We start from the raw sequence: 72,089 nt of genomic DNA on the forward strand, positions 1-72,089 counted from the left end.
TGAATGATATAGGATGTGAATGAATGTGTTAGCATGTGAATCGGGATGTGAATATAGGATGTGAATGAATGTGTTAGCATGTGAATCGAGATGTGAATGAATGATATAGGATGTGAATGAATGCGTTAGCATGTGAATCGAGATGTGAATGAATGATATAGGATGTGAATGAATGTGTTAGCATGTGAATCGGGATGTGAATGAATGATATAGGATGTGAATCAATGTGATAGCATGTGAATCGGGATGTGAATGAATGATAAGGGATGTGAATGGATGTGATGTGATGTGAATTAGGATGTGAATGAACGATAAGGGACGTGCATGAATGTGTTAGCATGTGAATCAGGATGTGAATGAATGAGATGTGATGTGAAATGGATGTGATAAGATGCGATGTAAATTGGATAGATGTTAATGTATGTGAAGTGATGAGATGTATGGGTAGATGCAAGTGGATGAGATGGATCTTATGAGGATAAATGAGGAAATAAGTGATGAGATAGAAAAAGATGTGATTAGATGAGAATAGGAATACTTATAAAATGAATGTGGATTGATGTGGGTTGATGTGTGGATAATGTGGATTGATGTGGATGGATGTATGGATGATGTGGAGTTATGTGTGGGTAATGTGGATTGACATGAATGGATGTATGGATGATGTGGGTTAATGTGTGGATAATGTGGATTGACGTGAATGGATGTATGGATGATGTGGATTGATGTGTGGATAATGTGGATGGATGTATGGATGATGTGGATTGATGTGGATGGATGTATGGAAGATGTGGATGGATGTGTGGATAATGTGGATTAATGTGGATGGATATATGGATGATGTGGATTGATGTGGATGGATGTATGGATGATGCGGATTGATGTGTGGATGATGCGATTGGATGTGATTTGATGTGGGAATGATGTGATGATGTGATAGGGATCGATGAAGAAAAAAAATTGTGGGAAGATGAGAAAAGATGGAGACAAATGTGAAAAGATGTGGAGTGATGAGAAAAGATGGAAATATTGTTGGAACTGTATTTGTATGTGAAATCTGTTTTTAAATAACTGTTTTATGTCAAGAATGCTGGGGAAGCATTTTGCCTGTCTTGTGAATGAGGTCGTGGAGACCTATCTGTTAAAGTTGCAACAACTGCTGAGACGGAGAGTCAACGGAGGACGTCTCGCGTAGGAAGGTCGGCCGAGGTCTTAACCAGCCTCGGTTTGATTTAAATGGTGAGCTTCCGGTATAGTGGATGAGGTACCAAGGAAGCTGCCCATGAGTGAAGCGCTAGGTGACCTGCGAAGGATCCTAGAGGGTGCTAACCATACGGTGATTGGACTATGGGTCACCGAAGATACCCACACGTACGTCGGGGAAGATATTGGAACAAGGAGTAAGAGTTGTTTTCTGAATTCGGCATGGATCTGGCTGATTGACCTTGCTGGTCCTCAAAACAGATGAGTCCATGGCTCTTTTATATGGATCTGTTGGTTGATCTTGCGGATCTTCAATGGTGGAGACTCCATTTTTGTGAAAGTGAATACTTGCCGGTTACTATGAGTTAGGAACTATCGAAAAGGCCCATGAGTGGACAGGGGGTGAGCGTTCTGGTTGCCAATGATGCCATGGGTACACCGATGGAAATAAGGATTCAATTGGATAATTAGAGGATTATGATCAGTGATACTATGGTTTCATTAAATGGTTGTTTTAAAGACTGTTGAATCTTTGAAAAAGGCAATTTCATATTGGGTGTGTAAGTGGTGTGACTAGTTTTAAGTTTGCATTAATATCCGGCCAGGGGGCGTGGGAACTCTTTTCCCTACTAGCACCCCTGAATTTGTTGCGCGGTGGGGATAGGGACCTCACAGCTGGTATCAGAACGAATTGGCTAATGAGGATCAACCGAGAAGCCAAAAATGTCAAAAATTTATGAAGAAGTAGTAAAAGGCTGTATTTGTGTGATAAAATTCATACAATTTGATATTCAAACTGAAATTTGTAAATTGGTCATTGGGTCTTTAGATGGAAGTACCGCAATTGTATGGAATCCCTAACTTGCTTGAGGCTTAGACATGATGGTATTTATCTTATAGTTCCAAGGACCGTGACTACCCATATATACCGAGGGTATAACTGCAGCTCTTTACTGGCAGTATATACAAGTAAATCTAAGACTTGAAATTATAAGCATTAATACCATCTAGACGATGAATTCAAATGTGGTTGATATGATTTAAAATTTTGGTTGAGAACTCATGAGTTGATTTGGATTCTCATTGAAAAATGAAGATTCCTGAATTTTGGTCAAAATGTAATAAACTAAGCAAAACCACAATGAGGAAGAATGGGACGAGTCCCTCTGATGATGTTCGTAGCTAGAATGACGTTAATGACTTCACCAAATCACTATGAGATTAGTGGATTGTGCTGGCAGATTGCTGCTGTTAACACTTGACCCAGTGGATCAAGTTAAGGGATGTCAAATTAAAAATCTGTATAATTGAAAATTTCCATGAAGGACTGTTCAGATAGAAATTTCGGTCTAATGGACCATTATTGTGAGGATCAACCGAGAAGCTAAAAATGTCAAAAATTTATGAAGAAGCAGTAAAAGGTTGTAATTGTGTGGTAAAATTCATACAATTTGATATTCAAACTGAAATTTGTAAATTGATAATTGGGTCTTCAAATGGAAGTACCGCAATTGTATGGAATCCCTAACTTGCTTGAGGCTTAGACATGATGGTATTTACCTTATAGTTCCAAGGACCGTGACTACCCATATATACCGAGGGTATAACTGCAGCTCTTTACTGGCAGTATATACAAGTAAATTTAAGACTTGAAATTATAAGCATTAATACCATCCAGACGATGAATTCGAATGTGGTTGATATGATTTAAAATTTTGGTTGAGAACTCATGAGTTGATTTGGATTCTCATTGAAAAATGAAGATTCTTGAATTTTCGTTGAAATGTAATAAACTAAGCAAAACCACAATGAGGATGAATGGGACGAGTCCCTGTGATGATGTTCGTAGCTGGAATGACGTTAATGACTTTACCAAATCACTATGAGATTAGTGGATTGTGCTGTGGTGGCAGATTGCTGCTCTTAACAGTTGACCCAGTGGATCAAGTTAAGGGATGTCAAATTAAAAATCTGTATAATTGAAAATTTCCATGAAGGACTGTTCAGATAGAAATTTCGGTCTAATGGACCATTATTGTGCTAAGGATTGATTGTTACGATCTGAGTGAATTATTATCTGATGATGAGTTTTATATAAGGGATCTTTATCCCAGGATTCTGTTGGGTTCACCAGACTATAAGAAACCCCAGAATCTGTTGGATCTTAAGGAAAAGAGTTCTCCTCTAATTTTGCGAGATGAGGACATCTCGTGTTTTTTAAGTGGGGTAGGATGTAAGATTCCTCCCTCCGGCTTTTGAGGTGTGCAGGTGTAAGAACCTTCCCTTCTGGTCTTATAATTATTCCCCTCTCTGAAATAAAAGAAAGATCCTATTTTACCCTGTTTTGGCCTAGAGAGAGAAAATATCTAGAGGGAGGTAATTCAAAATTGATATATTTTTGGATATAAAAATCCTCCTAGTGTCTAAAATGGTTTCTCGTGAAACAGATATTCAAAAAGAAATTTCCAATGTGCAATTGGAATAAATTGAAATCAATAAAAAGGACCTTAGCCTAAGGGTCCAGATTTTCTGAAATTTTTAAATTAAGGTTCCTATGGACCAATTAGATTAATCCAAATGTAGGGAGGAGATAAATGGAAGAATAAAAGAAAATCTCCCAAAATTGAGTAAATGCTCACATAAGATGAAGAGTTGACTAAGGACAAGGTTATTAGTTAAAGAGTTTTAAACTCACAAATAATGAGATATTTTCATCTTTCCTCTCTCCTGCTTCAACTAGATCCAAAAAGTAAGCTAAACTGACCAAAAAATAGTCAAAAGTTGACCAAACTCATCTGGAAAATTCTAGAATCAGTTTGGTTGGTTAGAGTCTCACTTTTTCTTATAAATAAAGCCTCCCTCTTTGTAAATGGTTAATAGTGTTTTTTGCACTGTTACTCTACTCCTCCCTAGAGCCAAAAACAGTGAATTCATTGATAATTCATTTGTTTTTGACTATTTCCTCTTCAAAAGAATTGGTGGCCACTCTTGTTGTAAACAAGAGTAGATCCCTCAAACCATCAAGCCAAAGGAAAGCTCACAAAACTCCTAGTAAGTTAGAATCTACTTTTTCTTATTCTATTTTATGGTTTTCTGATTTTTGCTTTCTTTAAAATGAAAATGGATGTTATGCCTTGCTGGAAAGGCTTTCTTTTTTTACGCCTGTAGCTTTTGTTCAAGAGTCATACCATGAACAGCTGCACAGTGGGTGTCCTGTTCATAATGTACACATTAGTTGCTACTGCTTTTGCCCAAAAGTAATGTGGCATATTCTTTTCAGCCACCACCAAGGCACGTGCCACTTCTGCAATATATGCCTGTTTTTCCTTTTTGCAACACCATTCTATTGCGGAGTGTACCTGTACGTAAACTACCTCTCTTGATGCCCTGCTTTCTCACAAAATTGCTGAACTCATTGGAGAAATATTCTCCCCCACCATCTAATCTTAGGCATTTTATTTGCATGCCTTTTTCCTTCTCAACTAAGGCTTTAAATCTCTAAAAGTGAGCAAACACCTCACTTTTCTTCTTCATGAAATAAACCCACACTTTCCTAGTGTGGTCATCAATGAATGTCATAGTACCTGTAACCTGCAATTATTGCAGTCTTGGTTGGTCCCCATACATCTGAATGTATGACCAATGGCTTTGCACACTGACATGCTTTTCATGTGGAAAAGCATGTTTGGCCTGCTTACCAAGTTGGCATGCTTCACATACTTTATGCATACCGTCAACCTTAAACTTTGGCAAACCTGCAACAATATTTTGGGACCACATAGACTTTAGTCTCGCTATACATTCACATGACCAATGCGCTTGTGCCATATGTCAATATCTACAATGACACATGTTCCATGCGCAAACATGGCTGCCTTTATCTTAGGCATGTTCACATCCAAAGTAAACATCATGCCATTTCTATTACCCTTTGCAACCAAGAGACACTTATTTTTGAATTCTTCCACAAAACATCCATGAGGATTAAACCTCACTTGCAGACCATGTAGAAACAGGTGATGATACTGCGCATCCCATTGCGCATGTTGGTAAAGTGCGATTGTCTATGCAGGATGGCAAAATGAAGTACTTGGCTGATGTACTTCATGTTTCGAATATTATAAAGAATCTGGTTTTTATTGGACAAATGGTTGAGCAGTACGGCTGTGAGGCTGCCTATGTCTCTAGGTTCTCTAGCAATTTGGTTCCTTCCATGTGTGTGTCTCGTATCCATTCCTAGGGAATTAATGGATGGACTCATCCCTGCACATCTTCCTCAAACATTCTTGACATTTTGTTTCCTTGAGATCCCTCTTCTATCTCTTTTGGAATTGGAGTAGGTACGCCCAATTCCCTTTCCCTTGTTGGTTCGTTTCTTGGATACATTATATCCGTGACCTGGTTAGCCCTTAACTTGGCTTCATGAAGTCATTGGCACTCTTCTACTACAGCCCTGGCTTCTTCAAGTTTCCTTATCTCCTCTTCAGAATTTGGGTATTCACCAACTCATTTAGGGGTTGGTGGTCTTTCCCCTTACATCTCTAGGTCGGTCTCTTTTTGTTTGACCGCTTGATCCCCTTCCTCTCTTGATTGGGTGGATCCGGTGTCGATTGTATCTTCTTCGAATCCATCTTGGATTGTAACCCTAGTGTCACCCTTACCCACGTTTTTAACTCTCCTCCTCCGGCCAGTTATGGAAGTGGTTGCATCTGCTCGCGTTCTTCCCTTTGTCATTGAGCCTCGGCTCGTGTCAGGACATTGAGTGGCGTGATATTTACAGGCTGCACACTAATGGTCCGGACGGTGGCCTGGTTAAAAGTGGAAGTCAACCACTTGCACGGTATGGACAATCCTTGATCAAATGATCAATCCCACATTTATTTCAAGTAAGTACTGGCGTGTCATTGGGAGGAGCAGTCAATTGTTGGGGCTGGTGCATATGAACCACATTCTTGTTTGGACATTTAACGATTCGATGCGGTCCACCGCAACCAAAACATTGTGGCGGTCCTCTCCTCATGTTTGAGTTTATGTCCTTACCCTTCCACTATATCGTGGTTTGAAACACAGGTACTGGCGTGTTATTCTATAGGACATAGAATTCTGGTGCAATCTCCGCAGCTTCCTCATAGTACTCTCCACTGAGTTCTACGTCACGCACCATATCCATATCTTCTAATGTCTCTTCAATCATTACTTGGTTGATTTTAGCTTATGGCGATTGTGGTGATAGAACAAGTGGTGGCAGAGGTGGTGTCATGTATTCGAAACATCCCCCTAGGTAAATAGGAAGAGTTTGGTTGTCCTCTAGCTACAGTGATTTTCACAAATGGTGCAAGTAAGGCCAATGGAGATCTAGGTGCCAGCAACTGTGCTACTATTTGAAACCTTGGATATCTACACATGGAGGTGTCATGATTCTCTAATTTTACACAATGTGCACAATAGAGCACTGGCCTTGCTCTTAACTGTGGGCATTCGGTGTGGTAGTGTCATTCAATCTACACATATAGAGCACCACACCAATTCTCTATGAGGGTAAAGATGGGTATGCCCATGCTGCCCAGATGTTTCTCTTCCCTCCTTTACCTTCAATTTTTTGAGTATTGCATTATTGAGTTCATCCACAGTCATGTTTCCAACTTGCTTGCTCCGAGTTCCAATCTCTTGGTGACTCAAAACACACGAAGTCGTTTCTGTCGAAGATATTCTAACATCTTCCGGTTGTGGCAATTCAAGCATATTATCTTCATATTCAATTGCCAGTTTACAACATACATCTAGAGTATCCGGTCGGGCTAATACCAGATAATCATGCATCTTGTGGGTGGTCTCTAACTCCTCTTCGGAATCAAGGCAATAACTGATCTCATCAGTAAGCCTTTCCAGTAGTTTGCACCTTGAATTTAAGTGCTTTAGCCAAGACACATAGTCTCACATCGACTCTATTTTCTTTTGTTTGATGTTGTGCAGTTGTGCCACCACAGGACTCCATCTGTCGCCACTTCTGGCAGCAAAGCTGGGCACAAACACATTCTTGAGCCACATGAAATTAACCTTATCCTCGGGTTGGTTGAGGGTTCGAACCATTGATGCGCTTTTCCTTCTGGGGTCAATGAGAAAGCATGAATCATTGTTAGATCACTGACTAGCCCGCAGGTTTCGTATGTGGACTGAAAGATCTCTACATGTTGAATAGGATTCCCATTCCCAGAGAATTTTTGAAGAAGCTTTGAAATCATGTGTGGCTTGATTTGGGAGGGTCGGGATTCTAGATCAGTGCCTAGTTCCCTAACCATTCCTTGGCCCATTTGTGAACCATATTCAAAAGATCCTTCCTTTTGGCTGCATTAAGATCTATGGTTGGATCCGCCCTTGGTCTTTGAGGAACTACTCCCTCCCCTACCTAGACCTCGTCCTCTTCCTATGTTGGCTCTTCTAGGCATTTTCGGTCTATGGGATGGTCCGGCCACTTCATTTTGGAATGGCTCATCATTAACCGCCTCTATACGCCTTTGCAAAATTAAGAGTTCCATGTCCTGTAGAAACGTGGGATGATTGATCATCTACTCGATGTCCTTTTTGGTGTATAGGCGGCCTTCCACTTCACCTGCTTCTCTTGGTAGATTATCCTCTTCATCTACGGTTACAAACCCTTCCTCCGCTGGGCTCTTCATTAATGGGTTCTAAGTTAGGAATTTCATGGAACAATTCTCGTGTTTAAAATTTTTGCTTAGGACTCAGAATTCCACTTTACCTTGTTATGATTTTCAATGTTCTCAAGACTTCCCTAGCCTTAATCCGATAATACCAGGTTCATGAGTTGGATTTGATTAAGGCATGAAATTGCAAAAACAATTCACGTCATGAAGGCAAAGGTTTCATGTCGTGAAAAGAAATTGGTTCACGTCGTGAACTAAAAATGATTCACGCCGTGAAGGGTTCTAAAATGGTTCAGGTCGTGAAATGAAAATGTTTCACATCGTGAAGTGCTCTAAAATAGTTCACGTTGTGAACGATTTTCTGCACTTTCATGATTCTTAATTTATCATACCCAGTGGTGTCAGAGGTGTCAGGATAAGGCTACCTATTTTTGGCAAGTTAATCCCGTGAATTGTGGCGCTAATCACGGCGTTGATGCCGAGAGCGTTTCACGGCGTGAAGTTGCAGAAAACGGTTCACGTCATGATCTATTTTCTTGCAATTTCACGTGAGAACTTCCCACGTCGAATGAGGTGGGTTTGGGTGCAAAATCCTTATCCAACTGCTTCCAAGATGATTGTGCCATGCCTAAGGAATGTAATACAAGCTCGAGGCACAATGCTCCGTATTTTTATGATTTTAATACATTTTTGAAAAGAAAGAAATACGGAACACCGCCCTACTCGTTCACGTTAACGATTCCGGTGATGCATAAATCAAAATTAACTAGAAAAAATAGTGGAGCTCTCTTCCAAGACCACACAAATACACAACAAAAACAACCAATTTCTCGTAACTTTTCACTTCCACTCAAATCTTATCCATTCATTTCCTACACAATGCACTACCAGAATGCAAAGGCAATGATGAGTCTTATGTAATGGGAGCTAAAACTCAACACGGATGGAAGAAACAAAGGTGTTTCCCCGACAGTGGCGCCAAAAATGTTATGGGCTACCACACCTCCAAGAGGGAACTCAATGCATTCACCTAAGGGAAGAGCAATAGAACACAACTATTGTAGGGCACTTGCCAATGCTTCGAACTTATGTCCCTTGAGGCCTCCAAGCTCACTTGAGAAGCTCCAATCCTCCAAGATCCACCCATTTTTTGGCTTGCACCTCGCGGGTGTGGTGAGCAAGGATTGAACCCAAGACTTATGTGTTGTTCTCTTGGGTTCTCCGTTAACCAAGACTTATGCATTTTCTTATTGGACAACTAGGTTCTATTCATCTTAGCCCCCAAGGGTTAAGCCTTGGACACCACCTTCGCACTGTCTCACTGTAGAGTCGCTTGCACCATCACATAAGGCAATCACTCTCTGTCACTCTTCAACACAAGCATGCAACATACAAGCATAGAAGAGGCACAAGTGCTAGAATTCTCTCTCTCAAGACACAAACAAAAGCTCTCAATAGCACAAAGGGGACTTATGTCGCATTATTTGCACCCTAATGGTGCTCCTGGGGTTGTTCATCAATTTGAAGATGAAAATCGCCTAGTTTTTGCACGTGTCTGAGGAGGTCCATGCGACCCTCCTCGTTCATCGTTGTGGGCAAGTAATTATGTCACCCCTGAGGAGGTCCACGTAACACTCCTCGTTCATCCTTGTGGGTAGTAATTCTTGTTCTAGATCATCAATTCCACGTGCATGTTGTTTGTTGGTGCCAATGCTCTCTGAAAATGTTTTTTTCAACCCTTAAAATTAAAAGTAATGCTTAAGTTTAATCGAGATTTAGACTTAAAAATTTACTAAGAATCATACAAATACCCGGATTTATAACTAAAATGTACATATTTCATCCCTTAAAATGAAAAGCAATGTGAGATTCCAACCGAGATTTTAACCGAGATTTTTGTATTTCAGTAGAGAAAATCTAAAATGTGCATATTTCATCCCTTAAAATAAAAAGCAATGTGAGATTCCAACCAAGATTTTTTTATTTCAGTAGAGAAAATGACGCTACAAACCGGGTTATGTGAGCAGGGGAACTTGTTCTAAATGTGTTCAATTCGAGTTTTTAATGTGCATGCAGTAGTGCAGGCTTATGATGTAGTGGTCCTCTTCCTTTCTCCCTTAAGAGGTGGGGGGAATATGTCCCTGGTTATCCTACTGTTCAAGTATTTGAACCTGCGACCTCATGCATCCACGTCAAACCAACTGGGCTATTCATCTATTTTGCTCTCCCTCATCATATGTGTGAATCTATGTGCTTCAATGGTATACTTCTTTAATCTCTTAAGGCTTTCTGGCCTTTCCCACATTCACAGCCAGCTTCAACAGCATCATCTTCGAGGCTTAAGCCAACACACAGAAGTAGGCGTCATTTGAAGGCCAAATCGGCGATCACAAGAGGCACAACTCATACACGAGCAGCACACATAAGCAACAGAAATCCAACACATGATATCGTGTGAGGGATCTCATGGGCCAGCTTTAACAATCTTGCAGAGGGACACACAGTAGAGCCTGAGATAAGAACCAACGCCTTGTAGCAAAGACCATGCCTAGCACCTCGTTCCTGTAACATCAAAGATTCAAAGTTTGTTAAAGGTGGAAGATTGATATTCCTCCAACTAATTAATGAATTTCATTTTTCACTCATTGTAGGCCCCTATTATTGACAGTGTCTCAAAACATGCAAATATATATATCTTCATAATAGCAATTCTTGTTTGATACCATAATAGCCAATACTTTGGACAAACAATTGGGTTGAATGCTAACAATGTAAATTTGTAACTTTATGTTGATCCTTAGATATCTTGAGACATTGATGATGAGTTCGAGGGATGTATGGTTATTCACATAAAGCCGGGTACGTGATGTTGTCTCAAAACACACAAATATATATATCTTCATTTAGAATGAAGAGAGGAAATCTTGTTTGATACCATAACAGCCAATACTTTGGACAAACAGCTGGGTTGAATGTCGTAAATTTGTAACTTTAAGTTATCCTAGTAGACCCTGGATGTCTTGAGACATTGATGATGAGTTCGAGGGATATATGGTTATTCACATGGACTAATACTTCATATGCTCATCATGATTGGAATCGGTTTCAAAGAAAACATTATATAGCCGTGTCATTATGTAGCCGTGTCTTTACTAGGATCTTTATTAGGGGAGAACCTAGGATCTTTATCAAGGGAGAACTAAGTCAAGGAACGGGAATGCATATAGGAATTGTACAAAAGAGAGAATTTAGAGTGTCTTACATGAATGTGATACTAAGAGAAGAATGATATAAATAAAGGTCCTTTTCATAGACTATGAGCCTTAAGATTAAGCATAGTACATACTTTCTTTTGGCATGAATTAGTACTACACTTAATCCTATATTGGATTAGGTAATGAGGATAATGGTGGGTAAGAGTAGAGAATTTGGATTGTCTTATATGAATGTGATGCCAAGGAAGAATGATATAAATAAAAATGACAGACTCCGCACCTTAAGATTGTTTGAAGTAAATGTAGTGCATACGATCCTTTTGTATGAATTGGTACTAAACTTGTTCCTTTCTTGGATCAGGTGATGAGGATAATGGTTGGTAAGTGCTATTATTTTAAAGTACATATCTAGCCTTTCGGACCTTATTATTACATAAGAGTGCTTATTACTACATAGAAACAAGCATGTTTGGAAAGACCTCAAGGCCCTTCTATTGTAGGGACATTATTGTGTGTATCCTTCGCAATCTATTAAGTATTATAGAGTAAACCCTCTGGCAATTGTGGATGCAATGATACGATTGATTGAAGAGCAAATTGTCAAACTTTAAAGATAAGTAAAATTATCCTTCTATTTAAATTTTAGATGAGAAATATCCAAATAAGGCTCATTCCCCAATTAACCAGTGAAAAGCAGCAAAAGAAGACAATACTCATCGCAAATGAATCACTACAAAACATATGGCATATCTCAACTCAGTTGACACATGTATGACCCACAATAACCACATGCCTCATGACAGCAATTTTTCAGACTTTAAACACATGCCACACGAGTCATGTGGTGTATGTCATTTCAATACGGGACACGTGATAAATGACATCACATAGGAAAAGGACATGTTCCTAAATTTTAGAGTACACCTACTTGACTTTCTCATGTGGGTACCGAATGACATTCCTCATGACAATCTTTCCTCATAATACATACACAAAACATACGACTCATGACTGTCATGAGTCATATGTTCCTACATTTTAGAGTACATCTACTTGACTTTCTCATGTGGGTACCAAATGACATTCCTCGTAACAATCTTTCCTCATAATACATACACAGAACATACGACTCATGACAATGAGCATAATTATAAAAGAGTGGACATTCACACTCTTCTGTAATTTTTTCACGTCACACTTGACAAGCACATGACATCATATTTTGCAAGTACACACTACATCATATGAAGTACAAAACAATAGATACAGCAGATTCGTGGCATGCCACGTGATTTTTGAAAAATAACACAGTACTTATACCACACTTGCCAATATTAAAAACAGCACACTACCTTGTGCCCACCTAGTTACTCAATGCCCTATATTGAGAATAATAGTCATGAAGAAAACAGTCATGCTCGGAACATGATCACTCTAAAATCAAAAATGATGTCTAGATTTTTGATAATGCCAAACAACTTTTATTATTTTAAAACAAATCGTATCTTATGTTTTCAGAAAAAAAAAAAGATAAAGCAGGCCAGTGGAGGATAGAGCTGACAGAGTCCCAGAGGCAACCTCCACTGAGTGAACCCTCCCCCTCCAAACAAAAAATAAAATAATTTCTCGAGAACCATAGAAGTTGCCATAGCTCTAAAAGCAGTTTCAGTGGACACTAGTCGACTTCACAAACTCAACCAATCAATATATTGGAAGTACAAACAGTAAGCTTACGACAATTGATCTAATGGCAGTTGTCCACCGTCATCTTCTCATGACATGCTGAGGAAGTTCCATTCAGGTGTATAACCTACATCAATACCGACGTACGGACCCTGCTCGCACACGATTGTCATACCGAATTGTTGCTGGAGGGAAACCCCTCTCGTATGTCAGATTTGGATTGTTTAATGGTTCAGTACAATCTCTGCCATTTGGCCAGCCTTTTGGTTGTGAGTATGCAGCGGGTAAAGGGTGCCAAGATTGCCTAGGGGAAAATGGCCAAAACTCAGACCAAAATAAGAAGAATAACCTGGAAAGTCACATTACAAGAGAGATTCCTGGAGACTCACCTTCTGGGTTGCACAAAAGATGTTGAAGTCTTTAAAGAGCCTTGTCTAGGGGATTTAGTTGAAGCAACTGCAGAAGGGCACACACATTATTGAGGTTTCCATACAGTGGAAAGTACAAGTTACACCAATGGATTGTACTTCTAAAACAGACCTGATGGATTGATATTAGGTTGATAGCGTGCATTTCTCCCACTGCTATTGAGAATAGGCATATTGACAGGCTCCTAAATTCATAAACCAAAGATTTCACTCAGATGCAGGACATAATCATGGTATTAGCCCAACTCAATATGTAATAAAGGAACGAACAAATTTAAACCTTGAATCTTGACAGCCATATATGGTATGCTTACATATTCATGTTTTCTTTCTTTTTTTTCCCTTTTTTTTTTTGTGGAGAGAGAGAGAGAGAGAGAGAGAGAGAGATTCACCCTCTTGACGGGTTGACATGATTTATCGTGTGCACCATGTGCTGCCAAGTAAAGACAGCTCAGGTTATTACAGCGTTTATCAAAACAAGCACGAGAGTAAAATGTAGTAACCTTGAACCACCAGAGCCAGCAAGAGTCCAATGGGATCCTTTTCATTACCATTTTCAGCTGGTTTAACGAGGCTTTTGCATCCAAGAGCTCCCAAATTGCCTAGCAAAGATGCACGATTGACTATAAGTGAGGTAAAAATCCACTCATCTGGTCAAGAAATTATTTCTGCATATATAGCTTCACATTTTGCACTAGTGTTTTGAATGACACTCTTAAGAATTAAATGATCCCCAGTTCACAGGTCATAATCAAACAGCACCACCTGTCAAGGAAGCCTTAGACACATGCTCCCCAAGTTGTAGTATGTTTGGTGGGATATATGAGCCAACCTACAACAGAAAACCCAAAAAATGCATTCATGAGACAAGATTGCGAACGCGCCTTCCCTTCAAATCTCTGTTGAAACACTTGCATGAAGTGAACAAGGTCAATGGATCCATCATATTTGTCCATAAGCTTGTCTATGTCCATGGTTCTAGATGACTCTTTTTTAACAAACAAAAGCTATGTCAATGTTATCAATACATCTGCCAGAAATTATGTCATTGTAATCTCCAAAAGACTTATCATAAAATCAGTTTTAGAGGTTAAATTTCAAACATGATAGCATTCACCACAGGTCATAACAGAGCAACCCTTGCCACATGAACCCAGGGCATACATGCAGTGTACATGGACTTGTATAAAAATCAAAGGTCTTTGAAGATAATCAAAAGAATAATATGGTAAAAAACAAAACTGCAAACCTGGAAAAAGGGATGCTGAAGCGCTTCAATGGCTGTTGGCCGCTGACTAGGATCCCATGAACACAAAGCCTGTCAAGAACACCACAAAAGCCCAACTTGTAGATCCCAACACTGAGGAGCATGTCCTCCAACTAATCAACATTGAGCATCTATTTTCTCACATACCATCATAAGATTGATGGCTTCAGCACTTGCACGTGGAATGAGACCTGAAAGGTGGGTTCGAGGAAACTGCAAGCAAGAAAAGGTCTTAAAAAACAGCACTAATTATTATCTATGGAGACTTCATGTCAGTTTCTGAGTTAAGAATTATATATTCCTGTAAGTGCTTACCTCAGGGAAGTGGAATCTCAGTGAATTTGCAAGTTGGAGGCCCTCAGGCCAAGTTTGCTCATTTGGGGTTCCAATAACACTGCAGATCTTGTACAGTTCATCTGTTTCACTGCCCAACAGACCTTGCATATGAGGTAATTCATTTTTGATAACAAACATTTAGAGAGAACAAAATACTGCACACACAGCACACCTTTCACCAGGAAAAAGAGGACAAAGAGTGAACAGTTCTGCCATGATGGCTCCCACTGCCCACATGTCTGCTCATAACGAAGAAGGTTCATGTTAAGGTGCTTCAAATACTTTCTGCAAAAAAGGCGAAATACCTCAATACTTGGGGAACACTTCACACTCACCTATAGCAGCATTGTAGGAGGTTGCTTGAAGTAACACCTCTGGTGCACGATACCTGTCACATATACACATGGAGGTCAATACACCATCTGATGCAGGTGTCAAAACGCAATGCAAAGCTTGATCAGGCTCATCAGGTTTAACTCCTATGGAATCTCACTCACCACACAAAAAGAACACATTACATAAATGTAGGTACAGCATGAAGAACCGATAAAAAAGGCAAAAACTAATCAGACAACACCCTCACCATCTGGTAGAAACATAATCTGTAAAGGGAGGCTGGGAGCAAACTTCTCTAGCAAGGCCAAAGTCAGCAACCTTGACCACATCCTTGGTGACCAGTAGATTCTCTGCAAACCACAAGAATTATATTATCAGAAAGGTGATCAAAAACAAAATGGTACTATCTAGAATCCATGGTACAAACTAAATACCTGGTTTAAGATCTCTGTGAAAATATCCATGACTGTGCATGTATGCCAATGCCAACAACACTTGACGACACCAATTGCGTATTTTCCCTTCTGGAAAAGGCTTGTCTTTGTCCTTCATTACCTGGTAAAAGTTGTACTCCTATACAGTCACCACATAATATTTCCTTCCAATATTAGTAAAAGCCAGGTTTAGTGTATAGATAAGACTGAAACAAGCATACAAAAAAGAAAATCTAACAATTAAAAAGCCAGATCTCGAACCAAATTTTTGACACCTTGTAAAGAATATCCGTTTGTAGCATTCTACTTCTATTACATCAAAAGTTGTGGAAGATGGTATATTTAATGCAAAACTACGCAGGTGAAAATGCCCCACTAAGATGAGACCAAAGCATTCAATGCTTGCTAAGTTTTAAATGTCCAGTTTTTTAATGGCTTTCTCGTTGATGCCTTCAGTTCATTAAGGCATGTGTCGTGTGCATCAGACTCTGAAAAAAGTGTCTCTTGGACCAATGCAAGTGGTATCATCAAAACTCTCTCTCTCTCTCTCTCTCTCTCACTAGAGGAGGGGGAGGAGCCGTATCACTAGCAAGCATCCTTGTTTCCTGCAAGGAAGAGTTTGCCGCCTCCAGTGTGGAGGGTGAGCAGGAATGTTGTCTTTGATGAGATGAGCAGTTGGTATGATGCTGTAAAGGACTCGATTGGGACTGATGCACAAGAGCGGGTGGTTGTTCAGAATAAAGGTCAACAATCACAATCATTGAGTAAACCAAGAGTCCTCTAGCAATGGGTTTGTTGATAGACCATGGGGTGACAAGCTGCATCAAAAAACCAATCCTATAGTTTCAACAAGTGCATCACATAAAGGTGAAGAGTGTCAGAATCCTCCCGAGATCTGTATCATGCGAAAGGATTTCTTGGAGCATGATCGATTCACTCATATAAGAGTTAATGAGTGATTAGAGTTGGTGACTCTAAGTCAATAAGAAGAGTTCGTGACTCTGACTACTAAATTTATGTGTTCATGCAGTGAGTGTGTAAACTCATGAAAGAGTTGGTGATTCTGTTCACTGAGTCTGTGAACTCATGTAAGAGTTGGTGATCCTAGTGAGTTAGCTCGGCTCATGCGAGAGCAATTGCTCTAGTGAGTACGTATTTGGATCCAGCATGGGTCATGGTCTCGACTATTTTGGTGTACAAGATAGCAAGTTGGGAGATTTAATCCAAATCATCCCACACAAGCATTTGCCTGTGAAATGCACTTGCATGTGTGACTTGTTTTGTTTGCCTGGACATTGCATGGTAGTTTGCATGTGAATGTCCACGGGCATCTAGGACACCTAGACACCCCGTGGATGCGTGTGTGCACACCTGTTTGGGACTTAAGGCGGTGATTTTTGTGTGCACACTCAACCTTATTTTATTATTATTTCCTTTGTCTACTAAAGTCTATGGCTGCAAGTTCATATTCATTAAAGTTTGGGTGGACAAACTGATAATTTATAAGAGTTCACATCGAGCTGGACTATATTAATGAAGCGGGACCAATTATTAGGCTATGCACCCGGGTAATGAACCAAAAGCCCACGAGTTGCTAAAAGTGACTGAGGAGTTATTTTTATATCACATGAGTTGCTTTTCTAGGAGTTTGCGAGTTGCTTTTCTAGGAGTTTGGTGTGTTGAACAAGTCAGGGCAGCCAAAAGGGGCTGAAGGAGCTGGTCGACTTCTTCTATAAGGAGCATAGGGCTGTTGGCCAGCAGTAAGGAGAAATTTGTGGCTGGTCGACTACTACTCCTGTTGCCAGACAACTGGTCGACTCCATGTGCATCTATTGCACGGCTGGTTGACTATGCTGATCGACAGCTTCTCCTACTTCTCTACAGGCTGGCTGTTCTGATTTACAGCACAATTCAGTATGGTACCAAGGATTTTCTTGGGATGGAACCGATACAGTTTGTGCCTGGCTTCAACCCTACCGGATGCAAAACGATTTGGTCTAAGTGCTGTTTTGGGCCTGTTTGGAGCTGTTGATTTGCACAATCGTGTGGACAGCCGTGAAACCAAGGGAACTGTTGGTGACAATTTGGCCCAAGTTGGTGACTGAGGGCTTGGTTTCATGGGAGGGCAGATGGTGACTACTTTGGCCCCGGTTGGCAACCGAGGGTTGGCTTTTCTCGAAGGGCAGTTGGTGACTGCTTTTGCCCTGGTTGGTGACCGAGGGGTTGCTTTCTTTATTGAGCAATTGGTGACTGCTTTGCTCTAGTTGGTGACCGAGAGCTTGTATTGCTTTGTTTTTCACAGATTTGGATAAAATTGGTGCTGGGCAGAGGAGTGGAAGTCCAAGGCACCCGCATCTTGTACGAGAGATTACTTTGTTGGTAATAAAGATACCTCGCCCGGGGGGGGGGTGGGGCGCCAACTTTAGCCCATAGTGCTGTGTCATGTGAAGATTATCTTATGTGGTTTTTAGGATGTATATGTTTATGATGACTGTGACAGATGTATTGATTCATGCTCATGTGATGGATGTTGAATGTATGTTGTGACTTGGGCCATTGGTTTTCTGTATTCACGTGCCCACCTGTGACATTGGTTGTCACTGTAAAGCTTTATCAGCTTTATTAACATGATTAAGACTTAATTAACAAACATAAGACAAATGCTGATAGAAAGATTGAGATGTTTGCATTAAGACAGGGGCCTTTCTTAAATAGAGGCCGAAAGGGTACAAGTGAAGAGACACATCCCTGGGAAGGGGTGTGGCTCTTGAGTCAACGGTTATGTCCTTTTGACTTAGGGGTGTGCCTTTTAATGAATAGACATGTCCTTTGATAGTGACCCATGTGTAAGGGTGTGACCCTTCACAGGTGTCCTTTCAGATAATAAGGGATTAAGGAGTAATTAAGGAGAGATTAAGAGAGTTAGTCACAATCGTGACATTCCCTCCCACTTAAAATAAAATCCAGGGGTAGTTGTTGAGACTCTGGAAGAAGGGAAATGATTGAATTGCTTCTGCATCCAAAGCTCTAGCTCCTAGATCCCATGTCATGGCATTATTGTTGACCATAACAATCTTGCATATACCAATCTGAATATTAACTGCATCTGCAACTTGTCTCATCTTTACCAAAAGCATGAGAATCATATCTGTAACTTGAGTAGAACTTTTGTTAACATCATTGGTAACTTCGAGCTTTGTCCAAGAAAAGACTGAATCTTCATTTGCCTTTAGAGAAACCATAAGCAAACTGTCTTGAATCTCCAATATCAAGGATTGTGTCACCAAACTTTGCATTTGGTTAGTGACCATCATTTGGAAATCTGAAAGGGATTCCATTGGCTTGTCTGTAACACGGATGTCTTCAAGGGTTGTCGTAGATGAAGAAGAAATATCTTCCATATGATTTTCTTTGCTTAGAAAGTTGTTCTCGGGACAAGTTATGTCTAAAGATTCATTTGCAGCAACTGAAGTCATGCTGCAAGAGTCTGCATCTGATTTATCCTTTGCACCACTAAAGGTAAGGACTGGAGTCTTCATTTTTGAAGAAGAATCATCATTCACCATGGCGTCAGGTAGCTAGTCAGAGGCAAAAACTCCATTTTGCACGGGCGGTGACGAGGGTATCATTTCTGCCTGGGTCACGTTGTGCAAGAGGATCCTTGAGAGGTCTAAGAGGCGCAAAAAACCTCAACCTCCCCCCTCTACATTGGAAGCCTTAATACCTGTGAGTAAGTCTTCAACACTGCCACCAAGAGCTTGCAAGGACTTGAATGTAGGGCATTGCTCGCGAGGGGAAACTTGTCCAACGTCGCGGCGCTCACGACCGAGTACTCGACTAGGGTCGGACACACGTGCCACTAAGTAAGCCCATTTTGATATGGCTGATTTCTTTCCAAGATGTGATCCTTTGGAAGCTTCATGTTGCTGCTTCTGTTGCTGATGATTCCAATAAGAAGTTGGTTGTTTAGAACTGTAACATTTCCAAGAATATCCATGCTGAGGCTTGCGTTGCTCGCATGAAGATACTTTGTGTCTGGTTGTCTCTGAAGAACCATGCTTAGGGTGAGAGAATTTTTGTTGAGAAACATGTTGAAGCTCATCGATACGAGCTTTTGGTTGTTGATGGAACATGGCTTCAAACCGCTCGAATGCAGCTTGTTGTTGTGCATTTTGCTGCTCCAAGGATTTGTTTATAGCCATCAATATGGAGGCCATCTCTTGATCATAACAGTGTTCACCGCATCTACCCGGCACTCAGATAATCCTGGGGCAAATGTGACGCCTGTGGTGTAGGAATTGGAACTGGTGCAGGAACTGGAACTGGTGCGGAAACTGGTTCGGGCGTCGGAGCAGGTTTTGGGATGGGTACTACCTCTGGAACAGGTTCGGGCTCTGGGTCGGGGAATCGGGAATAATGATCACCTTTGGCTCCGACAGGGGTGAATCCGGGATGACAATAATCTCCTATGAAGGGAGAGGATTCGTCGGCAGTTCATCTTTGGGAACCTCGTCTACATACGAGAGATACGAAACGGGCACATCGAAAACTTCGTCTGCCATTGCGCGCGCAAGATGGTGCTTGCAGATGGGCCAGCGCTGGAGGAGAGAGAGCGAACCTGGGAAGTGGCTGGCAGAATTCGCAGATGAAGCCACACGCTACCGCTAGCCTTTTTTTTTTTTGAAAAGGCGCTGGTCGGCTGGCCGTTGTGTTCTCTTCCTTTTTTTAAAAAAAAAATACACAGGTCGCTGGTTGGCCGTCGGGTTCTCCTGCTTTTTTTTTTTTGTGCGTTGGTCGACGGCTGGGTTTCCTTGCGCTGGCCGTTCGGTGCTGACTGCCGGCTGCTTCACGTGGCTGGTGGAAGCCACGTATATAATAAGGCTTTATTATAAGCCTTTAGTTATAAGGCTTTGTTATTATTTTTTTATGTGTAAAGGTGACGGCCTGGATCGCGTAGCCATCTAGAGGGAAAAGGTGCGCCACTTCGTAGGGGCGCCGCCAGCAAAGCGAAGAGGTGAAGGGTGAAGGGCGCTATTCGGCGGCGAGGGTTCAGGGTCGGCAGCTGCTTCTAAGCAAGCAAGGGCTCACGCCTGCCAACACTGCCACGCCGACCCTCCAAGACATTAAGTGAGTGCCCGTAGGTGTATCGCCACGGATGGAACTCGCCTGTAGGGCGGCCAGGCGCACGGAGGCCGAAGGGAAACAAGGACCCGTCTAGGCACGAGGTGCGAGGGCAGTGACTCCGGGTGCGCGAGGTGCGTTCACGGGACCACCGAGGGCGCGGGCAGAGGGGGACCGGTGCAGGAACTCCATCGGGATGGGATGGGGGGTAAAAAAATTTTCAGCGAGGCTTAATCTTTAGGCATCTCCTGCGGGTGAGAAGATCTTTCCTCCGCCTCCATACAACACCGAGAAGAGGGGTGGACGAGGGAGTGCCGCGGAGAGGGTGAGGGCTTCACAACCCACGGGCAGGAAAAATTTTGCTCTGATACCACTGTAAAGCTTTATCAGCTTTATTAACATGATTAAGACTTAATTAACAAACATAACACAAATGTTGATAGAAAGATTGAGATGTTTGCATTAAGACAGGGGCCTTTCTTAAATAGAGGCCGAAAGGGTACAAGTGAAGAGACACATCCCTGGGAAGGGGTGTGGCTCTTGAGTCAACGGTTATGTCCTTTTGACTTAGGGGTGTGCCTTTTAATGAATAGACATGTCCTTTGATAGTGACCCATGTGTAAGGGTGTGACCCTTCGCAGGTGTCCTTTCAGTTAATAAGAGATTAAGGAGTAATTAAGGAGAGATTAAGAGAGTTAGTCACAATCGTGACAGTCACGTGCATCCCGCACTTGGATGCCACGTAGACATTTCTGTACAGAAGGTGCAGGACCTGGGACGGTGAACTGGTCCCATGTGAGCCCAGTCCGGGACGAGTCAGCCAGGGATCCATCTCAATCGTCCGAGGTCAGGTGTGCATTGTCCTGCACATGAGTCCAAGGTCAGATGTGCACTGTCCTGCACATGAAACAGTGCCAGTCCGCGCTGTGAGTCTCCCTCTAGAATGATGGCAGTGGTTCTGTGTATCTGGTATGGTACCGAATGCTAGATCACTCAGTAGATTATGTTTAGGACAAGGGGCCAGCCCATAGGGCTACCCCGGAGCTAAGTGTGGGCATGGGAATGGTGTGAAACCATCCCCATGTGGGCCAGGAAGGCCCAGGCTGGACCCACCAGCCATGGAAGGGCTGTAGTACAGTCCTAAGGCCAGAATAAGGCTATTTTCAGGAGGTTACAGCTTTCATAGGGCTGTAGGGCAAGTATGGGGCAGCCCATACAGGCTGCCCAGCCCTGGGATTGTGGACAAAAGGTGTGCCCAGCCCTTCAGAAGCAGGCGCCTCATGACCAGCCAGCCAGGAAGTGATGCGCAGGATTTATGGGAATTTTTCCAGCATTTAATGGGATTTTTCAGCATTAAATGCTGAATATCCAGTCGTGGGACATATCTGATGCTGGCCGCCTGCCCTTATGCTGGCCGACTGCCCCTGAAGGGTAGTATAAATAGAAGAGGTCCACAATCCCATCTTTCATCTCATTTTTCACCAAGTGCTCAAGCAAACCAAGGGGCCAAGACAGCCAAGGGCTTGCTCACGCAAAGGGGTGAAGGATTCAGGTCAAGGGCAGGATTTTCCAGCCAAGAAAGGTCAAGTTTTCTGTATTTGTTTTCAGATTTACATCATTCTAATAAAGCAAATACACCATCCGTGGTGGGGGCCCCACAGAGGGTAATTGGGACCCAATATTGTGTCCTCTCCATCTCCCCCTTCTCTCTCTATTTTCTGCACATCTCCTTTCAGTTTGTGCGTTAATTTCCGTCACGAAAAGAGTGCTGATTTCTGAGTTTTGAAGTACCGATCCTTCTCCGAAGCTTCCGCATACTACAGTGGTGTCAGAGCCTACTTCAAGGACAAAGATTCAGCAAAGAAAACCAGAAAATTTTTCTCGCTTGTGTGGTTGGTTTTTAGACGCCGGTGGACTACCCCTTTCGAAGTGACTCCTGTCCCTCGAAGGACGGTTGGTTTTTAGCCTCCGGAAGCCTCCGGAAGTCTCCCACACAGATAGTGGATGGTCACATTGCGTTCCGGAAAGGAATTGCATTTTCTCGCTATGGCGAGCTTCGGCGACGAGAGAGAATCAGAACCATGGGACCAGAGTGCACCACGCAGCCCAGCTAGGGCACCCGGCTTGAGTGTCACAGACATGTTCCAGCAGATGATGCGAGCACTCGCAGAACAGACAGCCAAGTTGGATGAGCAGAAGGCGCGGATCTTGGCTCTAGAGGAGTGTTCCCGCTCTCCAGCGTCGCGTTTTCCATCTCCTCCTCCCTCTCCTTCCGTATCCCAGATACCAAATCCTCGTCACAGGGACCCTCTCATGGGGTCACAGCCGCAGCCAAGCTCCTTGCTTGAGATGCAAATGCGTGCATTGGAGATCCGACAACGAGAAGACGACGCCATGCAACGCATGGAACACGAGCGTTACCTCCGAGCTTTGGACGCCAGATTGACACCAGCGGCGCCCTCGAATCATTTTCCCGAAAAAATGAATTTCAGAATTCAGGGCATCGAGTTTGTGCGTGACTTTATGGTTGCCCCTCTTGTAGGAGGGGCAGACATAATTTTGGGTATCCAGTGGTTTCACAAGTTTCTTCCTAATGTCAAGTGCAACAAGCACACGTTCCAGATCAATCGGAATGTGTCAAACACCCCAGTGAACATTAAGTGTGAGCCAGGTATTCCAAACTTTCCGCTACTTGCAAGCTAAGCGAGCAGTCAGGAAAGGCGCACAATGTGCGATGATTTACATCCAGACAGCCCAGACGGTGGCAAGTGCTTCCGAGAAGTACTCGGTTCTCCATGAAAAGTTCCAAAAGATTTTTCTTCGGGACAGCCTCCCTCCCCAGCTCCCCCCGTCCAGACCGGAGGATCACAGGATTGACCTTCTCCCAAGCTCGAAACCCCCGAGCAAGTTTCCGTATCGCCTTTCTAAGGCAATGGAATCGGAGTTGGACCGCCAACTCCAAGAATTGTTGCAAGCTGGCTTCATCTGCCCCAGCGTGTCGCCATTTGCAGCACCGATCTTGTTTGTCAAGAAGAAAGATGGGTCTTCCCGGTTGTGTGTCGATTATCGTGCACTCAACAAGCTGACTATCAAGAGCAGATTCCCGATGCCTCAAATTGACTATATTCTCGAGAGGCTGAATGGAGCAAAGGTGTTCTCCAAACTGGATTTAAAGAGTGGGTACCACCAGGTACGGATTGTAGAGGGGAACATCCCCAAGACAGCCTTCCGTACAGAACGGGCCCACTATGAATTTGTGGTCATGCCATTTTGGTTTGACGAACGTCCCAGCTACATTTAACCGCATGATGATGCGTATTTTTCGGGATTTGATGGAGAGTGTGTGTTCATATTTCTGGACGACATACTCGTATTTTCAGCTGCAGTTGAGCAGCATGACATTGATGTGGAGAAAGTCCTTAAGTTGCTAGAAAGCAACGAGCTCTATGTCAATGAAAAGAAGTCAGAATTTTATCTGTTCCAGGTACATTACTTGGGATATATAATTAGTGCTGAAGGCATTCGACTTGATCCGGCTAAGGTGGCCGAGATTGTTAACTAGGAAGTACCTCAGACAGCTTATGACATTAGATCATTTGTGGATATATGCCAGGCATATTTCACCCACATTGACAAGTTTTCTGATCTCTCGAAAGATCTCACCAATCTGCTAAAGGGAGTGAAAACAAGAAGACAAAAGATTCGAATGACTCCACGAGCGTTGGAGGCATTCCAGAACCTCAAGGTGGCTTTATCAGAAGCGCCTTGTTTAGCCCTTGCCTCGTTGGACGAACCATTTCAAGTGATCAACGATGCGAGTAACATCGCAATTGGAGGTGTACTGCAACAGAATGGTCATCCAGTAGCTTACATGTCTCGTAAGTTACTGCCCGCCGAAAAGAATTACTCAGTCTAAGATTGTGAACTCCTAACAGTTATATAGGCCTTGAAACATTGGAAACATTTCCTATATGGCCGTGACTTCGAGGTTCGCACTGACCATCAGGCATTGCGCTGGATTCAAACGATGCCAAGTGCACAATGGAGTGATCGACAACACCGTTGGAGTCACATATTCCAACAGTTCGGTGATATGATTGAGTACCTTCCAGGAAAGGCCAATCCAGTGGCCGATGCTTTAAGCAGGAAGGGACAAGTATCTACGATTCAGACCACTAGACTTGACCTTGTTGATACAGGGCTAGAGGACATGAAGCACACGTACGCGGATTCCGAGAAATTCGGTACTCAGTGGGAACAGGCATTGGATGCCACAGGACCATGCCATTTTCTGATACGTGATGGTTGGCTTTTCTACAAAGGCCAACTATGTGTCATGAAGTCATTCAGGGCAACTCTTCTCCATGATGCCCATGACGCCATTACAGGTGGTCATAGGGACATGAATTCGACTCTGGAGAAATTAGAACGGCAATACTATTGGCCAAAGATGAGGCGTGATGTGTTTACATATGTACAACGCTGTGACATTTGTCAAAAGGTGAAAGCTCCTCGTGGAAAGAAGATAGGGTTGTTACAGCCCTTGCCAATTCCTGAGGGTCCTTTCCAGGACATTTCGATGGGACTTTGTCACAAATCTGCCTCCCAATCCGAGTAAGCGTAATACGCAGTGCTTAACTATTGTTGATAGGTTTAGCAAATTTGTTATGCTTATTCCTTGCAGGGCCAATGTAACCGCCGAGGATGTTGCCCAGCTATTCATTCAGCATTGGTACCCGATTGGCGGGACTCCTAGAACCATAGTGTCAGACCGAGATGCCAAGTTTACCAGTCATTTTTGGAGGGCATTGTTTGATAATTTTGGTACTAAGTTGAATTTTTCCAGTGCATTCCACCCACAGGGTAAGTGCTAGTCAACAAGAAGAGATTATGGCGCAAGTAAATGACTTGCTCGAGAAAGGGTTGATACAATCCAACTCATCTCCTTATTGTTCACCTATGTTATTGGTGAAAAAGAAGGATGGAACATACAAAATGTGTGTTGATTATCGTGGTCTTAACAAGGTTACGATAAAGAACAGATTTCCTATTCCACACATCGATGACATTCTCGACAAGCTGGAAGGTGCAACTTGCTTTAGCCGAATTGATCTCAAGAGCAGCTACCATCAAATACAAGTGGCACCACAAGATGTACATAAAACTGCTTTTCGAACGCAGTTTGGGCTCTCTGAGTTCTTGGCAGTGCCGTTTGGACTTACCAACGCACCGGGATGATAGACAAGATTTTCGCAAAGCACAAATAATTTACTGAAACCTTCTTTGATAATATCATTGTGTTTTTCAAAGATAAGGAACAACACCGAGAGCACTTGGCTATTGTGTTCGAAGACCTTCGTAGTCACAAGCTCTACATTAATGGTAAGAAGAGTGAATTCTTTTTATCCGAAATTCACTATCTTGGTCACATTGTATCAAAGGAAGGCGTGCGCATGGATCTGGTCAAGTTGTAAGCAATCAAGGATTGGCCAGAATTACAAATGGTACATGAAGTTCGAAGTTTTCTAGAATTATGCCTCGTATTACTGACGCTTCATTAATCACTTTGCTGAGATCGCTTCGCTATTACATGATCTCACCAAGAAAAAGGCAGTTTTTTTTTTCCCATTAGGATGAGTGGACTCATCCTGCCCCCACCCCTTTTTCTAGTTGCACATGGAAATTTCACCTGGCTACACACACCCATTCTACTACCCACACACCTATACCAAGACTTTGAACATCATGACCACTTGGATAGGGTGGATCATGATGAAACAAGGACCCATTGGCATAGATGTCCCCAAGAGGATTTGAACTCACAACCTCCATATTGAAGGAGGAAACTCTTATCCACTAGGCTACTTGCCTCGGGGACAAAAAAGGCGATATTTCAATGGGGTGATGTACAAAAGAAGGCTTTTCATGGTTTAAAGCAAGCCAACGTGTTTGGACCAATTTTAATTGTGCCAAATTTGCACAAACCATTCTCCGTTGAATGTGATGCCTCCGGAGATTGTATTGGTGCAATATTAAACCAAGAAGAACATGTTGTGGCATACGAAAGTCGTCGATTACAACACACGGAACTTCACATACAAGTTTATCAGAAAGAGCTTCTAGCAGTCATTCATGCTGTCACAATGGGGAAGCATTATTTGTTGGGAGCTGAATTTACCATTAAGACAAATCATCAAAGTCTTCGGTACTTTCTTACACAAACAAAGTTGTCTGAAAAGCATATGAGATGGGAAATTTCCTCTCCATGTTTCATTTTCAGATCCTACACACTCTCGAAAAGAAGAATGTAGTGGCTGATGCGCTTTCCCGAAGGCCTCAAGTTCATGCCATTACTATGGCCTATCATCAAGATCTCTCAAATATGCGTAATGCCTATCACACAGATAAGTATTCGTATTGGAGGATCCTGTCACACAAATGCTCACACCGTCTTCTGTATCCTGAGTTTCGCGAGTTTAGCAATCCACTTTAAGACTTCAAACTTTTAAGAGATTTGAGAGAGAGATGAGAACTGTACACCGTATGGGGTCCCGAATTACCCACTGAAGGGCCCCCTATCCCATTACCAAGATAGTATTTGCTTTATTATCTTTGAAGAGACTGACGATGACTGACGATCAGCCAAACGCAAGACCTTTGAAGATACCAATGTTCCACTCTCTCATAAACTGGGCGCACTTCCTCTCCGCAGCCCTCGAAGATCCCTGGATTCTGGCCCAGGTAGCCATAATGGTGTGAATAATATCACTCCAAATCCTACAAAGACACTGAGAAACAAGAACGGGAGTACCCTCAATGGCCTCAGTGCATCTAGCCTTCCGGATATTCCAGGCTGAGATGCTAGCAATAATCTCCCAAGAATTGTCTAACCTCTATGCCGGAGAGACAAGCCGGAGAGACAAAGTGTGAAAGTGGCAAATCCTGAAGACAACACTGCCGAGCAACTCCTTGCTTAACCGTAATGGCCAAGCTCCTGTTAGCCCCCTCGAACCTCAGTTGAGGCCCAGACTATATCAACCAAATGATAGAACCAAAAGAAATAATAGCATCCCTTTTAATCCTACCAAAGAGGTGTGCAATCGTAGACCAAACCCTCTGTGCTTCCCTGCATTCCCATAAACAATGATACGCTGACTCGGAAACTCTTGCACATCTAGGGCATGCTAGGCAAGCACTAGTAACAGACCTCCACTGATTGGTGGCTAGACCACCATGAAGGGAAACTCAGATAAAGGAGGAAATCTGTGGCTTCCTATAAGAGTGCCACAATCTCTACCAAAATGCCCTCTGAATGTCAATTGAAATTCCGTAAGACTCCCAATGGGGTCTAAGAGTAGGAACACTCTGAATGTATCCCAAGATAAGATGTCTAGCATTCCGCACCGTATAACTAAAAAAAGGCATGCTTTTCAAAGGATTACAAGCATCCTTCCACTCCCACTCACCGGGGTCCCAAGACAAATGTCTGATAGGGCAGCCACCATACAACCAAAGGCGGCTAACACTCTCTGTGATCATGTAGCTCACCATTATGCATATATGGCAAAGGTTGTGCAAGAGGTTGAACCCACATGTTTTGAGCCAGACATAAACTACACAATTGGGTTGGAGAGCCAGTTTATGCAGGTTCCTTAGAAGCTGCATTTGAATAGTGTGAAACACACTACGCTAAGTGAGATCCACAACAGATTATGGCCTCTTCTATGAGACTGGTAAACAATTGTAGGTGTATGGATACATTGATGTAGATTCGACCGGTAGCATCTTGGATAGAAGATATATGTGAGGTGAGAAAAAGAAGAAAAGAACCTGCCTCTATAGCACTTCACCTCCCAAACTTGGATAATACAAACACAACAGAGGCACCACCACACCGGCTGGAACACTTCTCACACTTCACCACCCACCCACACCATAAAGACAGCTCAAAACCACGATAGACAACTGATCATTTACATAAACACACAGCACCATACACCATGTACAAACTCAGCAATTACACCAAAAACCAGGACTCTGGCCAGGATTTACTGCCAAGGGAATTCACCCTTGCGTCTGACAACCAAGCCTCTGTCTCCCGGTCTCTGCTTCTCTTTAGAGGGCGCCCACACCAGCTAACCCTCCTTCACTTCCTCTGCACTCAGCTCTCGACCCTTATGGTACCAGCCCTTCTCACCTGTCTGCGCACTACCAGCCACCTCTGCAGTTGCTTTACGTGCCCGTGACACTTGAGACGGCTTCCAACTCTGCACTGTGCTCTAGGCTCTCTCTTGTCAGCATCCACTCTCTGCCTGCAATCATCGCCCACACAAAACCAGCCACTCCTCTCTTCAGAGGGCGCCCACACTAGCTAACCCTCCTCTCAGCAGCTCTCACTCTGTGTGTGTCGTGACCAGCAGCTTCGCCAACCACAGAGCCTCTGCACAATCTCTTTAGCATCAACGCCAACTGCTCAACGCAGCATCACTTTCTCTTGCATCCAGCCAAAGCCACATCACCCAAGGCCCACACCAACCTGTCTCTTCGCCTTTCTCCACTTCCCTGTACACAAGGCGGCTACCTTCAGCATCTCTACAGTGCTGCCTGCAGCTCTTCTCTCTCTGCTGCTCTCAGCTGTGCCAACCACCCAAGGCACTCACCCACACGGCTCCCTCTAGCCCGTCAACTTCCTCTGCAGCCACTTCAGTGCGCTCCTCTGTCTTCACCTGCAGCCACCTTCTCTCTGTTCACAAGGGGGCCATATCACCAGAGTCGCCAGCCAGTCGTCCTTCGCAAATAAGGCCGCTGCTCCACCCTTCTTCCACGTCGCCAATCGCTGCACCAACCATACACAAGCAAAGAAAGCAACGCCTTTTGGTCGCTACCACCGGCGACCCCCTCTCTTCCAGGCTGCAGCTCTTCGCCTGCACCCACGGCTACGCTCCACGCTCCCCAGAGCACCCTCGCTTTCACCGTTGTTGACGATTAGCCCTTGTACCCAGACGGCTGTTTGCACTGCGCTCCCTTCACATCAGGCGGCTGCTTCCCAGCCACTCTCTAGTCGCCTGCAACTTCCTTTCTCTCACACGGCGGCCCTCTAGGCCTGTTTTGCTGCGCCTTTGCGCCTGGCGATCTTCTCTTCACGTCGGCCCCTTCTTCACACAGGCGAGCGTCCCATTTCCACAAGGCGCCGGCTTTCGAATCTTCGCCAGCCTGTAAATGATCACGCTGGCTTCCAGCCAAATCTCCACGTGGTCATTAAAATTATTGGCCATGTGTATTATATTTTTTATTTATTTTAAGCTTCCATTAGATGGCCACACACTCATGCTAAAAGAGCCCCTCCTTCCTTATGCTTCGGATCATCACGCCGCGCCCACAACTTTCCAATACAAGAGCTATCCCCGGCTTTGAATCATCAGCATCATTATTACCAAGCAAGACAATTGCAGTCGGTGCCCTGCATTTAGCAACCACCCGCACACCACACTGTTGCCATAAAACTTTCAAATCTCCAGCATCTGCTCCCAAAAAAAAAACACGTGCATATACCAGCTCACTGCAAAACCACCCGCTCTGTACATTTGCCAGGGCATTCAGGGCAAAGTTTATTTGCACACCATGCATCCCATATGTACACAGACCCAAAACACTTTTCAAATTTTTTACCTGACAATATACTAGCATGTTTATGTTTTCCTTTGGAAGTCATCTATTGTAACAACCTTAGCAACATACATTTGACCAAGAATCCAGTGTTTCATGCGCAGACCGAACACAAAGGTCCACTATCACTTCATCAGAGAGAATTGAAAGGAGCTGTTAATCTTGTGTACGTCAGCACAGAGAAGAAGGTAGCCGAAATTTTCACCAAGGCCATGCGAGCAGAGAAACTTTGCAGATTCCGCACTATGCTTAGAGTCTTGGAGTTTAAGTTGAGCTTGAGGAGGAGTGTTGAGATGTCAAGCTCAACACGAGCTGACACTCACGACATGCCTGGGTAACCGTTTCACCTTTACACCACTAACGCGTTTAATAGCTAACACAACGGATCTTTGCAAGTGATTCTACAACACCTACCTAGTCCAACTAAGTTATGGCATACTTATCTTGCCAGCTCATCTACTTAGCGTGTTCACATTATGGACATATATACCATCATAAGACCAGATGAATCTGAACTTACGAATAAATTTAAAAGAAAGAAGAGAATCACCAAAAACAAACAAAATTTTATATTTAAGAAAAATAAAAAAATTTAATAGAGACACCCGAGAAAAAATAATAAGAATAATAGTAATAATAACTTACAAAAATAGGCAAATACATAACTAAATCACACACGCCCACATACACATAAACAAATTCTTTATTGAACCACAACAAAAGAATTTCTAACAAACAAGCTAAATAAATTTTTAATAACTAATTAGCAAAAACAAACTTTAAATGACTAATTCACTAAAACAAAACAAGTAAAGACAAGAATACAAAAAGTGCGAACTTTACCTCAAAGATTGTCCAATCATGAAGTATAAGATCATCAATTTCATCATGCATAGCATGGACTAGGTGCTACGACATTCCTACTCACGTCATCAGCGCCCCAAAGTAGGTGCAAGTTTACATATATAAAAACTTGTCCTAACCAATAGGACACAATCTTTATACAGAGACCACCAAGCTGAATTTCTATCACTTCTCCGAAGGTGAAGAGCAGACTCAGCCATGATGAAGGCTAGCACTTACAACTAGACTAGCAAAAACAAATCACTTCCCTATTAAAGCAATGATTAAGAAAGACTAGAAGCAATGATAAATAATAACTAAGAGCTAAAATGATCCAAACAAAAAATGGACTTTTAAGGTCTCCATTTTTGTGAAACTTATTACTTGTAATCTTAAACATTCCAAAGATATATCTACTTCGATTCAAAAAGCAAGGAACTTTGCTTAAAACCTTTTTAAAGTAATAATCCTTTTGCACAAGCAAATTGATGAGTTGGCAAACTTGAGTAATAAAAGCAAACTTGTTTGAACAAATACGAGAGAATCTGGACCGCATAGTACTCTAGTACTTATATTGGTTTTCACTTATCTTTTGTAGACCTCTTTTGAGAGCAACAAGAATAGGAAGATTTCAACCTTCCATGTGTGTGTGTGTCTTATCCATTGTTGTGAGAGTGTCTGCGCTCGCAACTACTCAAGGACTCTCTTCTGTCCCAATCTTTTCAAACATGCCCTTACTCTTGGCTCTCATGCCCTAGTCTTGGCAATCTTGGCTCTCGAATGTCTTCTCTGAATGCTCACGAATGACCCTTGAGTCTTGACCTACCTTTACATAGGAATATGATGGCAAGTCGGATTTAAGTCAGGCAGCCATTTTCAAGTCCAAAAACATCATCAAAAATGACATAGAACATGTATATATTGTGCCTAAAGTATATATATATATATATATATATATATATACCTAGATGAATCCAGGAACATGTCCCAACCATTGATGCATGTTATGGGCACCTCTAGGCACCTACTGAGTTGCCAAAACCACTCCAATCTACCCATATACGGCCTCTAAATTTGCTTAAAAATCGACTACAAAAAATAATAATGTCTACGTGGCACTCAATTAAGGTGTGCACAGGACACTAATACAAAACCTTAGAACCTCCATCATGTAACCATGGGCTGCAAAAAAAAGCATGGCTCTAAATTCAATGTGGTAGAATCAATAGTGACACCTCTCTCTTAAGCACGTAAGCCCAAGTTCATTTTAACATGGGTGAAGAGGCAAACATACCATATACTCGAAAATGAAAAAAAGTTGGTCTTTTTCTCTGATAACCTCCCTCAGCTTGATGATGTTAGGGTGGTTTAAGTTCTGCAGTGACTACATATGCCAAAATAATGGTATCAGTTTAGAAAAGCCAAGCAAAGAAAGCATTTTGTAAAAAAAACTGTTGTTCAACAGTGTTTCACAGAGATATACAATACCTTGACTTCCCTAAGATTCATGCACTCTTCCCATGAGTAGAACTTCCTCTTCATTTTCTTAATTGCTACCTGGAAAGGATCAACAACAAATATTATTACTTCCATGTTAATAACATCTTTGAAAGTGCTATACAGAGAAAGCTTTCTGAATTCCAAAAGAGTATAGGCTTACTGGTTTATTGGAAAGTTGCTAATTTAACAATATTTAACAAAGCACGTCAACAGATGATCTTAGGCTTCGACAAGGTGTAGAGCTTTCTTTCGTTTTTATTTTCAAGATCTAATTATCTTAAAACCAACTTCAGGACAAGCATAAATTGTAGGCCCAGATAGAAGGCTTCCTTCAAACCCACCTTCAGAACTTCACAAACAAACAGAGAAAACAAGCTAAAGGAGCACAAAAACATACAATTTCATTTGTCTTTCGGTTTATGGCTTTGGAAACACTTCCATAGGTGCCATCGCCTACTTGCTTTATCAGCTTGTACCTGCATTTATCAGACAATCAGTAAGGTCCAAACTAGTAAAATCGCAAGTAATGTTAAAAAGGAAATTATGTGATCTGTCCTGAGTTTCTTTTTTGAAGTAGACACAAAAGACTTAATGGCAGGTATCAGACACATGCCATGAATCACAAAGGATACATTTTAAATGACATAAGTTCACAATGGATAAAATTTAAGGCAAACAGCAGAACACAGTCACTTTATCAGTTCAAGTTGCATCATTCAAATGGGGACTACAGGGGCCATCTCAAACAACACAACATAAAACCCTCAAAACTGTTGTCCACTGATACAACATGTGTGAACCAAAAATAAAAAACAGATTAAGCTCACTGTGCCTGTTGACCAAAATATCAGAGCAGAAAACGCACAAAAGCACACACAAGTATAAAACCCTCAACTACAGGGGCCATCTCAAACAACACAACATAAAGCCCTCAAAACTGTTGTCCACTGATACATAAATCAAAAACAAATTAAGCTCACTGTGCCTGTTGACCAAAATATCGTAGCGGAAAACGCACAAAAGCACACACAAGTATACACAGTCATTTGGATGACTACGCTAGTTTCTTCTAACTGATACCTGACCAGTGGATGTAGGATTCATAAGAGAAATCAATTCAAGAAGGTTGGTAGCAGGACATCAACATGAATTTAAGACCTGGTCAATGTAAATTGATTTTCCACAGCTGCAGAAATCGTACAATAAGGAATTAACCTGGTTGAGGCAAGAAGACATCGCAGGCATTCAAACTCACCAGGATCTGACAGGATCTGACCCTTAACAACCATCTAGCAGAGCCAGATTAACAATGGATGTAGGATCTGACCCTGTAGTGCTGTAGCTGTGGATCAACATGTGGGCTGACACAACAGATAGGTCCCTGATCTGTTGGAATCGGGATTGATTACTATGGGCAATCACGCCTAGGGTTGCACAATAGCAAGCAGGCTATGGTGGTTTGAATATCTTCATAGCTGCCAGTTTGTGAGCAAAGAGAGAGACAGAAAAGAGATAGAAAGACAATGCACAAGGATAGAGATTGATTGCATGACTCAATGATGTGACTTATGTTTGCTTGATTGATTCAATGAAGTACAAGTACCTTTATAGGTTACCAAGGTTGACCTCCTTACATCATTGCTTATGTCATAGCACACAAATAAAGCCCCAAATTGTTTTTTACTTTCCTGATTGATTCTGTCAATTTGGTGTCGGCTTCCCTCTCTTCTTTTTTTTCGAATAAGCTGCTCTTCTTGGGCTCTCTACTTCTGACACACATGCTGACATTTGATGCAACAAAGGCTCTCAGGGGAAGGCAGTGACTGCTAGGTGGCGAGCTTGTGGGACCGTTTAGATTCTGCACAAGGTAGCTGCTAAGCAACGCAGGGTGGCGCAAAAGCACAGGGCAGCTGCACTTATGGAGATAGTGCGCTTATGGGCAGCTATAGACACTGCACAACTAGTGACAGGTCTGGGCAGCAACGCTGCATAACTTCAGCAGCACGAGTCAAGAGGGGGGGGCGGGGGGAGGGGAGAGGCTCACAATGGAAGCAGCCAAGACACAGCTCCACAATAATTGAAGGCGACGTCAATTGTAGGCGAGAATTGCGACTGGAGTGCTGCTAACATGGTTGGCAACCATACTTCACAGGACTGTGTTGCATCAGCACCACGAGCAAGCGAGAAGAGGCCTTGATACCAGATTGACGATCGGACCTAGGATTGCACAATAGCAAGCAGGCTATGGTGGTTCGGATATCTTCATGGCTGCCAGTTTGTGAGCAGACAGATAGAAAGAGAAGAGAGAGAAAGACAATACACAAGGATAGAGATTGATTGCACGACTCAATGATGTGGCTTTGTGATTGTACCTTTGTAGGTTACAAAGGTTGACGTTGGTTCACACACAAACACTACCACACTCATAAACACACAGGTAAGACCTTGATTCCCAACAATTACTCCATATGTAGCCATATTAAAAATATTTGAGGTGATGCACGGCACTTTTATGATAAACATATTCAAGCTCAAAAACTTTGTAATAAACCTTATTTTACGATACAAAAAGAAACAAGCATTCCAATTGATGTAAAAACCAGCTCACAAGATTCACAAGGGTATAACCACCAGCCAGAAAATCACGATCTTTGTTAAATTGCTAGAAATATTGAATGTCAAGGATGAGTTAGTCATCTATAAACATGAACAGTGTTAGAAAATTTCCGCTTGTGAGATTCTAGAGGTTCCCACTCCTCATATTTATCTTTCCACACAATGGACATCTCCAAATTCCTAGGAGTTCTTTCACAATACTCCACAATTGCTAAGAAATCTTTTGTGGCTTAAACTAGTAGGGCACTGTTCCATCTCTAGCTTTGTCAGTCAAAACTGACTGATAACAGTTTTATTACCTTACGCACGCATGGGAAAGACCTTCATGTGTTTTTGCATCACAGAAGTAACTTAGTAGTGTTGTTATTTGTTTAAATAACTCTCCTCCTCAGATATTCTGCAATATGTTGAAAAGCACATTTGTTGATGCAGTACTTTTGACAGCGGAATACTTCATATAAACAATTCACAAATGTGGGGGTTGATACCCTAAGCATGATTGGCCTTGTGAGCATGTTAAAGTTTATTAGAAATCTAGCCTTTGATAATAAAAGATCCAAAGTTATGACTTTACAAGATCAGAAAAGAGACATTGCAAGAGAATCTTTGCACCGTTCAGCATATTTGTGACAAGCAGAAGGGATTGCTTAGACTTTAAAATGCAGAAGGGATTGTTGAGAGTCTTCAAGGAAGGACTCTTGAGTGATGGAGGTTCATAAGCCATTGTCATGGTTTTGTGGGCCATATTGAGTTGTTTAGTTTTGAATGAAGACCTACTTTCCTTCTTGTATGGGACCCCAGGATAGAGAGGGGTAACAAAATAATTGCACAACTACAGACAGAAAGGTCTTGTGACGGATAGGCCACTGGATGAGTCACAACTAAACAAACAATTCAGAGACCACAATATGGCCAAGAAAAATCAGTTCTGCTTTGAAGAACTTACAAGCTGTCCTCTTGTGACACCAATGCTCCCCTATAGAGACCATAGTCTCTGTCCTCGTCTCTTCATTAGAATGTCCACTCTGTATATATAGCAACCTTTTCTTGAAGAAACACCAAGTTCCTCAAGAAGCATAGCTTTAATGTCTTCATATGCTTGAAGATTACTGTAGATTGAGGAGAAGATTTTGTGTACCTGTCGATCTTCTCTTACAAGCAATGCATATAGAAGTTGAAACCACCTGCTACAAAGAGCAGGTATCCACTGAAGGGTGGAAAGGAGTAAAAATCCATGCAAGATATATGCTAGATCTAAAACTAAGTTCTAACCATACGCTGCAACTTTTCCTCATGTGCCCCCTTTTTACCCCTGTTCTTGTTTAAATTAACTCTGCATGCACTTGGATGCTCCACTCAACAGATAAAGAACCATTTTGCACTACTCTCTCAGGTTGCTTTTGAAGCACCATAACCATGCAGACACATTTCCACCCCACTCCATCAAATACCTTACTGGCTTCTCTTCCTGATTCTCCAAGACACTCTCCAAACTCCTTCATGTCACTTTGCCTCCGTAGACTCTCAGAGCTCTTACTCTTTTGGCTTACCCCCACCATTGTATTACATGTTTTATAGTTATGCATGGTAAAACAAAAAAAATAACATGTATAATGTGTTGATAAAATGAATCAAATGCAATGTGCGAATGCATGCAAACCAGACAAATCATTCTCAGCTACATCACAAAAAAAACGAATCAGGATAGTGGCCTTACGATTCCATGACTGCAGATTTAAGTAAACGGTGACCTTCAGAAGTCCACAAGAACTGCTCTAACAAGATAATACTTGTCTGAAGAATACTCTGAAAAATGGTAATGCCTCGTTCTCCATTCATAAAATAACTCCACAGCTGCAAAATAGTCTCCTCCTACATGTATGCTATCCGTGGTTCTAACTTGTTGAAACTTAGCAGCCATTGGTCCCCAGGAGTGAAATCTGTAGTTAAGTGAAATAGTCATCCAAACAGTATATAGGGAACCCTAGTACAGGAAAATGTATCTCTTTCCATCCACCACACGTAAACCAATCTGCGAAGGTGTTTCCTGCAAGAAATATGCTAAATCTGCCCCTGCACAGTTGAAAGAGTGCAGCCATCAATGCCCACATAGTAAGCAAGTCCACAAGAGCAGCAGCTTTCCAACTGCAAACGTTGATCATATATTATCCACTGATGTCCCTCATGTTCTTTAACTTCTCTGCCAAAATTTCTGCTTTCTTGACCCGATACTGTTGCCAAGGAGGAGGCTGGAGTTCCATGGAAGTCGATCTTAGGCCCAGTTGCTTGTTCATTTCCAGTGTTGCACACTTTGAGAAGAAAGAAGCACAAAGAACACATGTGGCTGCAAGAGGAAAAAAACAAAGTACCAACCCTCAGCTCCAAAATGAAATACATCAAGTACTCTTTACCGTTAAGCACTACAAGGCATATGTTAGCTCCAACTAAACAATAAAACCACAAGAAAAAAGAGCCTACCAGGTGCCACCACACGTGCCTTGTTCTGCGTAGATGCCCTAAAGAAAACCTGAAATCACAAATCAAGCACAAAATGTAAAATGACTTATCAACAATCAAAAACATCACCACGCAATGCCATGATGGCTTAAATCACAAGCTCCAGTGTTTATTTTGTCAGAATAATGACGAAACAATACATCCACTTAGCAAAAATCTAACTTCTCTATACACTTTAACACTAGGATACTATCAAAACACAAAAGCAGGGATGCATCCTCAAAACCACAAAATGACCAGGGCAAGCTTCAAAAAATGTAATCTCTCAAAAGGAAAAAAAAAACTCAATTGGGACAAGGGTGCCTTATACATCTAGGTCCAATAGTGCTCTAAATGACACAAGGCAATAGTCACCTACGGCATAACATTAAGGCTTTCACCTCATTCTTAAGAGGAAAAAAGCCTTGCTTCCTCAATTGCTGCATGCCCTGCAAAGTTCTCACCTTGCAACTTCAGGTGCCCATTTCAACACTAAATCGAGCAGTGACTTAATCCTGGGCTTACTCCTCTGTGTGGCCTTCACACTGTTTAACAAATGCTGTGAAGATTTTCATGTGATACGGTCATGATCATCGAATTAGCTTCAAATCCTAATGGGATGTGCGAAAAGCCTCAAGTACTTTTGAATCATGGACTGAAGCAAACAAGGGTTAATTACCTTCCAACTCTAATCAAGGGTTAGTCTGATCACACTGCTCTCTGAGAGAAATAAAAGGATCAGGTGTCGGACATTATAGCACATAAATCGGGGATTAAGGCACAAGTCAAGGGTCACCTGGGGCAAGATAATGCGTACGGCAAAAGTGCCTACAGTCACACGCCTAATAGGCGAGTTTGGAGAGCAGATCAGACACGATGGATTATCTTTCTGCCATATCTAGGACAAGCAAGAGATTCTTAAATGAATCGATTGTAAAACGCAGGGTATTGAAAGGAAAAGAGCTCCAATCGGCCATGGCGACTTCGACATTAAAAAACAGGCAAGACCCGCAGCAGAAAGCATAAAAATTAGGGTTTTGCAAATACCTGCAGGATGCTGCCGGAACTACAGTAATAAGGCCCCCACCGCCATAGCTTCAAGCTTCTCCCTTCCCTTCGCTGTAAAAGGCTCGCACCAATGTCAAGCGAGAAGAAGACAAAGATTTATAAAAGCAGCGGTAGTGACACGTTTTTAACGCCGTTAATTTTAACGATGTGTGCATCCTTAAATTTGACTATTTTATAAAAGAAAAGTTTGGCATAATAGTATGTATATATAGATCTGCATACATACATATATATATATAAAGGTGCACGCATGTACATGCATAGGGATTAATGCATGCATGCATATGTGCATGCGTGTGTGGGGGGGGTGGAGGGGATTTTTGGGAGGAGGAAAGGGTCAAATTGATTTTAGCAAAAGTCTTAGCTTTTGTAGTAAATAAAGTTCTTAACTCTGTATTTAAATTTATATTGATTATGTTTGTGTTTGGTTTTCTATTGTTTGAAGAAAGTTCTCAAGAACGTTCATTGTGTTGCCTCGCACTCTTCCCTCACCAACTTTGATAAGTATCTTCAACATATAAAACTCTAAAGGGCCTTCCTCGCTTTTATTTTGCTATTTTAAAATCTTATTATACATGAGGATTGATCCTTTAAAACCACCTTGTGGCACTAAATAAGCTTGCTTTCTAATCAACCTCCTCACACCATCCATGAGGTCACATGAGACCGACTAAATAAGCTCGCTTTCTAATCAACCTCTAGTAGCCACTCACACCATCCATCATACTATCATCATGAGGTCACATGACACCCACAACCAATTCTTCTTTGTGCCTCACATGTTCAGAAAGAGATGCATCATACCTTCTTAAAATGCTTGATTTGTATATAGTCATCAACTCGCAATGAGAGCCATAATCAATCTTCAGAAACACACATGAATGAGTATCATTCATCCCAAACCACACAAACTTTGCAATCCTTGTTACAAGGCCTCCATGACCTTTGAATTCACCAAACTCAATGTCAAGGTGTAAGACCATTCAAACCATATCTTGACAAAGTCTCAAAACATAGAAGGAAGGGAGGGGTATTGGGGGTGCAATATGCTCCACCTTGAACTACCTTTCATGGCAAATGTAATATAGTACCAATGTCACTTTTAAACACAAATTCCATTAGACATATCACCTATACTTATCTAAATAATTGTGGTAACACAAAATTGTCAAATGTATCCTTTTGTGGTTCAATGTCAAGCAAGGTAATGGAAGGTGGACTCACAATGATTGATGGGACTAGAAAACAAAAGGCACTAGTGCCAATATAAAAAGTTGAATCCTTTTCATTTGTTGAAACTTTGTGGAGCAAAATAAAGTGTGCATTAGGAATTCCATGTCTCCTCAAGGAATACCAATTGTAACTTCCTCAAAAATGGTAATTTTACTAGGTTAATAATATATTCCATTCTTATCAATATTGATTTGCAATTCAACATTGCAAATCATGCTAATTCTATGGTTGGTTCACTCAAAAATAAATATGCTTGCTCTAGCATGACCATGTAACTTCAAAGTTTATAATAACATTATGGTTTCGCTTTTATTATTTTTCAGAAAGTATTGGCATTTAAGCAAAAAGGATAAAGAAAACTTGTGCTTAGATTGGTGAATGTAAAATAACTAATTTTTTAATGGCACTTTTATTGTTTTGCCTTTTAAGCAACCAAAAGCTATTCCTTTTTACAAGAAATTAACAAAATTTTGTATTCTAAATACATACAAAATACATGAACCTTTTTATTAAGCATGGTGCAAGGACAAAGAAAACTAATGCTTAGGTTGGTGAATGTAAAAGAACTCATATTTGCAGTAACTTGAGTGTGGGTGATAACATCATCAAACATTCTTTAAGGCTTCACCTAACCCTCACAATAATTGAAAGAACCAAGCATCTTATCCAACTTCAAAGGGCTAGAAGCATCCTTGCATGACTCCTTCATTCTATTAAATAAGTTCATTTATTAGCTGTTACACCTCTCATCCAAAATTCTATGTATTCATCTCTTTACAAATTTGTTTTACAATAAACAATGAGCAATCATTCCCTTGTAATATAACACTTGTGATCTTTTCTCCTCCTATACTCTTGCATGCTTGATGGTGGATGCTTGCTAGATAGGATTGTTTATAGATTTTTTGGCTTACATGAGCTTTCTCTTCTTCCCTGCCTTTTATAAGAGAGAACCGAACCATCACGAAAGGGACTATCTCTATTTACCTCCATGGAGCGAGGACGATTTGCCTCTATCTAGGCAAAGTGAGATCTCCCTTCACCCCGTTGGCCAGAAACATTCTGATGTGATAGGAGTGTAAATATCCAAGTATGTACACGAAGTTCGTAGACTTTCCCTATTTGACATTAAGCATAAGGTAAGGCTAATTTATATGCTTAAGTGTCGTCTTACACAAGATAAGTGGTCGTTCGAGAATGTAAGATGTCAAAGCACCTTACGATACGTCAGGTGGGTGAAACCACGTTAACCTAATGTAGCCCCCTTCCTAATAGTGATGTGATTGCATCCTTGCATCACCAACTTGATGGTGAAGATGCCATTGGGGTGGAAAAGTATGAATTGTTAGGATATGCCATGAAGCGGGCGACTGAGGTTAACGAGACCTATTCACCCAGCCCAATGTAGGGCAAAGTGATAAGAAGCTTTAGATGGCCCTTAGTAAGGTAGCATGGGAGGTGAGATAGGTGATGTAGATGTTTTAATGCGAGGCCTTTGTGGTGTGAAAGTGGAGTCGAAGCAGAGGTATCATGCATTTAAGCTCATTGGAGGTACTTGCAAGGTCGAGAGTTCTCTAGGTGTGATGGCTCCTACCATGGGCCAGGCTTGCACCCCACCATGGTCTCTCCATCCAAAGATATGCTTGGAGGGTTGGTGTGATGAGGTTAGTTTCACGTGCATGTGTACGTGCAAATTGTAAGATGCGAGATGTGAAAAATTATGATGCGTCCGTAATGAAATATGAAGCAACATGTATGGGCAATGCACTAAAGGTGTATAGGCAATGGGCTAAAGGTGTATAGGAAATGGGGCTAAAGGTGTGCCCATGTATGTGCACTCCTTTAACACGAAGACTTCTCTAACTCAACTGCTTTCTTTGACTCTCTTCGTTGCTTTTTCAATGTTTACTCAACATCCCTTTTCTTGGGGAGTTAAGATCATCATATTTACAAGGTATCCATCTTCCCATGGGTGTAATAATGGATCTGGGTGGCCTCTATGGCCCAAGGGATTTGGCATTAGACAAGCATTAGGGATAGAGGACACGTAGACCAAGAGCTAGTGCGATCAAAGATGAGGCTGCGTGATGTTCTTGTTGCTCATTCAAGGATGATCTAGGCAATGGGTTGTACCATGGGCCAACCAATGCTAATTTGAGGAGGATCCAAACGATGGGTCGTATCAGCCAATGCTGATTTGAGGAGGATCTAGGCGATGGGTCATACATGGTCCCCCCATTTAGAAACATACCTAGAGGGTTGACTACAATGAGGCTTAATGTAGGTTCTAGAAAGAGTGGGGCCTATGTGTCTGTTAAATGGAGAGCCCATGTATATATTACAAGTTTCGTGCATATGGGGCTAAAGTTTTACACTTGTAGAAGCTCCTTCCAATGAAAACTCCAACACATTGCTTGCTTTGGCTCATCTAATTCTACTTTCTTCAACTCTTTTTTTAGGTAGCTTGTGGCCAACATCCTTGGACAAGGGTTTTGTACCGAATGTGAACCATAAATTAGAAAAGGCCTAGTATGGGGTGAGACTTACCAACTCGCATTGGTAAGAAAGATACCGTCAATCAACCTATCAGGATCTAGGGAGCACGAATCATCCCTAATGGTGAGTGACATTTTGGTGAATGGGTCTGAAAGATATAGAGGCCGCTTTCAAGGCTCCCTACGTAGGGAGGGGTGATGATGTGGATGTGGCTCTGTTAGCCATGGTGTGTGTGTGTGTGTGTGTGAATGTTACTTGAACAAGGGATTAATCCTTCAAGTGTGCACAGTCATTTTTTGGGCAATGCCGGGGTAGTGCTTGGTTTTTGTGATGTGGGATAGGTTCAAAAAGTGGTTTCAACTTGCCAAGTGGAAGGTCTTAGACTTTTCGGGTGCACTTTTTTTTCTTTCCATCCCCCCCTCTCTTTTAATTTTTCCCTCCCTCTTTTGTTTAAAAATGTTCTCCCCCTTGTTCAAAAATTAAAATTAAAATTAAAATTCCTATGGGGGTTCACGTGGCCATGTGGCTAGGTGTCCCCGACCACGCAATTCACTAGGGAGGGGTAATTCCCTTTGGGAGCCCCTACAACTTGTAGAGCTAGAGCCATAAACCCTTGACCCCATCTTCTTCTCCACGGCCTTGTTGTACCCCATGCCTACTACCACTCTATCTGCTATCATCGCCCCATGCTTACCTATTTTGCGGTAATGTGGCCACATAAACCTATGGAGGTTCACATGGCTAGGTGCCCTCGACCATGCAAGTTAGTGGGGAGGGGCACCTCCCCTTTGGGAGCCCCTGCACCTCGCAGATCTAGAGCCATAACCCCCTAACCCCTTCACGGCCTTGTTGTACCCCATTCCTATCACTCTAGTTGTTATCATAAAGAGAATGCGGGGGAGAGGGAGAGCTTGCCTTACAACACACACAAGAGAGAGCAAGACACGAAAGAGAGATGGACGGCTGAATTTTCTTCTATATTATTCTCTTCTTTACAACCATACAACTAAAAAGATAAGAGTAAGGGAAAGTACTCTACTTTTTAGTGAATGGTTTTCCAAAAGGAAAGGAACTAAGGAAAAATTTAGCAAGAAAGTTACTAAAAGAGAGCGAGCCTTATCGGAACTCTTTATAAGTAAGGATGATATTCTTAGACACTACCCATGGTAGGATGAATATATCATGATCATGGAATAAGCACACCAGGGGGTAGCAGTAGGTGGACATTTTGTGAGAGATCACTACCAAGAAAGTACTCCAATCTGGGTACTAGTGGCTTACACTTTTTAAGGACCACACTATTTATAAAAGGTTGTGAGATGAGTGCCAATGTTGTGCTAAGCCAAAGAAGAAGGACATGATGCCACTGCATCCTGTCAGAGTCGACTAGTCTTTTGAAAAATGGCGCTTATATTTCATCGACCCTATTAGTCCTGTTGCACATGGCACATAAGCACACTTCATCATTGTTGCCACAGACTAAGTAACCAAATGGGCTCAAGCAAGTGCTTCACGAAAAGTGGATGCCATGGCAACTGCTAAGTTTATCTATGAGAACATGATTATCCGCTTTGGATGTTCATTTGAGCTAATGAGTGATCAAGGTAAGCATTTCAACAATGTTATAAAAAATCACACTAGCACGTAAGTCAATGCCATATTACCCACAAGAAAATGGCCGAGTAGAGAGCACTAACAAGGTTCCTATTTTGATATTAACAAAGACTCTTGAGGCTCGACGTAGACAATAGCAAGAAGACTAAGCTCACAACAGCTTTATGAGCCTATCACACATCATACAAAGTTGCAATTAGTTGCACGCCCTTTAAGATGGTGTATGGACTTGAGGCAGTAATGCCTTGGGAGTTCATGATCTCCACCTTAAGGGTAGCTATAAACTGAAACGCTAGATGGTAATGAATTGGCTGACCGATTGTTTATTTTTTAACAACTTAAAGAGGAAAGATAAATTATAGTGCAAAACATGCTAAGACAGAGAAGGACCGTAGAAAGAAGTTGTTTGACCAAAATCTCAAGGACAAGGAGATCAAGGAAGGAGACCTTGTACTTATGTATTGGGTCCGTAGTGAAAAGAAAAATCTCAAATACATTGGAAAGGGACCATTTAGGGTTTGTGAAGTTACTCCACAGGTACTATACATGTTAAGACTCCTAACGAAGTTGAGAATGTTGGTTTCCTTAATGGTAGTAAGTTTAAGAAATTATACGAACCTTTTACCAAAGAATCCTTACATGCTTCTCATCATAAACAAGCCACCACGGAAAGGGGTGCTCAAAAGAAGATCCAATCCCAAGAGGAGGCAAGGGAAAGATGGGCAAAACTTAAATAACATTGAGAAGCAAACCTTAGACTTGCTGCACAAACTTATGTTGGAGAGGTAATTGTCAATATGGATGATCACATTCCATCTCTCAGAACACCCATTGAATTTCCTCGCCCCTATGGTAAAGTGTTCTACAATGCTATGCTTGACACAAGTGATAGTCATAATCTACTCTCCTTTTCTACAAGGAATTAGTTGGGTAAACCTCAACTTGAAAAGTTTAACATGAGAGTAGAGGGTATAAGTGTAAAAAATACCAAAGTACTTGCTTTGCTTAAAACTATCATCTATGGTGATAATGAGCACTTAGTTGGTAGCTTTTTGGTCATGCCCATAGGAACTTTAAAAGAACACGTCATTCTTAGATGGACCTAGATGATAGCAGCTCAATGCGGGATTGATTGGGCCACATGGAGTGTCTCAGTGTGGTGGTAAAGAATCCTAACCCTATACTTTTACACTCCACAAACACTGCCTCTAATTAAATGCATTGGACCAGTAGAGCAAGCATTTAAATGCTGCAAGGAAAAACCCTCAACATCGACACAATCCAATGTTGTTCCCTCCGCATCGACCTCCACTTTACCACCACCACAAGGTTCTTCATCTTCAAGCTCCACATCCGCATCTACCTCTATAAAGAACCAGCTACTAACAGGGCATAAACAAGAAAAGCCACAACCTACCCTTAAGTAGGTCTCTAAAGCTTCTCCACCAATTCTCACTTGCCAACCCACTATCAAGAAACCCAAGAGGCATCACAACAAAGATTAATCCACACAGGGTACCTCTTGATGGAGCTCGTCTTCTTCAAGCTCAAGGCTACTATGAGGGTAACATGTGGATTTGGGTGCCAAAAAGAAAGCAACACCCATAACCTTATCAACGAAAGCAACATCTATGGGTTGACACTTAATCTCATCCCTCACCATTCTCTCAAAAGATTTGGATTCCTAGGACTATCACAATAGGATAAAATGCAACGCCCATAACCTTATCAATTAAGCAACATCTATGGGTCGACTTTTAATCTTGCCCCTCACCATTCTCTCAAAAGATTTGGATTCCTAGGACTATCACAATAGGATGGAATGCACCTTAGGAAAGGGGGAGTCAAACCAAATCTTCAACTCCAACAAAACAGCTACAAGTGCCTCAACATCAAGCCAAGCTCCATCTACACAAATACCTCTAGAAAGCCCACCACCCAAGGAAAGGACTACTAATCAACAAGTTCTTGCATCAATGTTACCACCTTTCCAAGAACTTAATAGTCCAATTCGTGCCTATGAAAGTCCTTGCCACCTTTAACACTAAATTGCCAAACTACCATCAGCGGGGCCAGGTCTACTTCTAAGTAAGAATCCCACACAGATAGAAGCTAGAAAGGATGCTACAAAGGTGTACACAAGTCTTTGCCAGATGACATGAGATATAAAGGAAGCTATTTCTATTAACTTCTACTATATATGTGCCCCCTAGAATCTTTACTCCCCAACAATTCTTCATGCTCATATGCAAAGGGAGCTTGTTAAAAAATGCTGACACTACAAAATGTGGAGTTGTACCTCTGTCGATATTGATATGAAATATACACACAGACTAACCCACACATCAAATATTTAAATAAACAAGAGATGAGAAAGGAGCATAAAAACAAACAATTACAAAGAGAATGTTTAACCTCTGGAGAATTGACTTTTTTTAGGATGTTTGAATGTTGCCTTTTTAGGTCTTTAGAAAAGGATTTCTCTTGGAGCAACACCAATTACCCATTTTGGACGCCAACAGTACATAATGGTACTTTCAAGGGGAGTTAAGTATTCTTTACTTCCAAACCCACTCGTGATATTTTTATGCATCCTTGGGTGAAGTTGGATGTGAGAGTGCATTTTTTCACCTATTTTGTTTACAATTCCATCCCCTTGAACCATGCCATGATTGTGAGCATCGCCTATTCATAGTTGCGTCCTACCTTTGTTGGCAGTGTAGAACCTACTTTAGAAGGTATGGGACCATACTTCTTTAATTCCTTATAGGAGTGACCCCACAATGATATGATGATCAGAGCATTCTCTATTTAGTTGTTGGTGGGACCCATCAAGTGAGGACTGTCCAAGAGTAGCAGGTAGAGAAATGGAGGATAGAACATTATGATGCCTTAGCCCCATCACTATGATATTTTATTACCATGTACTTGTCCGTTTTGGACCATTGTAGGTGACCGCATTGATAGTGTCCATGGGGATAGATGTTTGGCTCACCTGCCTATCATCCAAATGCTATTCTAGAGTGAGGATGTCCTAAGACCTCTACCAAGTATGCCACAAAGTAGCATATGATCTAGGAGTGCCCTGTGAGGACGAGGGACCTAGTGATGATGAGTCCGAGTTTGCATTCAATTTGCATCTTTCTCATGATGACCTTTTACAATAAGCTTTGCTCTTCATTTTTGTTATTTTCTTACGTGTGTCATCAAAGTGTATAGTCAAGTTTATAGGTTTGCTAGGGTATGTCTGTCAATGTAGCCTTTCACACCTCAACATTCAACTAGCTTACAAGTAGCAAACTCCAAGTCTCTTCTACTTGAATAGGTGTATTCGAAACTTGCTCTTTATATGTAGGTGTATAGGTTTGCTGGAGTATGTCCATCAATGTAGCCTTTCACATCTCAACATCCAACAATCTTACAAGTAGCAAATGCCAAGTCTCTTCTATTTGAATAGGTGTATTCAAAACTTGCTCTTCATATGTAGATCTTTTGTAGTTTTTTGCTTTCATTGTTCACTTGGAGAATGTTTGCATTACACCTAGATTAGTTCGAATTTCTCTCACTTGCTATTTAGACGAATATTAATGCTAGCATTTTTTCTTAAAAAGAGTCCTACTCTTCCTATTCTACATCTAAGGTATGCCAAAGGAATATGCCAAGTACTCAACTCTATCTTGAGCCCTTTTTAGCCATATTCTAACTCTCTACGCAATTTGTGAATGAAAAATAGTTGTTTTTACAACAATAAATAGATAAATAAATTATATAAAAGAAAAGAAAAGAGAAGACCAAGAAGAGAGCCATCGCCATGTAGGATCCTAGTAGCTCTTTGGGACACCAGCAATGGTACTTTTTTAGATCGATGCCTTGATTTCCATGGGGTAGAACCTTGCGTTTTCGCTCCCCTAGAAAACCATCATTGTAGGAGGTTCTTAGTGGTTCTTAGAAACTTTTGGTGGAGGTCTTTGGGCCACTGCTTTGGTCTCCACAAGGTGGTGGCTTATCTCTATTTATTGCAAAAAAAGAGCACCAAAAAATAAATCAATCAATCAATAAAAATAAATGTCTAATCATAAGCAATTTTGCTTTTAGAATTAGCATTTGCTTTAGATGGTTCATGTGCATCCTTGTCTTTTGAGACTTAGGTTATAACCATAGGCATACTCTTCCACTAAATTCATAGATAGAATTTATAAATTAGATCCACTGTGTGGTGGCTAGGTGATGGCCTCTACTACACCACCAGTAGGCACACAAGAAGAAGACACAGTGGGATCAGAATTGGAAGACACTAGAATCCTAGCTCCAAGGGCACCTACCAACTCAGCAAATGTCCCCAGTTGACTCAATGAGACACTTAAACAACCCTTCCAACCTCCCTATAAGTGACCCAGTTGCCTCCTTCAACTGTCCTCCTAGGTCAGTCCTCACCTCCAAAAGCTCTGGCCTTTCTCCTAAAAGCCTCTCGTGACCATAGTTGACTTCTAGCAGCTGACCAAATTCATCCCCAGCTGACGCAAAAAGTGCCTAAGTCTGCCTCTGAATGCCTGACACTTGTCCCTAATTAGAAACCTATCCTCCAGGCTCTTCAATTGTCCTCCATCACACAACTAACCTGTCCTCCATCACATCAACTAACCTTACATACACATCCCCAAGACCTTCTTGGACACCTTGCTGACCCTCTTTTGACCCTTCTCTGAATGAACCCACTGAATTCTACCTCAAAATTCGGACTCATAACCGACTAACTCAGAAGCTTCTACTGAGACCGACACCTTCTTCAAATGTCGTTAGACATCCGCCGCAGGCCCTCATGCACCTCTAAGCTGATTGAGATATCCCAGTACAAGCTCTCTGCTGATTGGCTGAAACACAGCTACCTCTGAAATAACTATCCTCTCGAGGATGACCAAACTGACTCAGCTGATGCAAGTTCTCTCCTCTGTGTCAACCGAGACCTCAAGACACTTAGAACACTCAATCCTCAACACGACCCAATCTTGTGGACACTCAGCTGCTGACGGAAACCTGACTATAGCTACCACAAAAACAACATTCAAAGCCCATATCTGTCTAACTCCTGATTTCTGACTCCAAAATGTCAGCTCTGACCCACAAACACTTTCCTTCAACCCAAATACACCAAGCCAAGCAGTCTACACAAACAACTAGCCATTTTGATGCATAGCTGACACACAACTGACTCAGAACCTTCTCGTCTTCTCAAGTTACACACACTCAGTCAGCACCACTGACCCAAAAATAGATCCCCGTACTTCAGACTTAATCACATAGAGGCTTCATCCTCAAGAACTCTATCAAACCAACTCATATAACACATCTGAAATATCAAAACAAAAGACAATATATCCCAACACTATGTCTGCTTCAGATTCACAAAATACTTATGTCTCAACAGCCTTGAGACTAGGGCACCAACACAAAAGAAGAAAACACAAAGAAACATAAGGATTCCCCTCAAGTGGACCTTGGCAACACATCTTCAAGCTCTGAACTCTCTATCCTTTCCACACCAAAATAGCACTCAGCTGACAAGAAGAAGCTACAGTTGAAGAAAATGGTATGAATCAAGTCTCTAACAGTGGTGATGTGCAGAGAATCTAGGGAACTCACATTCTAGCCAATCCTCCGCTCTGGCCGAAATAGTTCCACCACACTCCACTTGACTCCTGTAAACTTGGAAAAATAGCAGGATCTCCAACCTGCAATCTGACCTATAGGAGTCCACTTAGCTGAAGTGGTGCACTCCTCTCTCTGGTGGGAACTCTAGCCACACCTCGACGAGCCACACTAAAAACTTTGCCCGAATCTCCTTCTTGAACCCTCATCACCACCTTGATTGTTGGAACATTGTGTCGCTCGTTACCTTCGCTCCACCATGCGCTTTCCATTTTGATTTCGAGCACCTGCACTTATCCACTCGATCACCACGCACCCTTTTCCCCTTGGGATCCATTGCATACCATCATGTAGTCTTTGCATCTATCTACATTCCACGTTCAGGATGGGCTCATTATGCTCCTCACACCGCATTAATTTTTATCTTTGTAGCATCTTTGGAAAGTTTGACTAGTCTTATCTCCGTTGTATGATGACTATATCTATAATGTTGTATGACGACTATATCTATAACGTTCTATTTTGGTAAATCTTTCTTATTTCCCCAAGAACACCTTACTTGATATTTTTATTGCTATGCAGAGAATGCCAAGCTTTGTATTTTGCTTTTCTCATGCGGCATCGACTTAGCTTCATTGACATCATTCGAGGATGGAATTTGCATAAGGAAGGGAGGCATGTTAAACCGCTACTCCCACAATGTGGATGCTGGCTATCTTACCATCTTTAACAATTTTAGCCGAAGTCACTAGAAATGCTGGATTTCATTGGAATGTGCTTATTTTGTATTATTTTGCATGTGTGATTGCCGCGCTTGTCTATTAAAGGCACACCACAAGATCTTAGGTGGAGAGTACTCATTGTGGATTAAGCATAAGCTAGATTAATTGAATGAGCCCTAGGACCTAATTTTTAACTTTGGTTACCCAAGAGTGTAAACCCTAGAATCCACACATAAAAGGCAAAATGTAACTCTTACCACTCATTCTCTTATGCTAATTCAATACAGTGCTCTTCTTCTTCTTCTTCTCTACTATCTTGTGTTATTACTTGGTTGCTTGTTTGAGCTCTTATGTGTGATTGATTGCTTGTATGTGAGAGAGTGAGTGTGTGAGATTGAGTTGTGATGAAGAGGGTTGAGCTTTCATTGTAGTGCAGTAGGGTGGCAGGCGATAGTGGAGTGGAACTTTTGGGCGCGGCTGCGTAACAACAACTCTACCTACAAGAATCCTAGGCGACCTGCATTCACACCTAGACCATGCATTGGCTAGGATATGTTGGATTCTTGGTTAAGCTATTGTGCCCCTGAGTGCAGAAGGGCAAAGCCACATGACATTGGGTTGCACCCTGCACCCTTCCCATGGTGCTAGGTCTTCCAATTACTCATGCTTTGGCATATAATTGGGTGTCGCAAACCTTCTTAACCTAAAAATGGGTTGATAGCAACAAAGTGCCTTATGGTAGGTTAAGAGGGTGAAACCATGTTAGAAATAATGGGAGATTAAAATGGAATCATAAAGTTTGTGTACCATTTATTCAAAGCCAACTGTACACATTTAAAAATGTGTATAAAGTTGGGAGATTAAAAATGTGTATAAAGTTGATCATAGGAAGTATATAACCTTTGAGACGATAGTAGATGCATAACATAATTAGCACAAAGTTGATCATATTCTACATTACATGATATAATTTTTATGATATTTTAGAATCCTAATTCTACATTGCATCTTAGATCAAGCTCTTGTCCTTGTTAGGGGGAAGTGTCAAATTCTAAGGAATATGTAAAGTCATGCTCATAAGTGAATAGCAAGGTATGGATGTAAAAGGATATATAGATGTAGCTTGGTTATAGAATATGTTAGCTTTGATTGAGCATATCATGTGGTAAAATTAGTTGAGGCTTATGGAAATTAAGAAGATAAATAAACAATGGGTAGTGGTATTTGAGACTTACACTTAGGATCTTTAGCCTATTTAAACAAAAGAAATGTGCTTTGTTTATGTTGAAGTAGTTTCTACAACCTTGTTTAAAACTAGACCGTATATCTTATTTCAACTCCTATGTAATTTTAAAAATCCTATAGTGATGGTAATTTAGCAAAAATTATTAAGAAATAAGTAAAGATAATTTTTAGAGAACATAATTGCACATAGAACATCTCTAAAAGATTTTATGCACTTTTACGATTAGATTCATCAAAAGATTTTATGCACTTTTACGATTAGATTCATCAAAAGATCATGAGAAAATTAAAGCTATTGTGACTAGAAGGCATGTGGGTTAGAGCATCTATTCTTGTGATGTAGCCTTAACACCAACGATTCAATTAAAAAACACGTGTGATCTTTAGAGAATGAGCTTTGAGATTGAGTGGTTAAGTTAATTTTATATACCATCAAGTGATGTTTTGAAAAAAAAAACTTATTATATAATCACTATAAATAAATTTTATAAAGAAAAAATATGCAAGGCCAACATATTTTTTATTTTAAATTATGTAATTATTTTATATGGTAATTTAATGGCAATGTTGATGGATTTGGTCTCGTCACATGAAATATAATGCATGCATAGATATTGATTTTGAGGTGCATTCAATTTTAAATCAGTGTCCTTTGTGAGTGTGTGAGCCCCATGCAAGCTCTCAAATATTACCCTAATATTAGTTTTTGGTACCATTGTTGGGAACTTGGAATTTTATGTACAAAAATATCAAACTCTCTCACTCTTTTACAAAAAGTGACTCTTTTTACACAAATAGGATGGTGCAACCTAGTTTATTTCACTTTTATCATCTAGATTATCATGAAGGTTATCCTTATGTGCAAACATATTTTAGATATGTTTAATGATGGGTGTATTACAACTATTTGATTTAGAAGTGTGCCAAGAGAGCACATTGGAAAACAAACACAAAAAATACACGTACAAATGTCTATCAAGCAAGGTGAGAAAATCTTGCATCGCCATTTACACATGTAGAATCCATCTCATGATCATAATAAGCTTTATTCACCCTCAATCCAATTTAAGTAGGATTGATCAAAATATTATTGCTTGCACTAACACAATATACCAATGTCCAATTCCATGACTGTGTGATGCATAGTGTTTGATGGGAAGTTACAAAGAAATGACATGTGTAAGTACTCTTGATGTATATAAAATGAATGCATCATTTTCTAGTAGTATTTTACATACTTTTGCTCTCCTTTTGCTACATCTATTAGAACCTTACATTTGATTAGCTATAAAAGCATTTTCATGCACTTTTCTAACTTAAGTATCTCACAATATTACATACTTACTCTAGGTTGTGTTTATTTGAACCAATGGGCATAAAAGTAAAATAATATAGTTTGCAAATTTGGAAAATCTACTTTGATTATTGAATAATCCCAAATTCTTTTGTATGAAAGAAAGCTTTTGTACAAATTTCATATACTTTTTAGATAAAATTAAAAAAGGATATGGAAGATCGTTTTATACGATGTTTTAAAATTTCCCCAGTGGTCATTACTCCAAAAAAAAGAACGGCAAATGGAGGGTGTGTGTGGATTTAAAACCCTTGAATGCTGTGACTAAAAGAGATCACTGTCCGTTACCTTTCCAAGACGAGATTTTGGACAATGTTGTTGGACATGAGAGATAGAGTGTATGTGATGGGTATTCACAGTATTTTCACATTTCTATTGCTCAGGACCAAAGAAAAACTACTTTCATCACCCCATGGGGATGCTTTGCTTACAGGGTTATGCCTTTTGGGTTGATAAATGCTCCAGCAACTTTTTAGAGGTTCATGAACCTAGTGTTTGAGACTTATTTGCTCCAGCAACTTTTTAGAGGTTCATGAACCTAGTGTTTAGCCAAGCTTGTGTTTGAGGACATATGTACCATGTTTGGCATGCCTTTGGAGCTTCTAGACTGATAAGGGGTCAGGATTTAGAGAAGAGGTAGTACAAGAACAGATGCAAAGATTATATATTACACACATGTATTCCACTCCATATTACCCTTGGTGCAATGGGCTAGTAGAGAGGTTTAATGGAGAACTGTGTGCTATGTTGACCAAATGTTTGGAGGAGCATCCCTAGCAATGGGATCTGCATGTATCTTCAGCTTTGTGGGCTTATAGGATAGTAGTCAGATCAGCCACTAATTTCTCACCTTATCATCTTGTATTTGGGAAAGAAGCCATGAAGCCTATTGAAGTGGAGATACCTAGTTTGCAGTTCCTTTTGAAGCATCAAGGAAGTGGGCAAGATGAGTATGTAGAGAGGCTGATGGATCTCCAAGAATTGCAATTGGCCAGAGAGGAAGCCCTAGATCATTACATTTAGCTAAGAAACCAAAGGCCTAAACATTTCAATCAAACTGTCAAAGACAAAGGCATTAAAGAGGGAGATTTAGTTCTCAGGTACAACAATAGGCTAGATAATCCCTTCAAGACTAAGTTTCAGATCAAATGGGAGGGCCCCTTCAAAGTAGTGCATGCATATGAGAACTGTTTGTATCAGTTGGCTGATTTGGATGATCAGTGGCATTTTAAGAGAGTGAACGGTTACAGGCTCAAGCCATACTGGTGCAGGATCATGACTATCCAGAAGGATTCAGTGGTGATGGATACTAGCCTACATTTTGATGCACATGTTCCAGTTGATCCTGAAGATACTTCTTGGGACTTGGATCTATTCTTTCTTGAGGACCATCTTCCTTGGGACTTGGATCTATTCTTCCTTGAGGACCATCTTGAGCCAACAAGATTTGGTTGAGCACATGAATGCTTTAACCAAAAGGAATTGGGCAAATAATGATAGGTTTTTTTGTGTCTAGGCTTTGGTGCCCAAGACATGCACCTGCCCAAACCTCAAAAATGAGAATAAGCCCATTGGGCATGATTTAATCCATAGAAATAAGAGGCTTTTGCATGGCACCTTTAAATAAAGCTAACTTTTGCCAATTTTATTTAAGAAAAGGAGAGGCTAGGAGCTGAGCTAATCATCGTAATTTCCTAGAAAAGGAGGAGCTTTTACAGCTGTGGGAGAAGCCGTGAGAGAGAGGTCAGAAGAGCCAAGATTTTGAAGAAGCTAATTGAAAGCTTATTAGAACATTGTTTTTTGGTGGAAGAAGATGCGGGAGTAGTGTGAGGAGGCTTGGGTTTGTCCTCTAGAGCAGAGGGTGCAAAAGGAAACATAGGATCTTTTAGGAGGTTGAGGTGCCCTAGGATCTCTGGTAGTGCAGCTCTCTTAGAACTTGGATCAATCTAGTGCTTTTCTCAATTGTTCCTTTCTGTGCTTGAAGATGGAGACATGTAGAAGTGGCTGCAGATTCCATTGATGTTTGTACCTGTGAAGATGAAGACATATGTTTTGAGGAGTTATTGCTGGGATATACTTTTGGAGGATCCGTATTTTTAGTGTTTCTTCTTTTTTGTTTGAACCCCATGTCTCAGGGTTGCTCATATTAGCTTGATTTCATCTATATGCAAAAGGCTTGAGTGTGAGTTTGAATCCTATGTAGTATAATTCATTTTAGTCTTGTTTAGTTGTTGACATGCAAAACTAGTAGGATAGTCCAATTTGTGTTTCCATAACTGTGTTAGGACACATCCAATTACAAAATTGGAGGCATCAATGTGCACAGGGAAGATGACATCCTAGTTAGGTGCTCGTAAAATCAAAGCACTTGCCAAGGCTTACTTTCATGTATCATAAACTTGTTGACACTCCTTGGTCCATACAAATGCAACCAATAGTGTGTACAAATGACGAGCTATCTCTGCATAGAAAAGAATATACTGACGGTAGTAGTTGACATGGCACATGAATCTCTAGATCCCCTTATAGTTTACTAGTGGGGGTAATTCCAAGATAACCTTGATTTTGCTCTCATCAATGGAAATCCCATTTTTTGACAGTATATGCCCAACAATAACTCCGTGCTTCACACAAAATTGGCATTTGTAAGGGTTTAAGGATATGCAGCAAAATCAACACCTTTCAAACACATTTTTTAGGCACGTTAGGAACTCTTTCCAAGATGAATGAATGCACAAATCATCCAAGAAAGCTTTAGGAAGATTTCTTAAGAAGTCCTTAAAAGTAGTATTCATAAGTCTTTAGAATGTGGCGCTGCATTGGCTAGGCCGAATGGCATAAATTTATAAGTGTGAACTCTGTGTTTTGTAACGAAAGCAATTTTAGGTTGATCCTCCAAAGCAATGAAAATTTGGTTATATTTCGGATACCCATATAAGAAGCTATATGCTTCCTTTCCAACTACTCGTGTTCAAGTATGTGTTCTAAATACGGCAAGGGGTAATGATCTTATCTTGTAAACTGCATTGACCTTTTTGAGATTGACACATACTTGTAATTTTCCATTCTTTTTTGGCACAACCACAATGAGTGACACCCGGTCCAAATGTTCAATCTCATAAATGAAACCGCACTCAATGAGCTTCTCCTCTTCCACGTTGCTTGCATATTTGGAATTTATCAGATAGGGTCGCTTTTGGATTGATTTAGCATCGGATACCATGGGGATGGTGTTTTGTACCACTTCTGCGGGAACTCCTTTCATGTCATGGTATGTCCATTCAAAGCAATCCCTAAACTCCTTGAGGGGAGTAATGAGCTCAACTTCCTCTTCCTTGGTGATGCCTTTAGCAATGTAGACTAGCTTAGAATCTTCACAAGATTTTGCCAAGTCTACCTCCTTCACTTCAGTAGGTCCATCATAGACTTCGCTCTCCTTGTAAGGTCCCTCCCAAGTCATGTATATGTCTCTTTTAATATTGATTTGAAGAAGGAAAGAGAGTGCACTTAGAGAAGAGTGAGACAATAAGGCTAGAAACATTAGGAAAGTAATAGAGTAAAAGTATTAGCTCCAAAAATCCTAAAAGAAATAAGAAGACAAGAATAATTCAAGTATCTTCAAAAATAGAATTTTGAATTTAGGTGATAGGAGGTCATATTTAGAGTACTTTTACATATTTAGAGTCCATGCACACTAAAAATGTGGAAAAGCAATGCGTTTCTAAAGATGGCACAACCTCCAAGTGCACTAGAAGTCATGGTCGACAAGGACTTCGTGGCCACAAAAGATAGACATCATGAGCCACCCAACGCCATGGCATTGACTAGTAGAGTGAATTAAAACATTGAAAATAACCTATGCTTTGTGCCATTGTATGTAGACAAACACACACAATACTTTCTTGACTTTCTTGTTGCCTGCCATGGCATGCTACCTCTCCAAGTGTTATAAGCATCATTTTTTGCACTAAAGAATGATACTCATAACCTATTCTTTGTGCCATGGTGTGTTGGAAAATACACACAATACTTTCTTGACTTGCTTTTTGACTTCCATGGCATGCTACCTCTCTAAGTGATGTGGCTTCCCTCAAGGAGACTTGGGTGACTTTGAGATGGAGAGGGCACACCAAATATGCTCCAATCTCTCCAAATTGTAGAGGATTTTTAGGGGATAATAGAAAATATGCTTATTCTAAAGTAATATTAGTATGGTCTAGTTCACAAATGAGAATACAAAAGAATGAGGGTCTATTTATAGGTGAGGGAGGCCACTAACTGAGTCCAACTAAGTTCTAGAATTTTTCAGCTTCAGTTTGGCTGAATTTGGACAAGATTTGGACCAGTTTGGCTCCCTTTTTGATTTGGTTTGATCCAAGAGAGAGGAGAGATAAAAATATCTTAATATTTTTGATTTTAAAACTCATTCACATGTGTGAAATAGGTGCCTCCTTGAAGGCTCCCCCTTTCCTTACAAGGTGTCAAAATTGTATGATTACTCCAAAATGTCTCATTTTTTTAGTAATATTTCATAATTTTTAACCAATAAATCTTGTACTCAATCAACTCTTCATCTTATGTGGGCATTTACTCATTTTTGGGTATTTTCTTTTATTCATTGGATTTATCTCATCCTAACACTTGGATTAATCTTATGGGTCCATAGGAACCTTAATTGGACCATAATCCAAAAATTTTAGAAAATCTTGTACTCAGTCAACTCTTCATCTTATGTGGGCATTTACTCATTTTTGGGTATTTTCTTTTATTCATTGAATTTATCTCATCCCAACACTTGGATTAATCTTATGGGTCCATAGGAACCTTAATTGGACCATAATCCAAAAATTTTAGAAAAACATATTTTTGATATTTGTAGAATTTATATCTCCAAAAATATCTCAATATTGAATTACCACTCTCTAGAAGTTATCATCTCACTAGGCAAAAACAAGAAAAACCAATATTTTCTTGTCTTCAGAAATAGGGAATGGTTACAGGGGATTGAAGTAAAGCTTATTCATTATTCAGGCTGAGGAGGAATCTTACATAGAATGACTCTACAAACAAATAGAAGACACTGGTAATGGTTCCAAGTTTATAAGAATTACATAATATCAACTCAATGTGTTCAAGTTTATCAAGGAGAATCTTGAAATTAGTTCATGGACTGGAATCACAAAGCAGGGAGAGGATTTTATGTTTACAAATGAGTAGCTTTTGATAGAAGTCCCTACACCAGAGCATATAGCTACAGTTACAAAGGAGCATGAAGGAACAATGTTAGACTTTATTGATCAACTTCTTCCTGATGAGCCAGACACAACATAGGTGTTTAAAAACCACAGTTAGTTCTCATTTTATTTGTAGGTGTCCGAATCCCATCAACATACATTTGGCTAAATGTCAAAATCTACATAAAATTGGAATTGCATAATGACCATGACATGTGAATTAGCCCTTTTGGGGAAGTTCCTAATGCTATCCCCATACTTGCCTAATGCTCATCTCACTAGACTTGGCCAACCATTCAATATAGATTTAGACAATTATCCAAATCTAACTATAATTCATCGTCGCTTACCCCTATTGGGGATTTCCATAATGCTCCTCTCACTAGACCTTACCCCTATTGGAGACTTGCCTAAGGTTAAACCTTATTAGGGATTTGTGTAATGCTCATATCACTAGGTTTGGCCAACCATTAAATATAGATTTGGACAATTATCAAAATCTAACTACAATTCATAGCTTTGCTACTATTGGGAAATTCCATATTTCTCACTAGACCTCACCCCTATTGGAGAATTGCCTAAGTCTAATCCTTACTGGGGATTTATTTATTTCTCCTCTTTACGGATTTAGCCAACCATTTATTGATATATATTTGGAAAATTATCTAAATCTATATACAATTCATAGCTCACTCCTATGGGGGATTCACCTAATGCCTTTCTCACTAGATTTGACAATATAGATTTGGACATTTATCCAAATCTATATACAATTGAGAGCTCACTCCTACTAGGGATTTGCCTAACTCTCCTCTCACTAGATTTGACTAACCATTTAATATAGATTTGGACAATTATCCAAATCTATATACAATTCATAGCTCACACCTGTTGGGGGTTCGCCTAATGCTCCTCATCACTAGATTTGACTAACCATTCAATATAGATTTGAACAATTGTCCAAATCTATATACCATTCAAAGCTCACTCATATTATGGACTTGCCTAATGTTCTTCTTACAAGATTCGACAAACCATTCATTACAAATTTTCTCACCCCAATTGGAGACTTCTCTAATGTTCATCTCACTAGATTTGGCCAAGCATTGACTATAGATTTGGACAATTGTCTAAATCTATCTAGATTGGGAACTTATCTAATGCTCATCTCACTAAATTATGCCAACCATTCAGTATAGATTTGGGTGGAAGCATGTTAACATGCTACGCGTTTTTAGGTTTTTAGCAATGCTTTTAAGTAATGCTCACATAAAAAAATGGGCATGTGGTAAAATTTTTGCAAATAAAATTAGCATTTTTCGGAGATTATACATAAAGATTCTTGTCTTTAAGAGATTTCCAATGATGTATAGCATGATAGGAAATATTGCATTGTGGGTCATCTTTGGATCCAAAAATCATTATAAAAAGTCATTCTAACTACCACCACGGTCTTGGACACAAAAAAAGTATAGCAAGTTAATATGCTTCCACCCATTTGGACAATTTTCTAAATCTATCTAGATTAGGGACTTGTCTAATGCTCATCTCACTAGATTTGGCCAACCATTAAGTATAGATTTGGACAATTGTCTAAATCTATCTACAATTCATAGCTCACTCCTATTGGGGACTTCATTAATTCTCCTTTCACTAAACCTCACCCCTAAGTCTAACCCTTATTGGGGACTTGCCTAATGCTCATCTCACTAGATTTGACCAACCATTTAATGAAGATTTGGATGTCTAGATCAAACTACAATTTATAGCTCACTCCCACTAGGGACTTACCTAGATGCTCCTCTCCCTAAATTTGACCAACTGTTTCACTAGATTTGATAAGGCTACTGGAAGACCTTTGGAGATAGTGAGGAGATACCATTTTCATAAATATAGGTATTGGATACTTTCTGGTCAACACTCCATTTATGCAACCAAGGTTTTATGGAAAGAGTGGCAAGGATAGTACAAAATTTCCTCCAAAGAGAGTGTGGAGTTGTCCTCGAATGGTAAACCTAGAATCTCAAAATATAATGTGGCAATCTCCATATCATGATAAAATCAAGTAAGGGACAATGGATTGCATTCAATAGACCTACAAAGCCTCACCAAAAAGGGAAGTGAACAACATGTAGAATGGGATGTAAGTAATTATCACCCTTTCAATATTTGATATGTTTAGAAATACCTCAATATATTCTTGGTTATCATTAATAAAGTAGTTTGTAACATTGCCTAATGTTGAGAATGTTGTGCAGTAGTTTATCGAGCTAGCATGAGTTGCATTTGGTGATAGTGTTGTAACCAAGGATGCAAACATGTAATATGCCCAGATGACATGTTTGAGATGTGGATGAGGATTATAGATGCATGCAAAGATGGATCAATACCCCATCATGCTGAGCATAGTAAAGATGTCAATAAGTGTGGGAATTGAACCGACTACTGACATATTCAGGTGTTTACACGGCTTAAATGAGGGGAATATTAAGATCATTCAAGAAGAGATATATTTTTCCAAGATTTTTTAGTTAGGGGAAAGCATGATATGGCATAAAGAGTACATCAAATGAAGGAGGATAAGGTGTTGTGAGAAGAGTTTGTGAAGGAGTTCAAGGAAAAGTCAAGTGACAAGGTTGACAAGTCATGGGAGAAGTGTGTGACTTATAACATCCAACCAGAATACTATGAAAAGATAGTTGGATCAAGTCAAGTATGGCTGAAAAAGAACCTTGCTTATAGGGATCATAAAGATACATTTCCTCCATCGGCATACATTCAGTGGATTATAGACCAAAAGGAGAGAACTAGTTTGTATTTTGATAAGTACCAAGTTAGACTAGACATGGAGGGGATGGATATCATGTGTGCAACACATTCCAAGAACCAATTACCATTGGTACAATGGTTATTGATGAAGTTCATGGGATTTTTAGCATAACATGGAGCTCTTGATGTTGCATGGATTGTTAAAACTAGCTACTAAACATGCACAATTTGTCCTCATTGCATTTGTAACATTTAAGAAGCTTATAGCCTTGGAGAGTGCTTTAGAGAAGCTAACTAGGAAATACGAGCTAGCAATTGGTAGAAGGCTATTAACCGTCCTAATAAAGTTCATGTGGATGGATAATTATTAATTTTTGTGTGCATGTATTAGTAAGAAAAAAGAAGGAATTCGTGGAAAATCATCACTACCAAGATTTAGAGCATAGACCATATATTTTGGATATTGCTGAAAATAGTGATAGCAATAATGGTGACTCAGATGCACATGAAGAACAAGCCAATGCACACAGACTATTACTAAAGATGGAAGATTTTATTTTTGTAACTATACAATCTTTTTGTAGAGAGGATGAGTATGTTTTTAATGTATTTGCATTGGGAAGTGCATGTAGAATGACTCTACAAACAAACAGAAGACATTGGTAATGGTTCCAAGTTTACAAGAATTACACGATATTAACTCAATGTGTTCAAGTTTATCAAGGAGAATCTTGAAATTAGTTCATGGGCTGGAATCACAAAGCAGGGAGAGGATTTTATGTTTACAAATGAGTAGCTTTTGATAGAAATCTCTACACTAGAGCATATAGCTACAGTTACAAAGGAGCATGAAGGAAAAATGTTAGACTTTATTGATCAACTCCTTTCTGATGAGCTAGACACAACATAGGTGTTTAAAAACCACACTTAGTTATCATTTTATTTGTAGGATAGTTTTTTCCATTGTGATATGTAAGCAAATGCTCTACAAATATCATCAGCCAGCTTTGTATGTAGATTACTATGATCTTGGTAGAAGAACTTCTATTTCATTTTGTCAAATTCAAAGACACTATTGTTGAGCTAACTTGACTACATCATAATGAATGAGTGATCAAATCAAGAAATTTGCATCCATCTATAAGATTTGACCACTAGCATTATCCACCCTTAACATAGCTTTGGACAAGTAATCCAATCGAGACAATAATACCCTACACAATATGTCTACTGTTATCTAGTGAGATTTGGATAACTGATCAAATCTGACATTCAAATCTATCCAAATATGTGAACAACTAAGTGTATGACTAAATATAATTTTATGTATTGAAAGATATATCGAGGATTTTTAAAAGTAATGAAAGAATTTATTTATGTTTTTTTAATTAAGTTTTGGTCAATTAAATGAATGTCTTCTGTCTTTTTTTCCTATAGCACCCATGCACAAGACATCATCTATGTTGAGATATCGAGCTCTAGTGAGGCGGTGGACACTGATGACCCGCTTGGGGGATAGGCCCCGCACTTACACCACTGGCATGGTTGGTGAGATCTTGGGTGATATGCGGCCAGTGGGATGACAGGCTGTGTGACAGCCACTCTAGAGACTGGCATAGTTATAGCGCCAGCTCATTTAGCCGGGTTCACACTATAGAGAACCCGTGTATGTATTTGGTTGAGTACCTTTCATATTGTGTGTACTCTTATTCTTGTATATGGTGTGTTGAGTGTTGAGTAGAGAAGAAGAAGATTTTCAGCCTCTCACCGTGTGTGTTCTCTATTACGGTTTTGTGAGTGTGTGTGTGCTTGCAAGAGCTCAAGCTCTCTTCCCCCCTGCATCTTTTCATGGTATCAGAGCCTGGTTCGTGCTAAGGGCTGAGCTGCAAGCAAGAGAACCACAGGAAGCGGTACGAGGGTAAGAGCTTCAACTACTCTTCCCTATTGTGTTGGTGACTACACCCTTGTCGGGAGCTCTACGGGAGGCACCGGCAAATGATCTCCAATTGAGGAGCTTTCTTCGCGGGAGTGAAGCTATAGGGCAACTATACAGTCCTATGGACTACAATTTTCGGGCCGAAAACGCGTTTCGGGCGCGTCTGGACCTCCGTTTTTCAGAAAGCAGGCGATTTCGAGCACTGCGGGTAAGTCATCGATTCTCTGCAGAACTCTGTTTTAAGAACTGCAGGAAGACAGATTGACTGTGCAGACACTGTGGGTGCTGCAAAGAGGTCTACAGTTGCCATTGGGTGTATGTATGTGCATTGAAGTCACTGGTTGTGACATTTGAGAGTACTGCAGTACCGCTGTGCAGAAAATACAGCATTTGTGCAGAAAAACCAGAGTGCAGTTTCTGGTAAAGTTGTGTGTTTGGCAAGATGTCAAATGATGGGATAACTCAGATTGTGGCTGAGAAGCTGGATAAGAATAACTTCCATGCTTGGAGGTTCAGGTTGACGAATTTCTTGATGGGAAAAGGCTACTGGGACTACATAGAAGGTGAGCATGAAGAGGCACCGGAGATACCGGATATAAATCTGACTGCTGCAGATGTGAAAGAGTTTAAAGACTGGAACCAAGGAGCCAGGAAGGTTATGTATTGGCTTTCCATTAGTATACAGGACACCATGATTGGGCACATTCAGGATGCCAAGTCCCCCAAGGAGGCGTGGGACACCTTGGTAAAGCTTTATGAAATAAACACCAAGGCACGTAAGATACAGTTGAAGAATGAACTTCATACTGTGGAGAAAAAGAGCATGTCTGTGAATGACTATGCGCTGAAGATAAAGGGTAATGTGGAATCCCTTGCATCTATTGGTGTGTCAGTAGATGATGATGACAAGGTGGAAGTCTGTCTACGTGGTCTCGGGCCACAATACAAGGCGTTTAAGACGTCTATTCAGACTCGGGAAAACATTCCCAACTTTACAGATTTGGTGTCTATGCTGATTATCGAAGAGAAGAACTTGGGTGAAGACCAACAGTCTTCACAAAGCAAAAACAGTTCAGAGCAACAGGCCTTCTACACGAGTTCAGGAAGAGGACGAGGTAGAGGAGGCCGTGGACGCGGTCAAGGAGGTGGCCGAACAGGTAATCAGAATTATGGCCAGCAGCAGCAGCAACAACAACAGTCCCAGAATCAACAACAACAACAACACGCAGGTGGAAGAGGTAAATTCAGAGGCAGGGGGAGTCAAAGAGGTCGTGGAAATTGGCAAAGGCAATATAATGATGCACGTGAATGCTATTATTGTGGTAAGCCAGGACATGTGCAGGCAGAATGTTATAAGAAGCAGGCTGACATGCAAAATGGGAAAGTGCAGCAAAACAACTATGCATCCTCAAGCAGAAATAATGAGGATAATGAAAGGTTGTTTGTTATGCAGCATGTCGTGAATGCCATGTCTGAAAACGTTGATGCAGCACAAAAAGATTGTATGTGGATTCAGGCGCTTTGAACCACATGACGAGTCATGGGGAGTGGTTCAAGGAGATGAAGAACCCGGAAAGACCAGGTTTTGTGGAAACAGGGGATGACACTGCTCATCCAATTGCCCACGTTGGAGATGTGCCATTGTCTATGCAGGATGGCAAAGTGAAGTACCTTGCAGATGTACTTCATGTACCGAACATAACAAAGAATCTGGTTTCAGTTGGCCAGATGATTGAGCAGGGTTTGCAGGTTCGGTTTAACCCTGATGGGTGTTATGTTGAAGATTTCAAAGACAAGTGCAGGTTGGTTGCAAAAGGCAACAGAGTGGGCAGAATGTTTACGTTGGATGTAGACATGCCTGAAATGAGTGCTGCAATGTTTGCAAATGGTTCAGGAGTTGTTGCAGACACAGACATATGGCATAAAAGGATTGGTCATGTGAATGTGCAGAGATTGAAGTCTATGCAGACAAAAGGAATCGTGACAGGGCTGCCAAAATTTAAAGTGGAAGGTATGCAGAAAATCTGTGAAGCATGCCAATTTGGGAAGCAAACAAAGCATGTGTTTCCACGTAACAGATATGTGAGCAGAAATGCACTAGATGTTGTGCATTCAGATGTATGGGGTCCTACGAAGACCATATCTATGGGAGGCTGCAGGTACTATGTGACTTTCATTGATGACCACACAAGGAAAGTGTGGGTATACTTCATGAAGGAGAAGAGTGAGGTGTTCACTCACTTTCAGAATTTCAGATTTTTGGTTGAAAAGCAAACAGGGAAATATGTAAAGTGCCTAAGGTCAGATGGAGGGGGAGAGTACTTCTCCAATGAGTTCTCTGAATATTTGAAGAAGAATGGTATTCGGAGACAGTACACATGCAGATACACTCCGCAGCAAAATGGAGTTGCTGAGCGGAAAAACAGGCACATTGCTGAGATTGCGTGAGCATTGATGGAAGAGAAGAATATGCCGCATTGCTATTGGGCTGAGGTTGTTTCTATAGCAGTATACATCATGAACAGGACTCCAACTGCAGCCATACATGATGTAACTCCAGAGGAGAGGTTTACTGGCAGAAAACCAGATTTGTCTCATCTGAAAGTCTTTGGATGCATTGCATATGTGCATGTGCCAGATGAGCTGAGAACTAAGCTGGATCCGAAAGCTGAAAAATGTGTGTTTATTGGATATTCCCTTGAGCAAAAGGGATACAGGTGTTATAACCCTGCTACACGTGAGTTGAGGGTAAGCAGGGATGTTGTCTTTGATGAGATGAGTAGCTGGTATGCTGCTGAAAAAGAAGCTGTTGGGGCTGATGTGAGTGGAAGTGTGGTTGCACAGAATGCAGGTCAGCAATCACAGTCTTTGAGTGGACCAGGAGAGTCCTCATCTAGTGGGTCTGTAGACCATGGAGTGGCAGGCTGCGTCATAATACCAGCCCTGCAAATGTGATTAGTACATCACGTAAAGGAAAAGAGAAAGTGGTTGAGCCCCTTGGTATGCCTGACATTTCTGCAGGGCATTCTCATGTTGATGGAGAGTCTAGTGGCTCAGATATGAGCCTTGATGAGGAGCTTGGGATCCCAGCTATGAGAACACCTGGTGTAAAGAAGGCTATGGAGGCCATGAATGAAAAGCTACGAAGATCAGGGAGAGTGAAGAACCCTGTGCAGAGATTTACATATGATGGTTATGTGGCACATCACTATGCATATATGGCAAAGGTTGTGCAGGTTGTTGAGCCCACATGCATTGATGAGGCTATTGGAAATGTGTGTTGGGAGAAAGCTATGGATGAGGAGATGGATGCACTATATGGAAATGAAACTTGGGACTTAGTGCAATTGCCTGAAGGCAAGAAAGCCATTGGATGCAAGTGGGTGTACAAAGTTAAACATAACAGTGATGGAAGCATAAACAGGTACAAGGCTAGATTGGTAGCCAAAGGATATGCGCAGACATATGGGATTGATTATGAGGAAACTTTCAGCCCAGTTGCCAAGATGGCAACGGTGAGAGTTGTGATAGCAGTGGCTGCGTCAAACCAATGGTCTTTACATCAGATGGATGTAAAGAATGCATTCTTGCATGGGGATTTGCAAGAAGAGGTGTATATGTTGCAGCCACCTGGATATGAGGATGTGGGTCACCCCGAGCATGTTTGCAGGTTGAAGAAAGCCTTGTATGGCTTAAAGCAAGCACCAAGAGCATGGTCTGACAAGATTTCTGAATATCTTGTCACTATTGGCTTTCATGTAGCCAATGCAGATTTCTCATTGTATGTGAGACATGGTGATAGAGGGGTTGTGCTTGTTGTCATCTATGTAGATGACTTGATCATTACGGGGGACCATGATGCAAAGATCTTTGATGTAAAGATCTTGCTTAGACAGAAGTTTGAGATGAAGGATCTGGGGGAGCTCAGATATTTCTTGGGCATTGAGGTGATTAGGTCACCACATGGTATTGGATTACTGCAGAGACAGTATGGCTTGGACATGTTGTCCAAGTATGGTATGACAGGCTGTAAGCCTATTTCTGTGCCATTGGATCAGAATGGCAAGTTGAGTGCAGATTCAGGAGAGATCTTGGAGGATCCTACTATGTACAGGAGCATAGTAGGAAGTTTGATCTACATGACGATCACCAGACCAGATTTGAGCTATGCTGTTGGGTTGGTGAGTCAGTTTATGCAGGTTCCACGGAAACCGCATTTGGATGCAGTGAGACGCATACTGAGGTATGTGAAGTCTACTTTGCATTGTGGACTATTCTATGAGACTGGGACAGAGATATGTGTACATGGGTACACAGATGCTGATTGGGCTGGTAGTATCTCAGACAGAAGATCTACCAGTGGATTCATGTTTTCTTTGGGGAGTGCTGCTGTGACTTGGAGCAGCAAGAAGCAGCCTACGGTTGCTCTATCGAGTACGGAGGCCGAGTACAGAGGAGCTGCTATGGCAGCATGTGAGGTAGCTTGGTTGAGAAAGCTACTTGCAGATTTGGGTCTATCAGTGGATAGACATGTTGTCATTTTCTGTGACAACATTAGTAGTATACAGTTGGCCAGGAACCCAGTATTTCATGCTCGTACGAAGCACATAGAGGTCCACTACCACTTCGTCAGAGAGAAGGTCTTGGCAGGAGACCTTGACCTTGTTTATGTCAGCACAGAGGATCAGGTAGCTGACATCTTCACCAAAGCATTGGGTACAGAGAAGCTCCGCAAATTCAGGGCTTCGCTTGGTGTACATGAGATGGAGTTGAGCTCGAGGTGGAGTGTTGAGATATCGAGCTCTAGTGAGGCGGTGGACACTGATGACCCGCCTGGGGGATAGGCCCCGCACTTACACCACTGGCATGGTTGGTGAGATCTTGGGTGATATGCGGCCAGTGGGATGACAGGCTGTGTGACAGCCACTCTAGAGACTGGCATAGTTATAGCGCCAGCTCATTTAGCCGGGTTCACACTATAGAGAACCCGTGTATGTATTTGGTTGAGTACCTTTCATATTGTGTGTACTCTTATTCTTGTATATGGTGTGTTGAGTGTTGAGTAGAGAAGAAGAAGATTTTCAGTCTCTCACCGTGTGTGTTCTCTATTAGGGTTTTGTGAGTGTGTGTGTGTGCTTGCAAGAGCTCAAGCTCTCTTCCCCCCTGCATCTTTTCAATCTAGTGAGATTTGGATAACTAACCAAATCTAACCTTTGAAACCATCCACAATATGTAGACAACTAATCATATTAATAAATTTAATTTTATATAGTGAAAATATATCCAATATTTGAGAGCAATTATATGTGTTTTTGTGATTTTTTAATTGAGTTTTGGTTAATTGACAAAATGTGTATAGTGAAAATATATCCAATATTTGAGAGCAATTATGTGTTTTTGTGATTTTTTAATTGAGTTTTGGTTAATTGACAAAATGTCTTTCATCTTTTTTTTCGATAGATAAAGTATATCACATATATGTTAACAAAGATAACGACAACATAGGATTGGATACAAGGGATGTGACATGCCAAATGTCTGTAATACTCGATTTGAATGGATTATTGTTAGAACATTGCTTCACAAAGTTAAATAAGCATATAAGCTTACATTGTGGAATTGTACTTCATCTAGAGGATGCATAGAGTTTTTAGCCAAACTACTCATAAAGTTTCATATTAGGATATGATCCATGGTTTTTAGAGAAATTTTGGATGACATTTCTATGCAAAGCCATGGATCATATCCCGACATGGAACTTTATAAATAGATTGACTAAAAACTTTAGCCAATCTAATCATAAAGTCCATGTTGGGATATGATTGAGTTTTTAGCCAATCTATTGATGAAGTTTCATGTTGGGATATGGTCCATGGCTTCGCACAGAAATATCATGCATATAGTGGAAACTTTAGGATTGCATGAGACAATTACCATCTTTTATTGTGTGGGGGAAAAGAAGGGTGTTATGTGTATGATCATGAGAGAAGATATTTAGGCTAGTAAAGATGGGTGTGGAGGCCTCAAACCACTCATCAAAAAGGTTTGGCACCAATCTAGTGCACAATGCTATGTAACAAGGATAGATTTCATTGATGATAGTCCATACAAAGAATGTACAAGTCCACTAGAGAATTGCATTTTTCCACCTAAATTTAACATTTATACATATGACAACACATTAGAAGCTTATATGGATACTTGTTTCGTTTAAATACGGATGGTGTTATGACCACATTAGAAGACTTATATGGATACTTGTGCCATTTGGATATGGCGGGTTACATCTGTACAATGATTTCTTTTGATAGATATAGGTAGTTACTAATCCAACAACGACATACCTTGTATGAATACTTTTGACGCATGATTTATAGAGTGGAAGGATATGTACAAGGATGAATCTAAGGGATATGTAGCCTCAGCATGTGATGAAAATGCCAAGGTTTTATTAAACATGAAATGTGTGATTCTAAAGTTACATTTTCAAGATCAATACACTTCCCTCCATCGACTCTAAGTACTATACAATTAAAGATATTGAAAAAATGCCACTAGTGTCAAAATTAAATGAAATGGTTACAATACACTGTGTGAACAACTAGATTATGTGAAAAGATTCATCACAAGATCTGCAACTAAGGGTTTCATGGATTTTTATTGTTTTCAGTGGATGGTGATAATGATATTTAATGTTTCTCCACTTTATATTTATAATATCAATGGCAACCATTTACAAACCACCTCATTGACCAGTTCAAAATGGGGAAGTATTTTACATTAATGAGGTTACCTTCATGGTTAAGATCAACTCAATAATTGTGGATGCTAGTCAAGGACTATTCATCCAATCAAGTGTTCCTCTTGGTCGAGATTTGTTTCACTACTATGGATCTAAGTTTCTTCATGATGACGTGAATTTGGTGCATTCCATGCACCCAAATCAAGGAGGTACTCCATTTTTGAGGACCCAACAATTGATGTCGAAGAGGATCAAGTATATATGGTGGGTGATATTTGAGATGAAAATGTGGCGGGTGACGTAAATAGTTTTAGGGTTTCAGGAAGAAGAATAGGAATGTGAGGTATGTGTTTTCTATATATTTTCCACCTTTGCATAAACAAACTCACACGTCAGTCAATAAACAAACTCATACATCAGTCAATAATCTTGAATATGGATATGTTTATGTTGAATCTATATGTAACCTCAAGGTAGGAGATGAACTCTTTACCGACTATGAGTTTTGATTATAATGTGTTATCAATATTAAGTTTCCATAATTTCTCATTATGTTTAAAAGTGTCATTATATTAAGGCCTTATCTTTAATGATTAGTCTATCTATAACTATATTTTTCTTGGATTCGTAAACGTCATTTTTCTATCTCCATTATTATGTTTGGCTTACTTACAAACAAATATGATAATTAATGCCACATTGATAGTTATATAAATGGGCATATGGATGTCATCAATTTAACACACTCAATGATGAAAGTAATGTTCATGGATACAATGTTGAGTTCTTGGAAGTGAAGATATCTGTGAACTTTAAGTTTGGAATAGGACATGTTATCCTTATAAACGGTTTGTCATTAATTAATGACTTCAAATTGATCAAAAAATATTTTCTATATTTTTCGATTTATGGTTGAGGAAATTTGATGAGTGTGATCACAAAATTTGTGGTATACAATTTGCACTTGAATAAAGCATTTCCATAAGATTGTCCTTAAATATAGTATGCTTTGAGTAACAAGCCTCAATATGAGTATTACAACATGATGAGTGTGATCACAAAATTCATGGTATGAATAAATCATTCCCATAAGATTATCCTTTGATTATTGTAAGCCTCAATATCACAAATATGTAGTTTGGAGAAAACAAGTTAATGCATTTTATTGACCTGCTATTAGCTAATTTGTCCTAAACACATGAAAATGAAAATCGAGATTTTTTTTGAATTCCCTAATATAGACTTCAAGTCGCATACAATGCATGCAGTACATCAACATGCAAGCCCTCAACTGAGGACACTCGATGCTCATGCGATTTTGCCGACATATTGAGCACCATACCAACTCCCATCAAGGGTATAGATGTTGGTTTCTGAGTACATCCCTTACCTTTTTTTATCATATCTAGAAGCATATAGTGCTTAGCTCATCTAGAGTCATATACTTTATTCGTCTTTTGAGGTCGTTGTGCTTGTATGGCCCATTGATGAATGTGACAGAGCTACCATAGTGATAGATTTAGCGTCATTAGGTTGTGGATAACTCAAGCATATTATCCTCAAAGTTGATGGCTAGCTTGCAACAATCATCAAGTGATGATTGGTGTGACAGAGCTACCACAGTGATAGATTTAGCATCATTAGGTTATGGATAACTCAAGCATATTATCCTCAAAGTTGATGGCTAGCTTGCAACAATCATCAAGTGATGTTGGCTTGGACGATTCTCAAGTAGTCATATATCTTAGTAACCCTTAATCCCCTATGGAAGCATGGCAACATTGCTCATCTAATCAACCTCTCCCTAGGCTTACACCTTGAGTTTAGGTTTTTTAGACGTGAGATGTAATCTCTCATAGACTCATCCTCCTCTTGCTTGATGTTATATAATTGAGCATGTACAATTGAGCCACATGCTCCTTTTATCTCCGCTTTGTGCAAAACTAGGTGTACGAAGTGCATTCACCTAAGGGAAGAGCAATAGAACACAACTGTCATAAGGCATTTACCAATGCTTCAAACTTGGGTCCCTTGAGGCCTCCAAGCTCACTTGATAAGCTCCAATCCTCCAAGCTCCATCTCCATGCTGTCACCATAGAGTCGTCGCACCATCACATAAGGCAATCACTCTCTCTCACTCTTTAACACAAGCATGCAACATACAAGCATAGAAGACGCACAAGTGCTAGAATGCTCTCTCTCAATCTCTCTCTCAAGACACAAA

The 72,089-nt window shown here is 40.8% G+C and overlaps 1 protein-coding gene across 1 annotated transcript; it reads right to left on the bottom strand.

Annotated features, from left to right (window-relative positions):
• Window positions 1–12,538: 12,538 nt before the first annotated feature.
• LOC147620219 (cyclin-dependent kinase F-4-like) lies at window positions 12,539–37,654 on the bottom strand. Its single transcript, XM_086772409.1, has 17 exons — window positions 37,028–37,654; window positions 33,092–33,170; window positions 32,683–32,751; window positions 32,489–32,578; window positions 15,565–15,703; window positions 15,378–15,480; window positions 15,130–15,182; window positions 14,967–15,033; window positions 14,774–14,882; window positions 14,606–14,671; window positions 14,441–14,509; window positions 13,957–14,023; window positions 13,743–13,793; window positions 13,584–13,624; window positions 13,304–13,376; window positions 13,153–13,219; window positions 12,539–13,067 (listed from the first exon to the last, which is right to left on the bottom strand). Exons 1-17 carry the CDS (start codon window positions 37,147–37,149, stop codon window positions 12,896–12,898), a joined length of 1,437 nt encoding a protein of 478 aa, XP_086628535.1. The 5' UTR covers window positions 37,150–37,654; the 3' UTR covers window positions 12,539–12,895.
• Window positions 37,655–72,089: the final 34,435 nt, after the last annotated feature.

This window comes from Cibotium barometz, chromosome 32 (assembly GCF_041138505.1).
Source record: "Cibotium barometz isolate CiBa-2024 chromosome 32, ASM4113850v1, whole genome shotgun sequence".
NCBI classification, from domain to species: domain Eukaryota; kingdom Viridiplantae; phylum Streptophyta; class Polypodiopsida; order Cyatheales; family Cibotiaceae; genus Cibotium; species Cibotium barometz.

What these genes read in the sequence shown, in the direction of transcription:
- LOC147620219 (XM_086772409.1), bottom strand. Translation starts at nt 37,149, where the DNA reads ATGAATGGAGAACGAGGCATTACCATTTTTCAGAGTATTCTTCAGACA. An exon ending in TGAATCTTAGGGAAGTCAAG is followed by an intron (nt 32,579 to 32,682) that starts GTATTGTATATC and finishes TGGCATATGTAG; the next exon opens with TCACTGCAGAACTTAAACCA. An exon ending in TCTTTTGTGCAACCCAGAAG is followed by an intron (nt 13,068 to 13,152) that starts GTGAGTCTCCAG and finishes ATTTTCCCCTAG; the next exon opens with GCAATCTTGGCACCCTTTAC.